Genomic DNA, 72,089 nt, shown 5'->3' with positions numbered 1-72,089 from the left:
CGTGAGAATCCTTAAGGAAACAGATCCTGACGATCTGCCCATCTTTGTTGCGAAGGAGTTGCACCGACTTCCTCCTGTGACATTTGATCACGTCGATGCCACAGCTTTACTAAAGGATCTGTTGATTTTGAAACAAGACGTGAACACTATTAAGACAAACTACGTGACTTCATCTCATTTGGACGAGCTGAAAACCCAATTTCAGTCGAAAAGTCTGAACGAAAACCCGAAATTGAGGGTGGATAGAAAATTATCTGCGCGACCGCAGCCGGTGACTTCGAAACCGGTCGGAGCTGCAACGCCCGTTGCCCCCGCCCCTCCGTCAAACCGCGACGCCGCGCCGCCGCCGTCGCCGTCGCAACATAACACTTTTGAGCCTGCGCGGGCTCGTGAAGGCCGAGTCCGCCAAAACTCCTCATCCACCACCTCCGCTACCCTACACAAGGGAGGTAAACAAAAGGAAAAAAGGCAAGTGACGCTTATTACTAGTAGCCCTAACTCCGAAAGTCTTACGAGCTTTTTTGACCCGGAAGGCGGTTTTGAGACCGTTATTAATAAGAAAAGACGCAGGAAAAATAAACCTAAGAATAAGAAACCTACTCAATCACAGGGATCTATAAAAAGAATTGGGACAGCTGTTTTAGCATCGATAAATATTAAGGTGGCGCCGCGACTGTCATACATCTACGCGTCCAGGTTCGATTCCCAAACCACCGACAGTAATATCACTGATTTCTTACTAGAAAATAACATTGAGCCTGTAAGGGTTGAAAAGTTAATTCAATTCAAAAAGTCTAACTTCTCATCGTTTAAAATCACAGTAAATAAGACGGAAGAAAATACCCTATTGTCAGCCGATCTCTGGCCAGTAGGTATAGAATTCAGGCTATTCTAATTTAGACCTAAACGCTATTACCGCTCGATCGTATTTTCCGCTGATCAGCCCTCTACACTGATAGGCGTCGAGAGTACAGTAGTAAACAAAAATGACTAGTGTAAAAATGATTTCATTTAACTGCCGATCGGTCAAGCGTTCCTGCCAGCATATCCGAGATCTATGTAGTGACTATCAGGTTATCGCGATTCAGGAGCATTGGCTCCTACCTGATGACCTTGACTTCCTGAATACTATCGATGACAACTTTGGAGCCTACGGTGTGTCCGCGGTCGATACGACGAGTGGTGTACTCAAGGGTCGACCCTACGGAGGCGTCGCCATACTATGGAGACAGGATATGTTCCCTACTGTCAACCCTATCGACTGTGGTAACCCACGTGTGGCAGCAGTCCGCCTAGAACTCGCGCGCCGCAGTATCATAGTGGTGTCAGTGTACATGCCCACGGAGGGCGCGGATAACCTACCGATGTTTACCGAATGCTTAGGAGTCATTAGTGCAGTGATCGCGTCACATGATGACGTTGAAAGTGTCATTTGTCTCGGTGATTTTAATGGTGATGTGTCACATAAAAATAGCTTATTTGGTCGTGAATTAGTTGCATATTGCGACGAGGAGGACTGGACTTGTGCGGATGTATGTACGCTGGGCGTTACGTCAGGTACATACACGTACCTTAGCGACGCGCATGGCACGACTAGCTGGATCGACCATGTCGTAGTCACGGGCGCTGCCCTGCGCGCGCTCAGGGGCGTGCGTGTACTCAATAACGTATATTGGTCGGATCACTTTCCTTTAGCTGTTGACTTCGATTTTGACGTAATTGTACCAAAAAGTATTGTAACGAATAAAATACATGTTAATAAAATTCAGTGGGGATATAGAACCTCTGACCAACAGTGTGAATATACCGAATTATGTAGTCAATATCTAGATAACTATAATTATGAAAACTTGCCGTGCTGTGGTACTTCTTGTAACATGCGCGGTCACAACCAGTATATAGATTCATTATATGCCAGCATGATTGAATGTATGTCTAGGGCTGCCACTGACACCTACACAGGAGGAACAAAGACTAGGAAAAAGACAGTGGTGGGCTGGAATCGACATGTGAGGGATTCCCATGCCAGGGCCAGACAGTCATTTCTGATATGGAACTGGCATGGGCGTCCCTCTCATGGAGATATATACGAGGAAATGACTAATTCTAGAAAAACCTTTAAACAAAAATTAAAATGGTGTCAATGTAACCAGGAAAAAATTAAAATGGACATAATCGCAACCTATAGACGAAATAATGACTTTGGAAAATTTTGGAAGGAAACGAATAAATTACAGCCTAAATGCAGTACTCCTGTGTCGGTGGGTGGTTTACACAACCATAAAGATATAGCAAACTTATTTGTAAATAAATTCCGTGTAGACTGCCCGCTAGTCGGCACATGCCCTAGCACTGAGTCAGAGTCACACTCCGGTGGAGGCGCGGGCGCGGGAGACTCGCGCGCGCTGCACGTGTCAGCTGACGAGGTGGCGCGGTGCGTGCGCGACATGCGGCGCGGCAAGTCCCCGGGCCACGACCACCTCAGTGTGGAGCATGTGCTATACGGTGGCCCTAGGCTCTTCGAGATTATGGCTACATTATACAATTCATGTATTGATCATAGCTATCTCCCTGTAGATATGACAAAGACGAATGTTATACCGATCGTTAAAAACAGAGCTGGTGACGTCTCGGACCCTAAAAACTACCGACCTATTTCTCTCGCGACAATATTTTCAAAAATACTTGAGAGATTGTTAATATCTCACCTCAATTGCAATATCGAATTACACTGCGGTCAGTTTGGCTTTCGTAGCGGTTTGTCAACAGATTTGGCTATTTTTGCCTTAAAAAGCACTGTAAACTATTACCTCGCCCGGGAAACATCCGTATATGGATGTTTCCTGGATCTGAGCAAGGCATTTGACACTATTAGTTACAATATTCTATGGACAAAATTACGAGCTACTAAAGTTCCTAGTAGAATAGTGGATTTGCTACAGTTTTGGTATACACATTAAATTAATCAAGTAAAATGGCAAAATGACTTCTCAGATACCTATCGCTTGAATTGCGGCGTTAGGCAGGGTGGTATGACGTCACCAATACTGTTTAACCTCTATGTAAATGAACTGATCGGGGAACTGAGCGGGGCTAGGGTTGGCTGCCAGATTGGAGGCGTTAGCGTCAACAATCTGAGCTACGCCGACGACATGGCCCTGCTCAGTCCCTCGGTCTGCGGCCTGCGTAGCCTTATTGAAATCTGTGAAAAATATGCGGAAAAACATGGTTTATTGTATAATGTTACAAAAACTAAAGTTATGATATTCAAATACAAAAAAGGCCCAGAAAATGTTCTGCCCATAAGACTATGTGGCTCCGAACTGCAATATGTTACTAAATTCAAATATCTAGGACATGTATTAAGCGACACGATGAAAGACAATGAGGACCTAGAGAGACAGAGACGGTCTCTGGCGGCAAAAAGCAACATGCTGGCTAGGCGGTTCACCCGCTGTTCCCGACAAGTAAAGGTCACCCTGTTCAAAGCCTACTGCCAGGCGCTCTACACCTCTCAGCTCTGGTACGACTATACTAAAGCCACTTTTGACGCTCTCAGAGTGCAGTACAACAACGCGTTTCGAGCTCTGCTAGGGCTGCCGTGGAGGTGCAGCGCGTCGGGTATGTTTGCGATGCACAGGGTTGACGACTTTTATGCGGTAATGCGTAGGTCGAGGGCAGGATTCATGTCAAGACTGCATACTACTAATAATCTAATAATAATAGAAATGGTAAATATTGTTTATACATATTGTAATTTTTAAATTTTTATATGGGTCCCCCCAGACCTGAAATAAATTTTTTTTTTTTTTTTTTTTTTTTAATTATTTATTATAGCGGCAATGAAAATAGACATTATGTGAAAATTTCAACTCTTTAAGTATAGTCCGTAAAAAACTACTCCTAGTGCGCCATTTTAACTCTTATGGTTCAACTGTCATTTGTCAAGTTAAAAGTACGGTAATTAGGATTAAAATAATACTTTTGACAAAAAGTTCAAATGGCGCGTGAGGAGTTCAATTTTACGCGTTATACCTATTACGATTCTTACAGGCCACGCCGCTGATAGACAGACGGGTGGACGGACGGACGGACAGCGGAGGCTCCCGTTGGCACCCTTCAGGTACGGAACCCTAAAAACGTAGGATTAGTTATACAACGTTAGTTTTAGTATACGCAAAACCTGAAAGTAGTTTGTTAAGAATCAGTAACAGAATCGATTTCAATCATCGATTCGAAGTAATATATAAGTCAACGATTGCAATCATTTTTAACAGGCATTGACTTATATATTACAGGTTATATTTGACTAAAAGATACTTAAAAATCCTGCATGTTTGAACACCTAGTTGAATGACCTCATGCACTAGCTGATTCGAGCCGCGCGAGCGGGAGCGCGCACGATCGACGCCAGCTGTCTCGTTCACTCACAGCTGCTAGCTTGGGGTGACCATGTTTTGCGAGGACAACGACTCAACACAAGCTTATAAGTTCGTAATTTGTTATTAAATACTTTTGGTTTTGTTTATATTTTTAGGGTTCCGAACCCTTATAGGATCACTTTGTTGTCTGTCTGTCAAGAAACCTACAGGGTACTTTCCGTTGACCTAGAATCTTGAAATTTGGCAGGTAGGTAGATCGTATAGCTGACATTTGGGGAAAAATCTGAAAACCGTGAATTTAGGGTTAGATCACACAAAAAAAAAAATTGTGGTCATGAACTAATAATTAGTATTTTCAACTTTCGAAGTGAGTGACTATATCAAGTGGGGTATCATATGAAAAGTCTTCACCTGTACATTCTAAAACAGATTTTTATATATTTTTATGCATCATAGTTTTTGAATTATCGTGCAAAATGTCGAAAAAATACGACTGTAGTACGGAACCCTCATTGCGCGAGCCTGACTCGCACTTGGCCGGTTTTTTCTTTATGTAAAAATATTCGACACGTGTTTCAGTTTTTGCGTATACTAAAACTAAGGTTATAGAATACAAGAATGTTTATTCGTACAAAAGAAAGTTTTATAAGTCATAATCAATGGCTCACGGACCGTCGCACTTCTAAATGTTACGTTTAACGACTCATCGTGAGAATTTATTTCTTTCCTTAAGATTTTATTTCCCTAAAAGTGTTTTCACATTGATAAAACTGACCGCCGCGTTTTTGTCTTATAAAGCACCTAAGTAAAATGTAGGATTGCATCTAGATATGCCAAAACTTTACGACACCCAACCCATAAAATGTCAAATGTGTAAATTAATTCTCTATTAGTAAATCATAATTTGCGGATTTCCTTTTTGGGAAGGTTCTGCGCCACAGACATGCATTTGGTTTTTAGGTCAGACAGTTATTTTTTAAATTATTTGCAATTCCATGCAATTGAAGCTGAGAGGTTCCCTGTCTTTTTTATACATTTACGTCATATGCTATTGCTGTCTGTAAGTATATTATGCTATCTATTATAGCTACGTAATGGCGATGGGTTTCTCTGTTGAAATTTATGGAAAACCGTATTTTAAGACTAAGACGTATTTGTGATCTTTTTATGTATGTTTCTGTGTTTTGTATTGTGTGTACAAACACACAACTAAACTGCGCTATGGTTACAAATAAAAGAATATTTATTTATTTATTTATTTACAAGCGATACTATAATGGGGTGGAGACCGCGTACCGGTAATCGCAGTGTGGGACGACCTCCAGCCCGGTGGACCGATGACCTGAAGAAGGTGGTGGGAAGCGGATGGATGAAGAAGGCGGAGAATCGTGTTTGGTGGCGTGCTCTTTGAAAGGCCTATGTCCAGCACTGGACGCAAACAGGCCGATGGATTGGATTGCAGTGGATTGACTTACAATACCGCAGCGAATTTTTTAACCAGTGTGTTAAACCCCTTAATGTCGTACCGGCTTATCACCATTTTCTGCTTTGGCTGGCCCGGGATAATTACAGGATTTCATGAATAATTACATCCAGAGATTTGTTCACGCCGAGTTTGCCCGGATAAGCAATTACTAATTTATAAAGAAGAGCTAGCTTACTATACTAATGACTTGATGAGTGTTTCAAAGTATTATTGTGTCTTGTTCACTAGATGATGCTCGCGCGTGACTTTATTCGCGTGGATTTTTTTTTCTAAATTCTTTAGGAACTCTTTGATTTTCCTAAATAAAAGTACCCCATGTATATTTTACAAGCTATTTTTGTACCAAATTTCATCAAAATTCGATTGAACTTATGGTCCGTGACGTGAAAAGGTACCCACCTCATCCATACTAATATTATAAATAGGAGGGTGTATCTGTCTGTCTGTTACCCTCTCAGCAGGGTTAGCATGGGCGGGGATATAATTTTCTCCCCGGGGAAAGGATAAAATCTTTATCCCCTCCGACAGCTTTATCCACTCTCCGAGCATGGGCTCACGGGTGGATATAATTATCCACAGTGAATAAAACGGGGGACTTTTCGGTTTTTGGATCTTTTCCTTTACCTTTATTGGTTTAATGGTAATTGGTATTTGGGACCTATGTTGGGTTTATGTTGGGGTTCCCCACCATATTCCAAACATAACCCAAACACAACCCAAACATAACACAAACACAACCCAAACATAACCCAAACACAACCCAAACATAACACAAACACAACCCAAACATAACCCAAACACAACCCAAACATAACCTAAACCAAACAGGTACCGCGAGACATGTTTTGATTTTTTAAGTTCTATGAGAATAAACTTAAACCCACGTCTAATGTCGAGGATAAAATTGTCCCCGAATTAGGGATAAACTTCTCCTCTCCCCTGTTGCCGTGCTTTGAGAGGTGGACAAGTAAATTTTATCCCTCGTCAGTGGATATAATTGGGGGATAAATTTTTTGTCTCCTGCCCATGCTAGGGGGGCTGGCGTTGAATTTTCAAAATTCCTTTCTTAGCGGATGTCTACGTCATAATAACTATCTGCATGCCAAACAGCCCGACCCGTCCAGTAGTTTGAGCTGTGTGTTGATAGATCAGTCAGTCAGTCAGCTTTTTTTATACATGTAGGTTACATGCACATTGATTTATTACATTAATTTCAGCTCTAAGTAAATACTCCGCCCATTCCTGCTTTCGTTTCAAGACGTTATATTATTTACGTGCATAAAAACGTTGCAAAATCATTTTAAAATTAAGCCGGAAATTACCTACTACGCGTATCACAAAGATTATTATAATTATTTTATTTATGACAAGTCCCCGTAACGAACTCGGAAGGTATAGAAGCGCATAGAGCTCCGGGATTCCGGTTTTTCGGTTTTCCGGAGTTTCGAAAGATGATTCGCTAATTTGTGAAACCGGAGTTGTCGTGAACATAGCCGGAGTTTGGATTTTTATATTTGTAGAAAAAGTCGCGATTTCTTAGTGGTTACATAATAAATTGCACTTAGTCACATTATAGCACATTATATCGTTAGAAAACTTAATGAAAAAATCTAAAACAAAAATCTTACTAATTAATTAATTTTACGAGGTCGTAAAATAAAGAGTATTTTTCATTTTTCTAACTGATTTGTTATATTTCATACTAAACAAACTTGAACATTCATTTAAGTGCAAGAAATGTTCAAACGCATTATTTAATCATCCTTTTTTTAATTTTTTCATGAAAGCTTTGAAACTCCGGAACTCCGGACTCTTAAGACTGAGTATTAAAATCGGATCTCAATGCTCAGCCTTCCAAGTTCGGAGTTCCGGGAGAAAATCAGACAATTTTCAGCTTCGGAGCCCGATTCCGGAGCTGAAAAATAGTCCGATTTTCAAGCCCTAGTAGGTAGTAATAGAAAATTCCTTGTCATATATTTTCTGCTCGCATCGGATTAACGCTGGATTATCTCTTACACTTTCATTAAGGAAGAGAAGCTTTTTTTAATATAATATTAACCAAGTAATTTTCTTTCGCTTTGTTTAGGTTTATTAATTTTAATTATGAGACTTCGTTATAGCGGTGAAAAGGGTTAATCTATACTTTAGAAGCTGCAAAGAGCTATATGCTTGGAGTTTATCTACTTGATCAAATAAAATCAGAAATAAGGAGTTTCGTAGAAGAACCAGAGTAACAGACATAGATCAACGAATTACGAAGCTGAATTGAAAAGAACAAAAAAGAGATAAAGATCGGTACTGCCCATTACAGCTCTTGCTTCACCTCTCGCAGCACTGCAGTCCTGTCGTGACCACGACTCATGCAACTGAGTCGAAATGTCGGCAATTGGGTATTTGACTCCAATTTTTTATTACCTTATTATAAATTATAAACTAGCTTATGCTCGCGACTTCGTCCGCGTGGACTACAAAAATTTCAAACCCCTATTTCACTCCCTTAGGGGTTGAATTTTCAAAAATCCTCAGCGGATGCCTACGTCATAATAGCTATCTGCATGCCAAATTTCAGCCCGATCCATCCAGTAGTTTGAGCTGTGCGTTAATAGATCAGTCAGTCAGTCACCTTTTCCTTTTATATATTAAACTTAGTGTAAATTGCAAAATTTCGCGCTTGTAAGTTCAAAACTGACAGAGTTTCATACAAAATTCAAACCCCTATTTTACCCCTTTAGGGGTTGAATTTTGAAAAATCCTTTCTTAGCGGACGCCTACGTTATAATAGCTATCTGCATGCCGAATTTCAGCGCGATCCGTCCAGTAGTTTGAGCTGTGCGTTGATAGATCAGTCAGTCAGTCAGTCAGTCAGTCACCTTTTCCTTGTATATATCTCGACTCTAGTATCATAAGGTCGGATGTGGATTTTTGCTACTTTTCAGGAGAGCCAAAACAAAAATGCTAGGGAAATCGGGTCATAATTTCTAAACTACTAGAGATACAATTTCAGTTGTTTTTGTAATATTTAACACTTAACTGTACCTATCATTAACCATTACTAGAAATACTTTATCATTAATAAATAAAATATAAACTCACAATTTCTTCAAAATGGACGATATGCGACTTTATGCTGGTAATATTCGTAACTGTGCTAAAAAATTGTGTGCATAAGTTGTAAACCGACTTTATGGCTGCAATTTTTACTATTACAAATTTGAAATAAAAGTCGGATCTATTACTTAATATTTCATAATACGTCTTAACTGATTATACATAAGTAATATTCGGACAAAAGATCACAGTAGCTATCTCACAAAAAACATTTAGGAGTTTTGTGAGATAGCAACAATGTACCTATCTGATTTTTCTGAAACTGATTAGTTAGATCTGAAACATAATAATTGCATTCGCCCGATAGTCTGACCATTGCATCCGTGTAAACCTTGTGTCTTCTGAATGAATGAAAATAACATTTACAAATTCACAAATAAAGCCCATTAATTAAAAACAACGGCCAAAAATTGAAAAAAAATTTACAAAGTAATTAGAAACCTACAGTGGGCCAAACATTTTTTGTGGAATTGCATACATGACGGTTACATCAATATAGAAATCTAAAACATGCCAACATAGCCTGATTTTCCTTATAATGATTAGGTACGTAAAGTAAGAATGGGGGTCAGCTGGTACCTACTGCAAAAGTTGGTTATATTTTACAGTGGATAATGGTTTCTCATTATGTCGTATATTGGGCGAAAGCGGGGAAGAATTTTTAAGTTTATATGTACCTATAACATACTAATGAAATACAAAAAAGTCTTTAAAGTAAGTAGTTTTAATAAAAAATTAACACCCAGCATTATTGCGTTAGTTGTAGCCAGGTAATATATTCCGAAATCTGAAAATCCCCGCCGTTCTTATTTTTTTTTTGATATAACAAATGGTCTATCACCTTTGTAAAGGGATGTGGTCTTTAAAAATATGTTGTAGTGCCAAATCAAACTTATCAAAAAGTTTTGTTTCCTTCGCATGTTCATGTAAACTGTGACCAATCTCTTAGTTTAGTAATCTGCATTGTTTTCAGCTGTTCCCTTTTTTTCTATTTGTGCATGGATTATATCTTACTCCACGTAGGTACATGTTGCATTTTAGCATAAAGCTTGTGATTTATCACTTTTTAGTGTGGCAATCCTTATAATAATCATAAGTAAGCCATAACGATTATCATGCTCCGATAATGACCGACACAATTTTCAGACCACAAAGTCAATTCTTCAACAATTTCGAGAATACTTTGTTTCTTCTCTAGTAGATTAATGAAATAAGACAAGATACTGTTTTATTCCTTCCGCTGCAGCTGATGTTTTCAGACCACATTAAAGTAGCAACACTGCTGGTAGCATCATGAATCGTTTTTAAGGTGCAGAAACTACGCAGGTATAAGGATTTACTGTTAGTCAAATCCGGCATTGCCACTTTTTTAATAAAAAAAATACTTTCTGCTTTCTTGAAAATTCCATTGCTTCTGTTTCGACTGTTCTTTTTAACAGATACTTTTTTAAACTGTTTCTTTCGTGTTTTAGTTAAGTTTTTTTATTTTTTACTTTCACTTTTATTAGTTGTTTAATTAATAAATTAATTTATACTACATTTATATTTAAATTAACATAATCTAAAGCTTCCTATAATTAGGTATGTTTTGTTAGAATCACTATCATCACATATTGTAGGTGACTTATAATTTCTGCTCTCGATTAATATGAAATTCGGTCGATTATAAGACGGGTAAAGAAGAAAAAAATTGATTAGGTACTCTAATTTTTTAAGGCTACCTTAAAAACTAGGGCAATAAATTTTTGAACTGATGATTTGAACTATGATTCATAAAAAACACCATAAATGCACGGTTTTTTGCTTAGTGGGGTATTATTATAATATAGTTTTAGATTTCCATGGTGTGATTTTTGTGGTCCTAAAAGATTTTCTAGTCTACATTTTCATAATGTCTTCAGCTTTATTCGGGCTCCTTACTTTTTTCCCGCAGTTTAGTCCAAAATTTTGGTGAAATAGGATGGATCTCCTACCTATTAATCACATCAACTTTAATGTAGTCACAAACAAAAAGCTTTATTTCAACTTACTTCCATGAATTTTATTGCAAAATTATTTATATTACAAGGCAAAAAGTCTTAAATGATTCACAGTCCAAATATTAATACAAAAATTCGAAGCATAACATCTGTTGTGATTTTACCTAACAAAATTATTACATATTTTAGAAGCAGAAGTGCGTAACTGCAGTACCAGCTAGTATTACAAATAAACTAATTTCGTAGCATAATGGTCGAACTCAAAATACATCTATCATTTTTCTCCATTGCTTTGGTGCATACATACGCAAGTCAAAAAATATAATTATGGTTCTCCAAATTTTTAGAATGTGTTCAGATACGACATTATGCATGTATTTATCTTTGCAACGAAAAGAGATAGAAATACTGGTGTCAGCTTGGCAGAAAGAGCCCGAAATGCTCATTACATTTATGTAAAAAAGTGAGTTTGGTCAGAAGTACACATCCGACCTTATGATACTAGAGTCGAGATATATATATATATATATATATATATATATATATATATATATACAGACTAGGATAAAAATAATGGCGTAAACTGAAAAAACTAATTAAATCGATCAAATAAGAAAAAAGTTATAAGCATTTAAATATTTCTGAATAAACAGAGATAGCGATATAGCATTTTGACGTCACACCTTACTAATGCCATAGTAGCTTCGTGCGGTTTCATACAAATTTTTGTTTTGCGAGAAAGGGATAGAAGACCCTTCCACTCCAAAATTAAAATGCCTGTAACATTGTAAATCTTAGTTTGATTTTAATTTTTTTTTCAGCGTACGTCATTATTGTTATCCTAGTTTATAATAATTAGTACTTAATAATATTTATCAAATTCAAAAGTAGGAAAATACCCAATTAAAATCGCCTGATTTTATTATTAATCGTGGTATGTACCCGTTTTATACAACACACTTCTCTTAATAATCTCTCTTAATAATTGATAGTACTACACTCTCAACTAATCCATTATCACAAAGGGTATGAATGCTAGACAGGTATTAGGTATCGAGAATCGCTAATGTAATTTTAATGATTGCAACTACAAAGCGATCGCTGTACCGCCGTCGCGCCGCAGCAAGTAGACATCAACTACTATTAATCTTCGGACGTATATTAAGCGCTCTGTACGCTTAGTATAAGATTTTACGTCTCTCCAAACGTTGCTAGAATTCGAGAGTCGAAACACAATACCGTCAAAGTAAAATAGACCTAAAGAGCCTTGAAATGAAGTCGAATGTTCAATGCCGCTGATTTTAATTTCCCAACGTTTCCGCTTGGAGCGCTGTCTGTAGATGTGTAGAGAAACTTGAGCTTTAAAACAAGGCAGGCAAGATCCAGTTTACCATAATGTCTAAGTGTTTCGACACTCGAATACTATCAACGTTGGTGAGACATAAAATCTCGTACTAAGCGTACTGAAACTACATTATTTTAATCGATAACTTGATTGATTATATAAAGTTGTTTTAAGTTGTGTACCTATGGAGTAAAGTAAAACTTATGCTCGCGACTTCATTCGCGTGGACTACAAAAATTTCAAATCCCTATTTTACCCCCATATGGATTCAATTTACAAAAATCCTTTCTTAGCGGATGCCTACGTCATAATAGCTATCTGCATGCCAAATTTCAGCCCGATCAGCCCGGTAGTTTGAGCTATGCGTTAATAGATCAGTCAGTCAGTCAGTTCAATACAAAACAAGAAAAAAACTCAAAGAAACTATAATCCAAAATAAATGGACAGGTTGGTACATGAAAGTAATTCGACGTAACTCCAGTCCCAAAACTAAAATATATTTTTGACTTAATAAAAATCTCTAGAAATAAAGTACCTACTGTTTTAGAACAAATTGTCTTGTACTCGAAGTATATGTTAATTAAAATAGACAAAGACTCTTGTCTCATAGTCTGCAGTGTACAATAAAAACTGTCTGCAACAGACGCGCTCTGTATGCAAATCAGAAACTCTAATGTTACTGAGAAAAAGTTGCTTATCGTATATTTGTATGCATCTAATCTCTACATAATATGTACCTAGACAACGTTAGTTTTAATATGTACGCAAAATCTAAAAGTAGTTTGTTCAGAATCAGTAACAGAATCAATTGCAACCATTTTTACTACAGGTTATAACATTTTTACCAAAAAATACTTTAAAATCCTGCAAGTTTGAACACCTAGTTCAAACTTGCAGGAACATCGACGCCAGCCGTCCCGTTCGCTCACAGCCGCTCGCTTGGGGTGACCATGTTTTTGCGGGACAACGACTCAACACAACAAGCTCATAACTTCGTAAGTTTTCATTAAATATTTCTGAAATTTCGTACATTTATTCTTTATCTAAAAATATTCGACACGTATTTCGATTTTTGCGTATACTAAAACTAACTAACTAAGATGCAAGGATTCTAACGATGCACATTACATCCATATTCCATATCTGTTCAGGTATCAGAAGTTATGGTGGAATAAAGAAACTCACTTAACTACATACATATTATATTAACTCTGATAACAAGATTAAATTAGTTTGTGGTTACATCATGAAAAAAATGTAAAATGTGTCAATGAACAAATATTTAATTGTATTTTCAACTTTCAAAGTAAGATAACTATATCAAGTGGTGTATCATATGAAAGGTCTTCACCTGTGCATCCTAAAACAGAATTTTATTTATTTTTATGCATCACAGTTTTTTGAATTATCGTGCAAAATGAGGAAAAAATACGACTGTAGTACGGAACTAGACTCGCACTTGGCCGATTTTTTTATTTTTGCACTATACACAAATTCTACATAATACAAAAAAAACTTTGTTGCATTATTTCACACTCTGCAGCAGAATGATGGTGTAGGTAACTATAACAGAAGCCACTGAGACGAACTAAGGGTAATCCAGGCGGTAGAAGTTCAAAGCTTTGAACTTGACAGGCCTGGTGGTGATGAGGTACTTCAGATCCTTGAGGGAATCACGGTCTTCGTTACCTGAAATTCCAAAAAAGAATTTGAATTTAGTTCTTTTTCATCGTCATCTTCTCTTATATACACCGAAATCTTCAAGATTTCTGAACCGATTTGCGTAATTTATTTTTTGTCTTTGAGACACTGTTTCTACAAAATTTGGATTGCAACTCCTCAATCCTGATGCTGTACGGGACCTGAAAAACTGATGGGATTTAGAAATGTCGGTTATAAATTCATATTGGAGGTATTGGAGGTTTAAAGACTTTATCGTTAAACTCAAGAACCCAGCTCCTCAACCCTGATGCTTAAGGAATTGAATCGTAAATCGTGGTGATACCACGGGATTTTTAAAGAATCATGCATTTAAAAGTTTTTACGACATTTGGTACTGAGATACCTTGCATCCCGAGGACGGGCAACTACAGATAGGCTAATTGTTGTACTAGAAAATATAAAGTTCCCACGGGATTTTCAAAAACCTAAATCCACGCGGGCGAAGTCGCGAGCATCAGCCAGTTTCAAAATACGAAGGGTTTAGGCTATAGCTATGCGTTGATTGTACGCGCCCCCGGTTGCACGGCTCGAATCAGCTGGTGCATGCGGTCATTCAACTACGTATCTAAACTTGCAGGATTTTAAAATATTTTTTGATCAAAATATAACAGCTTGTAAAAATGATTACAATCGATTTTGTTAGTGATTCTGAACAAACAAACTTTCAGGCTTTGGGTATACTAAAACTAACGTTGTATGATTTTTGATGCAATGGCCACATTAGCTACTCGTACATTGCTTTCTTGTCATCTCTTTCTTGGCACACTACAATGGATCTTCTCTCATATTTTATCTTGATTCTGGCCTTTTAAAACAACATTGTAACTTACCAGTTTTCTTATTTATAACCAAATCATCGATTAAACTAATGATTTTCTCAGTCTCTCTATAACATTGTTCGCATTGATTCATTCCACTGAGTAAAATGCATACGTAGTTAATCATTCCCATCAAAGTCGCTACTATTGATATAAACCGGACATCGTGATTTGTCACCTGCATCCAAAAAATCAATTGTTTGACGCACATGAAGGGTTTCGTACCACCATGCAAGATATAACACTTCTATGTGCAGTACTGCAAGTAAATGATGGACAGCGCCATCTAATTGCGATTCAGTAAACTAATTATTTTTTAGTAAATATTTTTTTGTGATGTAACCACAAATATATGGTTTTCGGATTTCTTTTCTTTACTTGTATAGAATGCTATAGAACCTACCTACCTGCCGAATTTCATGATTCTATCTAGTTCAACGAGAAGTACTTCGATTTTGATTACCTTTTCTTGACAGTCATGACAGATAGACAGATAGACAATGAAATGATCGTATAAGGGTTCCTTTTTCCTTTTGAGGTACGGAACCATGAAAACTTTCATCATCATCATCAAGCGATAGACGTCCACTGCTGGACATAGATCTCCAGCGACACCCTGCGACTCGTCTGTGATGTCGTCCGTCCACCTAGTGAGGGGGTCGTCCAACACTGCGTATATATAATATAAAAGAAACTAGAAAAACTTAAATATCAGCATAGAGAAAAATTATATATTGAAAAATAAAATGAAGTTATAAAACCAAATAATTTTGAAAATATTATTTAAGTACTTTTAAGTATAAAATATCAATTTCAAAATCTTACCACAGTTCCCATCATCTGCCTTATCGTTAAATTCATCAGCATCACCATGTCGAATAGAAACATGAAATTGTTTACAAGAATCTGCAGTTACAACACATTTTTTTTATAAATCCATTATTTAAAAAAATAGAACATTAATGTTATACATAATATATCACACACCGGCTTTACTCACGTGTTTGGTCAACGGTAACTCAACTAGTTTAGAACCCTTCCGGGGTCCTTTTTCATAGGGACTCAACGCGTCGCAGTTGAAACTAGTCAGGCTTATGTCGACAAAACATGTGAGTAAAGCCAGTGTGTGATAAATGTATAAAGGAAATCACTCACGATAGTCTAGACGCTAAAATTAAATCAATATAATTATTAAAGTGTTATCGCACTTGTGATTGCCGCCTTTGAAACGGAAGTCACTGATGCGAGAAAGGCCATCTTGAGTCGATTGTATAAATACGGGTGGTTGATGGTTTTGTCTCGTTCCAACTCGAGACTCGACCGACTATTAAATGCTTTTTCTGTTTAGGTCGTTATTTTGATTGAGTGGTTGCAATAGCAATTGTGCCCTAATCAAGTTAATATTGCAGTTAGGTTATTATAATAGGTAAAACTCTCGATAAGCCTATTCGCATCGTGATTAATATTTAACTTCACTTCTGGTATGTTTTTAAAAGATTCAACTGCAGAAAGATATACTCACCCTGTGTCCGTAAGCAGTATTAAGGAAGTCACACTGTTCTAGCAGAAATAAGTAGCATCTCCTGAGCCACAGAATCACATCACCGTGATTATAACAAACAATTTTCAAGCTATCCAAACGATTGATTGTCTTTGCAGCCATCAAGCCACTAAGTTTAAAATCATTGCCATAAAAACCTTTTAAAGAATGACCAATCAATTTTAATCGATGCAAAACTTGAATGCAGTGAGAAATCATATCCAAGGTGCTGATAACTTTAAGGATAACATAGAAGTAATCGACAGAATAGATAATGGACATGATCCAGCCGGCACTCATGACGCAAGCAATGTAATCCACTAATGTATAGAGACTACCGACAAAAATATATAAGGAGCACATTTTGAGAATACTACTTCTGATTTGCGCATAACGCGGCATACCAAGTACCGTGTCAATATATTCATAAATTGAGTAGTACTCCAAATAATCTTTTCTGTGCTTGTAAACGAAATAAACATCGATGATAAATTGGAAATAGTTAACAATTTGGAACATCTGAACGGAGTTATTGAAGTTTAAAACTCCAGGGCTCATGAAACTTTGAATTTTAATATAGACGTTGCAGACGCTGGCAACGAATAATAGGGATAATATGAGAGTGATTTTGCTGTTAGACCAAGAATATTGCATCTTCCCTTTGTCCCGAGTAATAGAAGATAATCCCACATGTTTTAAAACATAGTTCAAAGGTTTTATAGTTGAAAAAACATCGATTATATTATGGTTATTCTTGTCCATGATGAAGCCTTCTTTTCCAATGACCAGTAAAATACTGAAGAGACAAAAATAGTATAACCTTTATACCGATGGCTTTTTCTAATTACTTAACTGCAAACGCAATTTAGTATGACAAAGTTTTTTCGTTTGCTCAGCTATTATAAAGCGTTAATTACAGTTTCTGCTGATGTAATATTTTATGATTTCATCAGAACTAATTTCATCAGAACTAGCATTTTTTATTCAATTTTTTAAATTAATTTTGTGAGAAAATAAATTTTAATTCGCTTTTACCTGTTTAGGGCTCCGTACCTAAATTACGTACGTAAATTCAGCTCCTAATGGGGTAAAATAGGGGTTTGAAATTTGTGTAGTCCACGCGGACGAAGTCGCGGGCATAAGCAAGTTAATGATAATATGAATACCTACCTACGCTTTGACTGAAATAAATAAAATTTCCAATCTGCTACGCCACTAGCAGAGTATGAAACTGGAACCAGAAATATAGTATTATCGATTATTCAAGCAAATTCGTAACCTTAAAGTGACGCAGGACGCTAGACCAAAATTGGCAGCGCACGTGGATAACATGTTTGCTTTTCACTTGACATTGTATAAGAAAGTTGAGAGGCACGATGATTTTCACTGAAATCAAGCGCGCGAAAAGGGTTTAGGAAAAGTATTTTTGAGAAAAAACTTTTGCAAAGTAAAGTTATTTTAACTAATGAATAAATAAACTACGTCTAATGATAAATTGTTTTAGAATTTTCATATCCCTAGTCTTATTTATTTACACCCAAAGTTGTCATTAATTTAGTGTTATCAATTTTTTTCAATGTTTATATATCAATAAACCTAGATAATGACGAGATAAATCGATATAATTCTTAGTTTTGTGCGTACAATATCGAATATTGTTGTAATTTCCCTCCTACGTTTGTATGAAGAAAGGACTGAACTGAGTCCCCTTAAAGAATGATCTTTAAAATAAAGCATTCATTTTTAATTCATTCATTATAATATAGTATAGGTCAGGTCAGTACAGACGGCAGATGTGAGCAGTGTTCGCGACAAGGCACCGCGACAGCTACATTCATCATGCACACAGACCACCACATTCGCCCGACCACGGTTTGCACTTGACAGCTGGATGCTACGTTGAAATAACATATTGTTTATGATTATTTACTAGCACACACCTAGCGTGTGTTACTACGCTAAAAAAATTTGCCTAATGCATTGTTTTAGTGGTATAAAACTATTTTCGCATTATTGCCTTTCTAGTGAAACTGGTTTGGGGCACATCGGTTGGATGGTTTCAAAGTCTATATCGGACATAGTTAGAAATATTTTTTGTTTTATATTTAAACTAGCTTATGCTCGCGTCTTCGTCCGCGTGGACTACACAAATTTGTAACCCCTATTTCACCCCCTTAGGAGTTGAATTTTCAAAAACCCGTTCTTAGCGGATGCTTACGTCATAATAGCTATCTGCATGCCTTTCAGCCCGATCCGTCCAGTAGTTTGAGCTGTGCGTTGATAGATCAGTCAGTCAGTCAGTCAGTCAGTCACCTTTTCCTTTTATATATTTAGATATTAAAGAAGATTCGGAATAAGTTTTGAATAAAAAAAAAAAAAAAATATTGTAGTCAAATTACTATTCAGTTTCCCTTATGGAACTCTAAAACAGAAATCATAACTATAAAAGCGTAATAGGGGATTCTAAAGCGAGGTGTATAGCCTTTTTAAGCGCCTGAGGTGCTTCCAGCCAATTTATTGAATCGCTCAGTGCCCCGTAGCGACTTCTAAAGTTCCAACACAAAGACAAAAAAGAAAACAATAGTTGTACCTAGTTGTACGTAGAAATAACAACAATCGTAGAAATATAAACTGGAGCGAGAGTTTTATAGTTTTATAGGTGGCACGTGAAATATAAAATCTTTGAGTGTAGGAATAAGTGTTTTCTTTTAAGCGCTTAATTTTTGAAAGTATAAGTAAGTATTATGATTAGGATTTTTGATAAACTGGCTTATTTCCGCGACTTTGTCCTTCACCATTTTACCCCCGAACCGCAAGACGTCGGGCAAGTTTCCATCCTTATGTCGTCGACATTGCATCTACACGCACGAAACGTTTTGCGTCATCATTCCTCATACGTATAGCTAAGGTTTAGAATACTCTCCCACGATATGTGTTTCCTACCAATTACAACCCGGGTATCTTTAAAACAAGAGTGAATAGGCATCTTCTAGGTTACCGCGTCCCATCTTAGGCCGCATCATCACTTTCCATCAGGTGTGATTGTGGTCAAGCGTTTGCCTATAAAGAATAAAAAAAAGTACTTCACAAATTTCACACTCCTATTTTACTACCTTGGGGGTTGGTTTTGCAAAAATCCTTTCTTAGCGGACACGGATGTCTACGTTAAAATAGCAATCAGCATGCTTTTCAGTCTGATCCGTCCATGTTGTTTGCACTGTATACTACTGTAGGTGCATACCTACTCAGGCATATAAGTTTACTCACGATGTTTTCTACCGTAAGTGACTTTAAACTACTTAGAACACACATAACTCCAAAGGAGTGCGTGCCCGGGATCGAACTCTGAAACCCCCGAATAGAAAGCCGAAGTATTTGACCATCAGGCTTTCACCGCTTATCCCCGACTTTTAATCTCATTAACATTTAAAAAAATCTTTTGATCTTTTTGATCTTAATAAGATTAAAAAATATTATAACATTTTGTAATTCAAAGTGCCGATCCCTTTTAATAAAAACCAGCCAAGTGCGAATCAGCCTCGCGCACCGAGGGCTCAGTAGATACTATAACAGAAGAAGTACAACGGTAAGAATCACTTATGTTAACGAACCGCAAAACTAACTTTGTTTATGGAGGTTAATTATTAACTAGCGACACACCCTGGCTGCGCACGGGTGGCTTGTTACAATTTTTGTAGGTATCTCTAATTAAAAAAACAATTATATATAGCCCATGTCACTAAAGAATAATGTAGGTTTCTGCTGGTGAAAGCATTTTAAAAATCGGTTCAGTAGTTCCAGAGATTACCCCCAACAAAAAAACCTACAAACTTTACCCCTATAAAATTAGTATAGATGTCAAAAAACTATGATAGTTAGAGCGTTGCGTTGGTTTTATTTTTCCTGTAAAACATTCATAAACTTCTATTCACCATTATTATTTAGATTTTTCAATTGGATATTTTTTCGTTATTTTGCACGATAAATCAAAAACTATTGCACATAAAAATAAATAAAAATCTGTTTAAGAATGTACAGGTTTCTTGTCAGACATTGAAGTGATCCTATAAGGGTACCTACTATTTTCCTTTTGAAGTACGGAACCCTAAAAACATGCTTTACTTTATTTCTTCGGATATTATTGGTCGCAGAGGGGTGCTAGAGTTTTATTGTCTGTTTTCGCGTGGAGTTTTTCTTTTTTTATTATTCCAGCTTTGTACACAGGAGCAAAATCGCAGCCTATTATTATCTCGTGTTGTGAAAAGAGACACTGTTTTGTATCTTTTTAGGTGTTTTCTCAGACGGACGTTTCGAATATCTTTGGCGAATAAATCAGTACCCTTATTGTAAATTCGAAAGTGTGTTTGTTTGTTGCTTTGTCCTTCAATCACGCCGCAACGGAGCAACTAATAGACGTGATTTTTTGCATGGATATACTCAAATACCTGGAGAGTGACATAGGCTGCTTTTTATCCCGGAAAATTAATGAGTTGCCACAGGATTTTAGAAAACCTAAATCCACGCGTACGAAGTCGCGGGCATCAGCTAGTACTTACATAATAGAAAAGATAAGGAATTAAAAATTCACAAGTACTTCCAAAACCACTACAAAGTAAAAAATAACTTTAGTTACTACACGTGTATGTATATAATATGTATGTTGAAGTCGGGCGAGCTTCTCGCTTTGGTTTCTAGTTTCATTTATTATGCTCGCCCGACTTCATAAATTTTTCAAAATCGGTCCAGAAACCTCGAAAAATCAGTGTCCATAGGTACATTTAAAAAAAACCGGCCGAATTGAGAACCACCTCCTTTTTGGAAGTCGGTTAATAAAATTTAGTGGTCAGAACGCAGCGTTCAAACACTCGTTTGCGCTGGTGCCTGTTAGCTGTTTGCAGTACATTTGGGTGCTGTTCCTAAACACGCCTCGATTTTGGGAAATGCCTTTCCCGCTGCTGCATTCCCTATGTTTTGTTGCTAAGTTCAGACGAGTGAACGGAAATAACGAGCGAACGAATTTAAGTCACGTATATTTTAAAACATTTTTTTTTAGTACTAGCTTATGCCTGCGACTTCGTCCGCGTGGACTAAACAAATTTCAAACTCCTATTTTACCTCCTTAGAGGTTGAATTTTTGATGAGAGTTCTCCATAATGTTTCCAAAGGTGTGTGAGGTTTGCCAATTCGCACTTGGCCAGCGTGGTAGACTATGGTCAAGCCCTTCTCACTCTGAGAGGAGACCCGTGCTTTGTAGTGAGCCGGTGATGGGTTAATCATGATAATAATAATAATAAAAGCTTTATTTAGATTCCTTACATTAATTCTTAATTCTATGATACTCTAACAAAATAAATAAATAAAATAAATAAATAAACATTTTGCTTATAATCTAGTTAATTTTCTAATCATATTTCCGTCGTTATAAGTAGTATTTATAATATTTTCCTTATAATAAAATCATAATAAACATGCTTTTTACTTATTTGTGTAGGTATATATTTTATTTATATGTAAGGACCGCCTGTGGCGGTTTAAGCCTCCTCCGTTCCTCCCCATATGCATCTGTCTCTAGCTAGAGTACTCCATGTTGCCAACGATCTAACATTGAAAGTGGCGTTATAGAATTTTTTGTTTGGTGGAGGGTTTTTGTCTACTGCCCCCGCGATGACAAGCCGTTCTGGGGTTAATCATGATGATGATGATAAAATTCGCAAGCATCATATATCATAGTATGTGAGAGAGACGAATTGGGTAAACACACATTCCTAAACTCCGCGCAATACATTCGGGGACCAACTACAAATGTCCGCTATTACCCGCGACCGATATTTAATCGGGTTCGCCCACAAATCTCGTAGGGCGCTTGGATAGAGGAACGTAGAGGTAAGATTGAATTAAATCGAGCTTTTTAAGGATGCGGCATTCCAAAAATACTGACCTACTAAAAATTGTATATTCCGCTGTGTTGTACCGCTAATTGTATGTTCTTCTTTTATATGTTACTTTTTTGTGTCTTTTCTTTTTGGTGTACAATAAAGAATATTAAACTAAACTAAATCTAAAAATACTAATAATAAATACTACGGGTCTGGTCTGGTGGGAGGATTTAGCATTCCGGTGCGATGCCGGGTAAGATACCAAACCTATACCCCATAGATTTAATGAAACTGCCATGTACCCCTTCCAAGTTAGGCCGCTTGCATCTTAGACTGCAATTACACTTACTACCAAGTGAGATTGCAAGTCATGGGCTTATTTGTGATGGGAATAAAATTCAAACTAACTTGTTCATGATCGCGATCCGAGATCATCGTCTCAACTCTACGGAGTACGCTGGCCCACTACTGAGAACGGGTCTCCTCTCAGACTGAGAAGGGTTAACGACATAGTCCACCACGCACACCTTTAAGAAAATGATGGAGAACTTTCAGTCATACAGATATCCTCACGATGTTTTTCTTCACTGTTAAAGCAAGCGATATTGAATTGCTTAAAACGCACATAACTCTGAAAAACTAAAGGTGCGTGTCTGGGATTGAACGTCTTAACCACTAGCCTATCAACTATAAAATAGAATATTATACTATAATATATTATTATATATAGTGTTTAGGCAGTATAATAATAACGCATAGTTTTTGCTACCATTCTGGTTACCTACACCTTGTACACTTCTTTCATGTAATCACACTTTTATTTGCCACCGTTTTATTTGCCAGCTCCTAAATTCTTCTTTACTCCGCGTGGTCGTGCAATCCTCAGACACATTAATCTACAACAATGTTTGCATTGTATATTTTATTATCTATGGCGTCCCAACGACTGAACTACTCTAGTGGATGAAATGTTTATGTTGAACTAGCTTATGCCCGCTACTTCCGTGTGGACTACAATAATTTCAACCCCCTATTTTGCTCTCTTAGAGGGTGAATTTTCAAAAATCCTTTCCTAGCGGATGTCTATTTCGTAATAGCTATCTGCATGCCCAATTTCAGCCCGATCCAATAGTTTGAGCTGTGCGACAGTCAGTCACCTTTTCCTTTTATATATTGAGATTAGCTCATGCCCGCGACTTCGTCCGCGTGGTCTACACAAACAAACCCCTATTTTTCTCCCTTAGGGGTTGAATTTTCAATAATCCTTTTTACCTGGTGTCTACGTCATTACACCTACCTGGATGCCTTTCAGTCCGATCCGTCCAGTAGCTTGAGCTATGCGTTGATAGATCAGTCAATCAGTCACCTTTTCCTTTTATATGTTTAGTTAGATGATTAGACGACTTCGCTCGCGTGGATTTAGTTTTTTTTTAATTTTCCAGGATAAAATGTAACTTTTGTTCGTCCCCGGGTCGCAAGCTATCTCTATACCAAACGTCAAAGTCGATTAAACGGATGGGCCGTTAAAAGTTAGTAGGTAGACAGACAGACATACATATTTCCGCATTTTTGGATAGTGATTATGAAACGGGTCACAAACGGCATGTAATATGTGGCATTGTTTCGTTAGCAACGCAATAGCTCATAGCTGAGCATCACTCGGCCTTTCATTGAGCTCGCTCCGATCTCGCGCGTTCGATGGCCTGAACGCTATGCTCCACTTAGGATTCCAATAGTTTTGCAAACCTGGGTAGCTTGCTAACTACCAGCTACGTAAGTACTACGATTATTGTATGTGTGTTTGTTTGTTGGTTTGTCCTTCAATCACTGCGCAACGGAGCAACGGATTGACGTGATTCGGTGCATGGATATAATTAAAGATCTGGTTAATGACATAGGCTACTTCTTATCCCCGAAACTCAAAGAGTTGTCACGAGATTTATAAAAACTAAATCTACGCGTATAAAGTCGCAGGAATTATTTAGTAATATAATGTTAAATGAAACGGGTCGCAAACAGTATATACTTAATATGCAGTATTGTTTCGTTAGCAATGCAATAGCTCATAGCATAGCATCACTCGGCCTTTCATTGAGTTCACATATATTTGCATTGCATTCGATCGCCTGAACGCCATATTTCACTCTGACTTCGAATAGTTTTGCCAACTTGGGTATCAATAATAAAAAAGATTTCGACGAATTGATAACCTCCTCCTTTTTTTGAATTCGGATAATATCGCTCGCAAATACTACATTTTGTAAATGCGAAAGTGTGTTTGTTTGTTGGTTTTTCCGTTAATCACGCTGCCACAGAGCAACGCATTGACGTGAGTTTTTGCATGGATCTATAGTTAAAAATCTGATGAGTGACATAGGCTACTTTTTATTCCGGTAAATCAAAAGGTTCCCACAATTTTTTTCAAAAAAACAAATCTATGCGGACGAAGTCGCGGGATCAGCTAGTCAGGGCTCAGACTGTTCTAAAGGCTGGTTTATTATGTAGAAAATAAGTTTGTTTCAATAGGACATACCGAATAAAAGTATCTATTCATTGCAGTAGGTTACAATGGCACCAAGTAGAACATAGCACCCATCTCTCGAGAATTACACCAAATGGTGACGTTATGTGCGTTTCATTAGCAAAACATATCACACTAATATTATAAAGGCGAAAGTTTGTATAGGTATGTGAGTGTGTATGTTTGTTACCTACTCGAAACCATCGAAACTTACAACACTGCAAGTTAATAACCAACAGCGCCATCTAGGATGTGATTTGGTATTAATTTTGGTTTGTTATTAGTACAATACTATGTAAACATAATAAATAATTTTTTGTGATGTAACCACAAATTCACGGTTTTGGGACCTGTGCTGTGAAAAATTTACCTGCCAAATTTCATGATTCTAGGTCAAGGGTCATGCGACAGGTCGAGATGGAAATCGGGGTATGAGGCGGGGGGCGCCCTGGACACCCGCACGTCACCCGCGCTATCCCGCACCGGGTTAGCGCGGGAGTTAACCCGGTCCTGTATCTCGACCTGTTGCGTACTATACAGCTACCCTTTGAAGGGTCTTGACAGACACGACTCACACACAGACGACGCGGATTTTATAAAAACACTTCGTTGTCTGATTGTCTGGTTCCTTTTTTCCTTTTGAGGTATGGAACCCTAAAAATTATATTCCGTTTTTAAAAAAATCATCTCAAAATATGACAGTTCTAAGCTGCGCTAAGTTTTAAAAATAAATCTTTTGCAACTCGTCTCGGTCGGGGACCATTTTCATACGGGCCAGTAGTCACACAACTGGTTTTGAAAGCTTTTGTCGCGACCAGAAGGTTCAGTTGCGTAAGCTGAATTGAGTTTTCTTTAGTTTTATTTTCTATCTTTGGATAGGTACTCATTTTACCTAAGTTTTACCTAGGAAGTGCCTATCCAATATGTACACTGAGATCCAGTCCTTTGAAAGTTGTATCATGTGCGCAGTGGTAAGCGCTTTGGTCCCGGATTCGTTTCTCGGTAGGAGGTTGGAACTTTTGGTCTGATCTGGTGAGAGGCTTCGGTCGTGGCTAGTTACAACCCTACCGGCAAAGCCGTGCTGCCAAGCAATTTAGCGTTCTGGATGGCGTGTAGAAACCAAAGGAGCATGGGTTTAATAAAAACTGCCATATTCCTTTCAGGCTAGCCCGCATCCATATTAAATTGCCACCAGGTGAGATTGCAGACAAGGCCTAACTTGTATCTGAATTTAAAAAATCTTGATATCATATAACGCTGGAATCAAAGATGTTACATTACTTAACATTAAGCGATCATAATGCACCTTTAGATTGCTAGCGACTGATAGCACCAAAGATTTCATAATGGTTTTGACAAAAATATTTAAGAAAAGTCGCAAATAAAAGAATCAAATACTATCTCACACGGCTTTACTCACGTGTTTAGTCAACGTTAGCTCGACTAGTTTCGAACCCATCCGGGGTCCTTTTTGAAAGGGAGTGCGGTTAAAGCTGAACTAGTCAGGCTAACGTCGACTAAACACGTGAGTAAAGCCGTGTGAGATATTATAATGGAAATCACTCACGATAGTTTAAACGTTAGAATCAAATACTATCTAAAGATAGATACAAAATTTCTCTCTCGGAACTAAAACCTCTGGTGGCGACAATCAATGCTCTTAGCGCCAATTGTCAGATCAACTGATGGCTGCTGCGAGTGAAAAATGGCTTTCATTTGAGAAGTACGAATGGATTCGCATCGAATCTTTTATGTCCACTTTATCCGGAAATTGAAAACGGCGTTTTTACATCTATCTTTTTGAATCCCTTATTATAAATGCGAAAGTGAGAGAGCAATTCACCAGATTCCTTCTACATCAGTAGAACCATCCACGGAACCATCATTAAAAATTATGGTATTTTTTAAGTTTATTACTTAAGTATATTCAGTGAACAAAGTACCTAGTAAGAATTACTTCATATTTTGGTCCAAAAAACAAGATATGCATGGCATTTTAAAATAATATTCATTTTGTATAACGGATAAAGACTAAGAGGCTTGGAAATTCAAGCCTGAGAATAAAATTCACATTGAGGAAATCCTGTCAACTTTAAGTGTTTATCACGGATACAAAAGTGTGGCCTAAAGTGTAAGAAAAAGCGTTTTGAGGACTAAAAAATACAATATATATTGCTTAAAAACCCCTCTGTCTCATTTACGAAAAATGTTAATGTAAGATTTACTAAAAGGGTAAGTATAGACTAAGGAGAGAATCACATTATATTCTTAATTTTATTATAACGTAATTTTATTGATTTTTCAGTGTACAATGTCAATGGCAGACCAACACACAGCATGACTGTATCTAGCAGAAAATCGAGCTGAGCAACCTCTTTATAATTATGATCAAAATATAAGGATTTTTTTATTATAAACGGGGACAATTATGGGAAAAATAAACAGCAACCGTAAAGTTACTTGCTGGCATACCTCTTTAAAAAGGGCGTTCTGATATAGCACGTAGATTGACTTGATAATTATAAAACACTAAAAGTTTATTTTAGTAAAAAACGTAACTTATCTATTATATTGTACATGCACATGTTTATACCGTAGACGTACTTACTTACTCACACTTTGCACTGTCAAAATGCCTTAAGTACGTAGCATTTCGTACATCGCATCGATCGATCAGTCGCAGTGATGAAAGTAAGGTACATTATCTGTACCTACAGTTTATCCAGCTAAACTGAAGGTGGCGTGATGTCATTATTATAACGACGCGACGTTGAATTTGTGCGGGGCACGCCGCGTTTTCTCGCTTCCACCTCCTCTGCTTCACCCCCTCAAATACCTAAAAAAACGTCTATTCACCGCGCCTTAAGCTCATAAAGTCGCTTAACGCCCATCGCTTGCTTCTGGCACCAATGACATGAAAGTATAAAGGCAGATTCGTCCACACGAGCGCTCTCTCACAATCCATTACACACGGCGGCGGCGGTTCGAACGAGCTGAAACGACCCGATAGAAAAATACGTAAGCGACATTATAAGACTGTTAGATACGTTTGCAATTACCTTGTTTTATATATGTCTGAGGATGAACGAAAATACCCGTCAAATGCAAGTGCTTGACCGGGTTTTTTGTCAGTTTCTACTAGAATGTGCAATGTTGGTTTACTATACACATCTGCATGGCGATTACTTTACTCTTCTTTACCACTTCTATACCTGTACTAATTTCTGTGCGGTATCCTATATGTAGAGCCGTGATAGCCTAGTGGTTAAGACGTTCGCCTCCTATTCAGGAGGTCGGGGGTTCGATCCCAGGTACCAGTAACTTTTCAGAGTTAGGTATGTGCGTTTTAAGTAATTAAATACATAGTCTGCCAATCCGCACTTTTTTTTCCTGTAGGCAAATGCTTGACCATAATCACACCTGATGGAAAGTGATGATCATCTTGGTCGCATTTACCTAGACGATCACTACTTTACTCAGCCAGCGTAGCAGTATGGCTCAAATCCTTCTTATTCTGAGAGGAACAGCGTAGTCATGTATGTCGTCCTTGAACAGGGTCTCAGCAGCGGTTCGCACGCTCGTTTCAAACGCCGCGTGTGTGTTGCTTAGAGACGTCACGTTTGTAGATGCGTTTTGTTGCTATAATCAACTCACATTTATCTCATTTCGTGTGTCTTCCTCCAGCCGCCTGCACGTCGTGTATCAGTCTTCCTGCTGTCGGCGCACCGCGTTGAATAGGCTCTCAGCAGCGGTTCGCACGCTCGTTTCAAACGCCGCGTGTGTGTTGCTTAGAGACGTCACGTTTGTAGATGCGTTTTGTTGCTATAATCAACTCACATTTATCTCATTTCGTATGTCGTCCTCCAGCCGCCTGCACGTCGTGTATCAGTCTTCCTGCTGTCGGCGCACCGCGTTGAATAGGCTCTCAGCAGCGGTTCGCACGCTCGTTTCAAACGCCGCGTGTGTGTTGCTTAGAGACGTCACGTTTGTAGATGCGTTTTGTTGCTATAATCAACTCACATTTATCTCATTTCGTATGTCGTCCTCCAGACGCCTGCACGTCGTGTATATGTCTTCCTGCTGTCGGCGCACCGCGTTGAACAGGCTCTCAGCAGCGGTTCGCACGCTCGTTTCAAACGCCGCGTGTGTGTTGCTTAGAGACGTCACGTTTGTAGATGCGTTTTGTTGCTATAATCAACTCACATTTATCTCATTTCGTATGTCGTCCTCCAGACGCCTGCACGTCGTGTATCTGTCTTCCTGCTGTCGGCGCACCGCGTTGAACAGGCTCTCAGCAGCGGTTCGCACGCTCGTTTCAAACGCCGCGTGTGTGTTGCTTAGAGACGTCACGTTTGTAGATGCGTTTTGTTGCTATAATCAACTCACATCTTGCGTCATTTATGTATGTCGCGACTCGCGTCAGTAGTGGCGTTAGTACTATTATATATTCTGTGGTTGTGGGCGATGGGTTGATCATGATGATGATGATGATATGAAACTATGCACGCTTTGATTATTTACTAAGTAATTATATGCACTAATCTATAGTGCTGAGCTCTTCCAAAGTACCTAATGATAATTCCCCAGGTACGTACGGCTAAGACCAAAGTTGCACATTCCGAAACTTGGCTTGCAGCTCCCACGCCCTAAAGCTTGGCGCAAACACACATATTGAACGGGATTGTTTGACACACAAACATCGGGAAATGGCAATCGATTCGTTCCGTTCTAAAACCTTGAAGGATTTCAGTTTTTAGAGATAGATTTAGTTTGCAATTTTTGGACTTCCGTACCCGTAGCTTCTGCTATCTGTCCATCCGTCAGTCCGTCCGTCTGTCTGTCAGCGGGTTATAACTCGTGATTCGTGAACCATAACAGGTAGGGAGATGAAATTTTACAGTAGCTATGTGTATTTCTATTGGCGCTATAATCAGTAGGTACCCATATTATACATGCGAAAGTGTGTTCGTTCGTTGGTTTGTTGGTTTGTCGTTCAATCACGTCTCAATGGAGCAACGGATTGACATGATTTTTTACATGGATATTGTTAAAGACCTGAGAGTGACATAGGCTATTTTTATCTCGGAAAATCAAAAAGATCACGGGTTTTTTTAAAAAACCTAATTCCTCGCGGGCGAAATCACGGGCATCAGCTATTAACAAATAATAAAAAATTCAAAATGGCCGCCATGAAAATTTGCTCAAAAAGAGATCAAGCCCCCGGGCCCACGGCCCCAAGGTTTTAATTAATTAATACTTTTCATCAAAAATACTTTAAATATTATCTCACAGATAGCTACAAAAGGCTTTCACAATTTACATGAAGTTTTGGCTTAACCCCGCCCGCTTCAAATTAATGATAACTTGTCGGAGTTCCGCTCAGTTCGAGCCAAACTCTCACATACCGAAACTTCCCGACTTTGTAGAGCTCTTTACAGCTCTTATAAGTACAACTGACTGCTTGGCGCAAACAAACTTGTTTGACAAGATTGTGCTTCATTTAGGCAAAATATAGAGAAGAAAATGGCGTTACGCCCCTTTCACACGGAGTCCAGTTTTTTGCAGGATCCCGTTTGATGGCGAATGTGTTTACATGCTAGCGTTCACACGAGCATCCCACATGCGGGATCCTGCAAAAAAAACCGATCCGGTCGAATTGAACCATTCGGTTTTGTCACTACCTGGACCCGTAGTCCAGTAAAATCTATAAAATATATGTGTGATTAAGCGGGATCCCGTTTAATCACACATATATTTCAATAGCAGTCTTCACCCGGCTTCCTGAGTGTGGTTTTGGTTTTTGCGGGATAGTGGAGTGGTGGCAGCCCCCGCCCCGCGCCCGCCACAATGCAACCGTGTTCACACGGCAGTCCAGTTTTGCGGGACCAGCTTTTTACTGGATCCTGCAAAACTGTACTGTCATGTGAACACAGCGTCCAGTTTTGCAGGATACAGTAAAAAGCCGGTCCTGCAAAACTGAACTGCCGTGTGAAAGGAGTGTTAGGTATGTTATGTTTATTACTAACTAGCTGACCCGGCGAACTTCGTACCGCCTAACAGTCGATTCTTTAATTTTTATTCTTTTTAACACTTTTTAATACGTAAGAAGTGAACCATCCACGTACTTCAAGGAATATTATAAAAAAAGAATTAGCGAAATCGGTTCTGCTGTTCTCGAGATTTGCGATCAGCAACACATTTAGCGATTCATTTTTAAGTGCAATTTTTAGGGTTCCGTACTTCAAAATGTAAAAAGAAACCCTTATAGGATCACTTTGTTGACTGTCTGTCCCTAATATCGTAGTTATCAAAAATAATCTAGAAGTATTGAATAATAAAAGCCACGAATCAAAGTCGGAGCATCTTATTTAAATATTGCGTCGAATATGTAGTAATACGTGTAGATTTTGTCTCCAATTGAGCTTAAACTTAAAACTTACCTTATAAATTCTATTATATTTTCAAGTTAACCAGCTAACAGGAGTATTCGTTGTTATTGTAGGTAAATAAGTCTGTTCCGGACGTCCTAAACCAACAACTGCTTGAAAATCGCTGAGAGCGGAGAAATTCACGCCGATGCAAAACTGAGTTTGCTAAGCCGATTTCGTTTTTATCGGCGCTTGAATTCCGGTCAAAACGAATGGAGGAGTAAGTTTTTTTTTAATAAAAAAATTGAATTTTCAAAAATCCTATCTCAGCGGATGTTTACGTCATAATAGCTATTCTGCATGCCGAATTTCAGCCCAATCCCTCCTCAAACTAATGAACTGTACATGCGAGATCAGTCAGTTAGTCACTTTTGCCTTTTATATATTACTAGATGATGCCCGCGACTTCGTCCGCGTGGATTTATGGTTTTTAAAAATCCCGTGGGAACTCTTTGATTTTCCGGGATAAAAAGTAGCCTATGTCACTATCTCTTTATCTATACTCATAAAAATCACGTAAATCCGTTGCATCGTTGCGACGTGATTGAAGGACACACCAACAAACCAACAAACTAACAAACCAACAAACAAACACACTTTCGCATTTATAATAAGGGTAGGTAGTACTGAAAAGGGTACTGAAATAAGGTTACTAACTAGCTGATGCCTGCGCCTTCATACGCCTGGATTTAGGTTTTTAAAAATCCCGTGGTTGATTTTTTGGGAAAAAAGTACCCTATGTCATTCTCCTGGTCTTTAACTATGCAAAAAATCACGTCAAACGGTTGCTCCATTGCGACGTGATTGAAGGACAAACCAACAAACAAACAAACACACTTTCGCATTTATAATAATATGGGTACTGATTTGAGATAGAAAAGGAATAAGGCCTGGTTTTTTTTTAATTCCCACGGGCGCGAAACTTGGGCGGTTGCTAGTTTAAAAATGAATTCAGCTTGCCTTACAATGTACTTTGTTATTAAAGGTAAATAATTCTGAGGCCAAAAGTCCTAAACCAACAATTGCTTGAAGGCGTCAGGTCGAAGAAAATTCACACCATTGTAAGTTTTCTAAGCCGATCAAGGGATTGTATCAGTTGTCGAAATAAGGTCAAAGAGCTTATGTACGAGATTGAATTTTAGATTTGCTAGGTATCATCATCATCATCATCAACCCATAGACGTCCACTGTCGTCCACGGTCTTGCGCCGAAATCCAGCGGCTCCCTGCGACTCGTCTGAAGACCGTGGCGTGTGGAAGTCCCTACAAGAGACCTATGTCCAGTAGTGGACGTCTATTGGTTGATGATGATGATGATGAAGTGGTAAGGAGATCCCTAGAAGCAATTCAAGAAGCTGAAGTGGCAATGAGCCATAGGCGGCTACTAGCTTGAAAACCGATAATTAGAAAGTTAGAGTCTCAAAGTCTCCACAAAGGTGGTCAGACAATATTATAATCGTGGACAGAATAACCTGTATCCACGTATCCAGCGTTCATATCTAAAGACTTATGTCCAGCTGTGGACTTTAGGAGTCAAAATCGGAGATCTACCTACCTACTCAGAATTCTGTTATTTTAATTTATTTTATTTTTAAATCTAGAAACAAAAACGATAATTGGCAATACGATGAAATAATATTCATTTTAATGTACAAGGAGTTACACAGAGAAATGGTATAAAATCTCTCGGCAATAAGTGGCACAATCATCTAAAGGCTTAACAGAACGAACAACGAGACGGGGCGCGGTGTCGAACTTGCCTCCTAGGAGTTATAATTCTTCACTGTACCACTGTAATCAAATACCATAGTCCACGACATTTATGAAACTTGTAAGAAAAATCCACTGGCAAGTGTCAAGAGCCTCGATAGCTCAACCGGTAAAGGAGTGGACTGAAAACCGAAAGGTTGACGGTTCAAACCCCGCCTGTTGCACTATTGTCGTACCTACTCCTAGCACAAGCCTGATGCTTAGTTGGAGAGGAAAGGGGAATATTAGTCATTTGACATGGCTAATATTCTTTTAAATATATATATATATATATAGCGCGTCCTAATCTACGCTTATTATTCCCGATTTCCACTCTAGAACTTGGTGAATCAGCGCGGCCATTGCTCCTATATCTACTATCAGCAAGCATAGCTTACCACTTGCGATTTTGACTTCTAGCTGATTGATTATAATATGCCTAAACTGGCTTATGCTCGCGACTTGTTCCGTGTGGACTACACAAATTTCAATTACCTTTTTCACCCCCTTAGGGGTAGAATTTTCAAAAATCCTTTCTTAGCGAATTTCTACATCACAATAGCTATCTGCTTGCCATATTTCAGCCCGATACGTCCAGTAGTTTAAGCTGTGCGTTGATAGATCAGTCAGTCAGTCAATCCTTTTATATATTTAAAGATACGGCTACACGTCCCTTAAACTTGCGATTATCGACAAACGTTGAAAGAGTGTCAAACTGATTGTACTTGAGCTAGTGGTGTGCGGTTGCCATCGCGCGTCGCTGCAGTCTCGCTTCGTGATTGCCCAAGCCTTATATGGCACAGCCGTCTAAAAGCGTCGCTTCTGAAAATGAAGCGAAGATTGCGGCGGAACTCCCCCGGGAAGAGAAAAGGGGAATTAAATTTAACTCGAATTGATCTTTGGATTTTTCATTTTCTATATTTTTCTGATGCAATTCAAACGTGAGTTAAAAATGTTTTTGCAGAAGCCATTTCAAGTTAGCTATTGTAACTTATGTGAGTCATGATTTGAAGTTTACATACAACTAGCTGATACCCGCGACTTCGTCCGCGTGGAATTAGGTTTCTTAAAAATCCCGTGGGAACTCATTGATTTTCCAGGATAAAAAGTAGCCTATAGTCACTCTCCAGGTCTATAGCACCTTGGGACCATGTTGGAACCCCAACGTCTATCGGTTTTACGAACTATGTGCCCTGCCCACTGCCACTTCAGCTTCGCAACCCGTTGAGCTATGTCGGTTACTCTAGTTCTTCTACGGATCTCCTCATTTCAGCCCCCCAATTGTGTAAGAATAACCATTTCATGGCTATCGCAATCGTCAAGAAATTCTGCCATTTGATTGGTTGATTCGCTGTTTACATTTTTTCACAGCCAATCAAAGGGCAGAATTCTTGACGATTGCGATAGCCATGAAATGGTTATTCTTACACAATTGGGGGGCTGATTTGATCACGTAGAGAAACTACAAGCATAGCTTTCTCCATCGCCCTTCTCTCCATCGTAGAAACTATAGTAAATTATATTCTGGAACCTTAATTAAAAGTTTAACCAAATAGGTATAACAAGCCTTTTGAATATAACATGTATGTATAAGCGACCTACCAAGCTACCATGAATAAATGTAGACTTCAAGCCAAATAATTAAAAGTTATGGGCCTCGTGGAAATGGGTGAAAAATTTTTGTGCTCTTGCGTAATTAAAAATTTTCACAGTTGGACAAACGGAGCTCCAATACAAAAGTCACTTATGCAACACTCTCCCAAATTACTTTATTTGGATGTATGGAGCGATAAATTGTCTTTTTAAGTAAGTATATTATATTTAAAAAAATATAAGTTCTTTTTGAAAAATGCGCATGGACCGCACCGCCGCCTGCCGCGCAAAAGTGCGACTTTGCACTTCTTATAGAGAAAGAACCTGAAAACTTTAAAGTTCAAGGGAGTCTGGCAGGGGGTTTCTACGATACTACAGTTCTTGCAATTCACAAAGGCGAGTGAACTTTAGTTGTGGTTTACATCGTTTACATGGGCATTGCGCTAGTATGCGTGCATGTTGGACCAATCAGTCGCGAGCAAGCGCTCGCAAACGCACACGTTTACTGTACCTTACTCATACCGATACGACTTAAACACAAGCATTAGCCACTCGCCCTCGTGAAATGCAAGAACTATAGGTAAATGTCTGGCAATACATGACATGATTTCTAATACTATTCTGAAGGAAATACTATTTATTTTATTTATTTATTTATTTTATTTTATATCTTATTAGAACGGCAGTGCCACTTACACTAACTAGATAATTAATAATAAATTTAAATACAAATAAAGGTACAAGAAAAAAGTTACCTCGGTCAGCATATTAGTCTGGCCATTCAACGAGGTAACGCTGCCAGCGTTCTGGGCACCCTGCCTCGTTGCGGTGGTTTAGATGATATTTTCGATTTGTAATTTTTATGTTCTAGAATAAGTTTGGTATTTTTGTTTTTTGTATTTTCATTTGTTATAATAATAATTCATATTTTAAGAAAAAAAAAATTATAGAAAAAAGACATAAAACTTAAGACATGACTATACTTTGACGAAAGATTTTATACACCTTTGTTACCTGTAATCTGCCAAAGCCACGATGATCCAAACTTCATAGTAACTGATCGTTCCTCCCTGTGTTGGGGACTTTCAGCTTTTATAAAATAACGAAGGTCTGGCTCTCACGGACTTTTAGTCAATTACGTCTTGTTGTTCTGACAGCCAAGTGAAATTGAATAGTATTTCAATTTTAAAGCTGCTTGTATAAAGGGTATGCTTTTAAGTAAAGACATCAAACCTCGTATACTGTTGGCCTTAGGACAATACTAAGACATCTTATTTTACCGTCCAACATTTCATTTTTATTTCCGAGGCCTTCGGATAGGTTGATGGCGTAAGTTATAAGAATCTTCTGCGCTATTAAACATGACTGATATAATATAATATCTCTAAACAGCTGTACTCACATATCTAGTCGACGTTAGCCCGACTGGTTTCGAACCCGTCCGGGGTCCTTTGTCCTTTATTTCATTTTATTACATTTGATGATCTCAAGCCAGTCGCCTGCGCTGGGAAAATAAGCGGTACAAAGCCGTGTTTTATGAAAATCCTTGGAAAAATCCAGCGGTGGGTGTTTATCGGCTATACCTGCTCGTTATTTTGTGCAAGAGCTAATAGTCTTGCAACCTAGAGAATGGTCCTGATTCTGGGCACACCTAAATTTTAGAGTATTCGCATCCTTTTCTTAATAATGTATTATGAAAAGGACAGATACAGTTTGACAGTTTTAAATTCAATTTAGAGCTGTCATACCTCGTGACTTTAGCTGCCAGTCACGAGCCTATTGTTTAAATTTGTAGCGTGCACTAAAATTTTTATTCCGTCCTTTTTTAGCAATATTAAAAAGAAGAAGATGCAGATACTTTAAATTTAGTTTAGAGAAAGACGAGAGAATCAGCGCCAATGTAAGATTAATATTATGACGATTGTTTATTAGTATAAACCCGCTTGCGCGTATGTCTCGTGCCACGCATCTTTGCCTCGAAGTAATGTGAACCGTTCCTCAAATTGGATTGATGTAATTCCATCCTATATCCTCTTTTGTTGGAACTGCCCTATTGCGTATGATGGATACTTTGTCATCCGCGATAACCTTTGTCTTTCTCTATTGTTTCTAATTGTAATCACCCTTAGACGTTAAATTTCCAAAAATTTAGAGGTGCATGCCCGGGATTAACTCGAACTTAAACAGTACCTAATCCATACTAATATAATGAATGCGAAAGTGTGTCTATCTGTCTGTCTGTCCGTCTGTTTGTCTGTCTGTCTGTCTGCTAGCCTTTCATGGCCCATCCGTTCAACCGATTTTGTAAAAATTTGGTACAGCGATAGCTTGCATCCTTGGGAAGGATATAGGCTACTTTTTATCCCGGAAAATCAAAAAGTTCCCACGAGACTTTTAAAAACCTGAATCCACGCGGACGAAGTCGCGGGAATCATCTATTGTTAAATATACGAGTATGTCCTTTTCAATTCGTTTTGTTATAAGTGAGTTGCTGAAAATCGTCAACGCGCTGTGCCGGTCTTAGAAACTGTAGATAAGTACCATTTCTGTTACTTTACTAAGAATTCTGTGGCGCCAGAGAAATCATCGAATGAAACCTTAAGAGGGCTCAGGACGGAGCTTTCTTCATACAAACGTAGGAGGGTAATTACTACATTATTTGATATTGCACGCTCAAAACTAAGTATTAAGTCGATTTATCTCGTCATTATCTAGGTTTATTGATATATCAAACATTGAAAATAATATTGATTTTAAAGTTACGAGCCTCAAGAGATTCATATTTTAACACTAAATTTATGACAACTTTGGGCGTAAATAAGTAAGATTAGGAGTATGAAAATTCTAAAGAAATTTAACATTAGACATAGTTTATTTATTCATTAGTTGAAATAACTATACTTTGCAAACATAAACTCAGTAGTTTTTTCTCAAAAATACTTTTCCTAAACCCTTGATTTCGCTGAAAATCATCGTGCCTCTCACCTTTCTCATACAATGTCAAGTGAAAAGCAAATAGGTTTGGTCGAGCGTCCTGCGTCACCTTAACAATGCAACACCACTAAATTCATAAATACCGGCCAAGTGCGTGGCGGGCCACGCGCTGTGTAGGGTTCCGTAGTCACAATTGGCCTAGAAAAACAGATATAACTCCTTAACCTATGAAGCCTACTTAGCCATGATAGTTTTTCTTTAAAATTGATTATATATACTACCGCTGTGAATTTTTTCACGTTCCTATATACTTCCATTTGGCTGATAGAGGGGGAGACACTTGACTCTAATAAAAGTTACCAGTTTAAAACATCATATTTTACAAACGGATCTAGAAATCGAGAAATGATGTTCCCACACCCACAGTATTTTAAAAAGACCTATTCAACGATACCCCACACTATGAGGTAGACGAGAAAAAAAATCATCCCCACTTTACATGTAGGGGAGCTACCCTAAAAAAATATATTTGTCACAATTTTATTTCACCACTTTGTCGGCGTGATTAATATTCATACCCATGCCAAATTACAGATTTCTAGCACTAATAGTCTCTGAGATTAACCGAGGATGGACGGACGGACGGACGGACAGACGGATGGACATGGCGAAGGGTTCCTTGTAAGCAAGGAACCCTTATAGTAAACTACGAAACCCTAAAAAAGTGCATTGAAATGAACACGGCAGTGGGAATTTATTCAGCGAAGTAATGTCCGGCGATGTTTTAGCTGCGCGGACAATTGTCCGGACGCGGCCAACCTGACATCTATATACCGTGGCGCTACCGCGCTTCCGGCTTTAGGCTCACCATGGGCTTTATAACATTTAGGACAAATCATCATCTTGACATTTCCCTGGCAAATATCTGCTCAATATTCCATACTTTAGAGTCCATATAGCTGTCCATAGCTGTTCCTTAAATTTGGTCATTGCGGCTCGATGATTCATGGCGGCTCGTTAATTTTGCTTAGCAAACAATTAAAATTCAAGAATCGAAATGACATAGAGAGCCTGTCTGTTGAGCGAACAATAGAACTATCCTCAGTTGAACTTGAGCAATTCATTGTTGTGTCTGTATTGTAACTGTACCACCCTTGTCTAACTTTGATCTTTTTGAAAAGGTAATGGATGAAGTCTTATTCAAAATCTCAAAATCAAATAAAAAGCTGATTGTGTGCGGAGACTTTAATGTAAATATTTTGGAAAGTAGCCCTTTAAATGGCAAATTATTAAATCTTTTCAAATCCTACAACCTATCCAACATGTTTATGGAGCCTACAAGAATAACTGTAACTAGCGCCACATGTATAGACAATATTTTTACAAATATAAATCCAATTACTAAAACCATAATTAGCAAATTGGATTCGGATCATTGTGGACAGTTGATCCAGTTTGAAAATTTGAAGAAAAAAAATTCTAAACGTAGAATAACCTTTGTACCAGTAACGTCTGACCGAATTGAGAATATGAGACTAAGCCTTATAAAACACCTTCCATTTTTGTCAAATGGGTTTAGTCCTGATGAAATGTATAATACATTTTTTAATATATTCAATACTATATTTAACTCAATATTAACCAGTAAATCGGTCTTGACTACTGATGCAAAAGTTTTTAGTGAATGGGCAACAGTAGAACTACATAAAAGTAGACAAAAACTATATGAATTGTATGCGGAGCGACAATATGATACTGGTGACGAATTCAAGCAGTACGTTCAACTGTTTTCCAAAAAGTTTAAGAGAGATTGCATTGCAGCCAAGTCAAAATATATCCAGGCAAAAATTAAAAACAGCTCCAATGTAGTAAAAACTACCTGGAAAATAGTTAACGAAGAAACAGGAAGAGTGACACATAAAACTTGTAATTTTGAACTAAAATATCATGACAAGTTGATTACGTCAGACCCCGAGGTTGCAACCGTTTTCGAGACCTTCTTTACAGATATTCCTGTTTCTACTACAAAATCATTGAACTCTTCAGCAGCCGCCGCTCTCTCACTATTGGAGGATAACGTGCCTGAATGTAATAAAATGTTTGAATTCAGTCACGTTAGTTGCTCTGACGTTATCAAAGCTTTTAAATTAATTAATAATAAGAAAACAAATGATCTGTGGGGCATTTCCGTTAACGTTGTGAAATCATTAATTGATATTGTTGCACCCGAGTTAGCATTAATATTCAATAATTGTGTTGACTGTGGTGAGTTTCCAGACTTAATGAAACATAGTAAAATAATTCCATTATTTAAATCAGGTAGTACTAGTGACCCCACTAACTTCAGACCGATATCTGTACTACCCACTTTTAGTAAAATCTTTGAAAAAATAATTTTAACTCAACTGCTTAATTTTTTCAACATTAATGATTTATTTCACACCAAACAGTTTGGTTTTACACGGGGTCGCTCAACAACCGATGCTGGTGTTGAGTTAATACTAAATATATTTGAAGCCTGGGAGGAATCACGTGATGCGCTTGGCGTTTTATGTGATTTATCCAAGGCTTTCGACTGCGTTGATCATGAAACATTGGTCGCGAAATTGCACCATTATGGAATTAGGGGTGCAGCATTGGAATTGATGAGTTCTTACCTAAATGATAGAATACAAAGGGTAGACGTGAATGGAAAGCGATCTCCCGGATCCGTTGTAAAAATGGGGGTGCCACAAGGTTCCATCTTAGGACCTTTTCTGTTCCTTATTTACATTAATGACCTTCCTTACCTCGCTAAGGACAATTACGGGATAGTCTTGTTTGCTGATGATACATCACTTTTATTTAAAATCAATCGATACTTAACAACTTTTGATGAAGTAAACAATTCTCTCACCAAGTTAGTACAGTGGTTCGAAGCTAATAACCTGCTTCTCAACGGGAAAAAGACAAAGTGTATTAAATTCACTTTACCAAATGTTAAGCAGGTGAAAACCACTGTGCAACTTAATAATGAGGAATTAGATTTAGTGGATACCGCTATTTTTCTTGGAATAACGTTAGATGCAAAACTTCAATGGGGCTCTCATATAAATAACTTATCGAACAGACTTAGTTCTGCCGCATATGCGGTAAAAAAGATTCGCCAGTTGACAGACATAGAAACTGCGAGACTAGTATATTTTAGTTACTTTCACAGCATTATGTCATATGGTATATTATTATGGGGTAATGCTGCTGATATTAATTCTATTTTTGTGCTGCAGAAAAGGGCTGTTCGAGCCATATACAGTATGGGGCCACGAGAGTCGCTGAGAACTAAATTTAGGGAAGTTAAAATTTTGACAGTGCATAATCAATATATTTTTGAAAATTTACTGTACGTACATAAAAACATAAATAAATTTAAAAAAAAAGTGACTGTCATAATATAAATACTAGAAATAAAAATAAACTTGTAATTCCCGCCTCTAGGCTCAGTAAAGTTAGCAATTCATTTGCTCGTAATTCCATACGTTTCTATAATAAGCTTCCAGAAGACATATTGGAGATGTCTCTCAACAAGTTCAAAGTTTTCATAAAACGTAAACTAATTGAAAAATCCTATTACAATGTAAAGGATTATTTAAATGATAAGCAAGCTTGGGAATGAGTTGCTTAACGACTTTGTGATAGTTCTAATAAGTTTCAATAATTTTGTAAAGTGGTGATAATAAAAAGAATACCCGGCTGAGTTTGTTGTGGGCTCTTCTCAGACCTGGGCGCGTTTGGAACCCTCGTAGCTTTAGTTTTAAGTTTGCGTTATAATTATCACCACTATATTATCTTACAAATCTAACACTATACCAGACAATCAATAAGAGTAATTTATTACCTATTTTGAATAAATCATTTGACTTTGACTTTGACATACTTTAGAATTAATAAAATCATAGATGGCGCTGTTCGTTTCTGAATCACGCTTTAAATGATTATGTTAAAGTTTTCATTATACTCTATGATTTTATTAATTCTTAAGTATGGACTCCTTTGATTAATTAATCTCTGTTTAAAAAAAGATAATAAAAGAGTTTTTAATCCAGCTTTTAAGACAGCTACTTTCACCTCTATAAAAGGTGGCGGTCTCAAAACAGCTGTTTTATTTGGGAGCTATTGGACGTTACTTCCGTACGAAAATATCAGATTTACTCTCAAGTCGCGCCACTCAAAATCCAAAAAAAACCACTGTTATTTCATAGTTTTAAGTTTTCACTTCCTGTCAGCAGTCCCCCCACTGACATTTTTTTTTCAATATGGTTACCCTAAATAACAAAAAAAAAACCTGTGCGGTAGAGTAAATATTTTACGCGTGTAAATTTTCAGCTGAAATCGCTACGTTCACGTCGCGTCGCTCCGTGCCGTGTATTCAAATTTTACGGTAAATTACGTTTCATAAAATTTGATTGAGTGATTGTAATTTAGGACCCACTTATTATTTTGGGAGCTCGCTTTTTTAGGGTTCCGTACCTCAAAAGGAAAAACGGAACCCTTATAGGATCACTTTGGTCTGCCTTTCTGTCTGTCGCGGTCGGTCTGTCAAGGGTGAGCCTACAGGGTACTTCCCGTTGACTTAGAATCATGAAATTTGGCAGATAGGTAGTTCTTATAGCAGACATTTGGGGAAAAATCTGAGAACCGTGAATTTAGGGTTACATCACACAAAAAAAAATGGTCATGAACTAATAATTAGTATTTTCAATTTTCGAAGTAAGATAACTATATCAAGTGGGGTATCATATGAAAGGGCTTTACCTGTGCATTCTAAAACAGATTTTTAGAAAAAATACGACTGTAGTACGGAACCCTCGGTGCGCGAGCCAGACTCGCACTTGGTCGGTTTTTTTAGGGTTCTTCCCACACCCGCACTACCGCAGGAACCCACTCAGTAATAGCTTACTAAATTACATATTATATATATTTAAAAAAACTACTGTTTATGAAACAACACACATATTTTAACCCGTTTTTTAAGATTTAGAGATTGCGACTTTCTTTTATAGGTATCATTTAGAATATATTATTTCATTATTTATACTGACATGGTATAATTATTTTATTCTTAAATGCTCAAAGATTTGATGATGACGATGATGATGAATCTTTTATTAGGTGTAGGTACTTCAGAATATTTTACATTTACAATAAATTTTATCGAAGTTATAATTTACCTCCTCAGGTCTAGAAAATTCAATAGGTATCCACAACAATAAAATCCTTTTACATTAATATGAAAAAAATATTCTCAATAGAAACTCCCTACCGTGAACATTGTATTGAACAGTATTGTATAGAAATCCGATAAAAATTCCACTATTTACGCCTGGTGGGTTTTTATAGATTTTCAGGGGACCGTAGTAAAACAAGAAACCCCTAAGTTTCGTCTGTGTGTCACAGATTCTTATAAATAAACAGCTATAAAAGCTATAATATTAAGAGTATTATTAGTATTAGTAAATATTTATCGAATAATTATAATGTACACAATAATACCTATGATATGATACCTATATCTTGCTATTTCCTTCCAGGGTCTCACATGTAGCTCATGTTATTATTATAAGTGGATGCATGTGAAACGCAAAAACAAAGAATAAAGAATAAAGTAGAAACTATTTACTGTTACATAGAGGCATCAGTACCTACCCTTATTATAAATGCGAAAGTGTGTTTGTTTGTTGGTTTGTCCTTCAATCACGTCGCAAAGGTGCAACGGATTGACATAATAACAGAACTACAAAATATCACGAGCTAAAATTTTAGGGAATTGATCATAAAAAATGCGTACAAAAAATGCCTCTGACCACAACGGCTGAAACAGTAAAACAAAGCATGCACGAGGGCACAGCGTTTGAAACTTATGTTTGCGAACAAACAGAAAATTCGTTTCGGAAAGAGCGCACCTACATTGAACGTACCGAATACGAAGTTTCGTGAATATTTAAAGAAAAACATCAACAAATTTTCTGCTAAAAATATAGCTAACGCTAGAAAACTTATTGGTGACGAAGCTAACAATTCTAACCTCCAAAGTTTGTAACATCAACGCAAAGTTTCTGTCTCTCGGTATTCCAAAGCATAGTTTTTTGGAGAGTGTGTCTAAGAACTTTTTGACCTGATTCCTCCTTTACCTTTCTGCTATCGTACCTACCTCAAGGGCTTATCTTGTACAGTTCTTTCAATTCACGTAGGCGCGTGAATTACTCGTGGTTACGTCGTATACAGGGATATTGCGTAAGTGTGCGTGCATGTCGGACCAATCAGTCGCGAGCAAGCGCTCGCAAACGCACACATTTACTATACCTTACTTATACCGATACGACTTAAACACAAGCATGAGCCGCTTGTCCTCGAACGCTGAACTGTAATGAGTTACAGTACGCGGTCGAAAGTGATGATCATCGGCCTTAAGAATGACATTTTAGCTTTGTAGAGCGTTGTCTCTGTCACTCATACCCATATGACTTTTGTCGGTCTCAACGACCGAGACAGTGCTCTATAAATCCGCTATCTCCTTCTAAATATCGATGTTCATCACTAATTATACCCCGTGTAGTCGTGTACTGTACGTGGCTTTTAAACACACGAGTAGATATAATAGACCAGAGGGGAAGCTTCACACTAGCTCACGCACACCACGACGACGTGTCACGGACGCTCCGTTTGCGCCGTTCGTGGTGTGCGTGAGCTGCGCTTGAGTGAGTGAACCTACAGCTGCTAGTATGAAGCTTCCCCTCTGGTCTATATATCTACTCGTGTGTTTTAGATATGTTACTAAAGATAATGCAAATCAAGTTGTTGGTAAAGCCTGGTTATTGCATATTCTGCAGCAGTATGATGGTGTACGTGACAACAGCGGAGGCCATGGACAGCATAGTGGGGTAGTCCAAGGTGTAGAAATTCACCGCATTGAAGCTGACCGGTCGTGTGATGACGAGTTCGCGCAGCTCATTCAAGGCTTGGAAGACCTCCAATGCTGGCAAAAAAAAAAGATAATACCTATTAACTAGGTACTATAGCTACAGGCCGAGAAAGCAATCGGGGTATGAAAAGGGGGAACTCCTCGCACACCCACATGTCACACGCGCTATCCCGCACCGGGTTAGCAAACAAACTGTGCTTAAAAAACGCAAAAAAATATTTAAAAAATCCTATAATTTTGTAAAAGTTTACGATAATATGTTGCAAATAAAACATCTGTCTGACGCCAGAGGTCAACGAATGTTACGGAAGTAGGTCACTCGGAGTCAATACCGCGTCGTAGGTGGGGTATTGACCCGAATTATGTACGCTATACATTGCGGGTTTGAAAAATACCAAATCACTAAAACTACAAAATGAGACTAATGGTTATTGGTATTGGACTGTGTGTAGGTAGTATGACAATAACGCTAAGTTTTTGCTAGCGTTCTGGTTACACCCTGTATACTAAACGGATAGGTGATGGAAAAAAATTGTCTTACTGACATAATAGTCATACTTACGTATTTTCTTGTTCGTCAACAAATGATCAATACATCGTATAATCCGATCAATTTGTGTATAGTTCTGCTCACAAGAACTTATCCCACACAGAAGTATTGAGGAATAGTTCACAATTTTCATAGCTGTCGAAATTAATGGAAACCATGTTGCTTCGTAGTAGGGGATCTACAACGGAAATATTAAATCAACTGTAATTAATTTAACAGTGGTTCACTTACACAAGACCGTGGAATGTATTGTAGAAATATTTTATAATTTTAATAGTGTTTTACCGACACTTCAAGAAAATTCCTAAATAATTTTAAATAGGTAGGTATACATATAAAAAATTGCGGACCGGCAGGAATCGGAGGTATAAAAAACAGTCGCTTCAGTACTGAGTGAACATACATATCACAAGTTCGTCACAGGCAGCAAGCGAGCTGTAGCTTAGTGGTCAGAGCGTCGGGTGCGATCCCAGGAGATGCGGGTTCGATTCCTGCCGGTCCGCAATTTTTGGTATATGTACTTATTTAAAATTATTTAGATTGTGGATAAATCCTTACAAAAATCATTATCGTCATCATCTCAATCCATCGCTGGGTCCTCTACCGAGCACGGATCTCCCCTCAGAATAAGAAGGGATTAGATCATCATCACATCCACCACGCTGGTTAAGTGAGGATTGGTCGACTTCACACACCTTTATGGAGAACTCTCAGACACGCAAATGTCCTCTCGATTTTCCTTCACCGTTAAAGCAAGTGATACCTATTTTAATTGTTTAAGATGCACATTGCACATCGCTTAAAAAACTAGAGGTGCGTTTCAACGGGATTGAACGCCGAATACCTAGGTACGAAAAGGCTATAGGTATTGCTTTTCTTCTGTGCTTTTTTTATTCAATAGTTGAGCTCTATCAGTCGTGACAAGGATGGATACGATGAAAAAGCAAAAAAAAAACTAAGGCAAAGAGAAAGACACTGTCGCGTGGCAGACACTCCAGTACCAGTTCGTGGGATGCATTGGCGGAAAATCAATCACAATTAAAAACAATTTATAGACAAAAAAAAAAGATTTGAGGAACTATCGTGCCAAGCATAAATACTTTGCAAAAAAGAAACCATGAGACATTAAAGGCACAAAATTACATCTGTTGTTGAAGCGATCTGTTGAGAAAGGGGAATAGTAATCTTACCATTGTTCCAATTATTAGCCTTATGATCAAATTAATCAGCATCACCATTTCTAAAAGACCAACCAAACCACCAAGAAGAATCTAAAACAAACAATGAAAATAAATAATCGTGTCGTGAAAAAATTTAATTGACTATTGCACCCATTTGTTGACTGAAGATGACCATTAGGTAATAAAAACACTAGATGAAGCCGTCTTAAACTACAGACTATTAGGATTATATTGAAAATCAAGTATTTTTCGACAAATACTCGAACTTTTTTAGAATTCAGAAAACGAATTCCATCTGAAAGTAATAACAGAGTGCACTATATGAGGCAACTCTCGATTTGATCCTGAATCGACGATGTCAAAATATTTTAGGCTATGGTGGCGTGAAATCATAGATAAAGAGGGCTACCTTAGAGCTACCTGCGTCAAATGACGCCTGCCAGTGACGTCAAAGCTTCGACGTTTTGTTAGAAGTTCCCTAACTGCCGTGAACTGTGCATAATAATAAGTAAATATAAAGGCATTAAGTATGGTAAGCAAATTCGAAAAAAAATGCTTTAGATGCTTACCCTGAATCCGAACAAAGCGTTTACATAGTCACATTGCTCAAGCAAAAGCAAATAGCATTTGCTGAGATTTAAAATGACATTGGATCGATTATTTTTATTGCCAATAGTGCTCAATAAATTCAAACGGCTATTATACCTAGTTTCGGTCAAATCTTTTCTGCAAATCACATCTTTGGTGACACCAGGCAACGTTTCAACGATGGAATAGTAATCCTTAAGAATATCTTTCATCCTTTTTAAACGATATCTAATGCGGGTGAAATGTGAGATAGCATCCAGAGCTGACAGCATTTTAATGACTGTATATATATAGTCGATGCTATGAATAGTGCTTATGAACCATCCATACGACATAAATAAGGCGGCATAGTCACTGACTAGATATAAAGAGCCTGTGAGAATATAGAAGATACATATTTTATTGATGCTCTTCTTGATATCGTTGTAGTAAGACATACCAATAACACTATCAATGTTATCGTAAACGCTGTAATAGCTTAAGCATCGTTGCCTCCCGTATTTATAAACGAATGTAAGATCCACAATATATTGAATATATCCTAGCAAATAAATTATTGGAATGTAATCCTGAAATTTAGCATTCGATTTTTTTGCAGTAGTTTTGAGACAGAAATAAATCTCGACTCTAGTATCATAAGGTCGGATGTGTACTTCCGACCAAACTCACTTTTTTACATAAAGGTAATGAGCATTTCGGGCTCTTTCTGCCAAGCTGACACCAGTATTTCTATCTCTTTTCGTTGCAAAGATAAATACATGCATAATGTCGTATCTGAACACATTCTAAAAATTTGGAGAACCATAATTATATTTTTTGACTTGCGTATGTATGCACCAAAGCAATGGAGAAAAATTATAGGTGTATTTTGAGTTCAACCATTATGCTACGAAATAAGTTTATTTGTCATACTAGCTGGTACTGCAGTTACGCACTTCTGCTTCTAAAATATGTAATAATTTTGTTAGGTAAAATCACAACAGATGTTATGCTTCGAATTTTTTGTATTAATATTTGGACTGTGAATCATTTAAGACTTTTTGCCTTGTAATATAAATAATTTTGCAATAAAATTCATGGAAGTAAGTTGAAATAAAGCTTTTTGTTTGTGACTACATTAAAGTTGATGTGATTAATAGGTAAGAGATCCATCCTATTTCACCAAAATTTTGGACTAAACTGCGGGAAAAAAGTAAAGAGCCAGAATAAAGCTGAAGACATTTTGAAAATGTAGACTAGAAAATCTTTTAGGACCACGAAAATTACACCATGGAAATCTAAACATATATTATAATAATACCCCACTAAGCAAAAACCGTGCATTTATGGTGTTTTTTATGAATCATAGTTCAAATCATCAGTTCAAAAATTTATTGCACTAGTTTTTAAGGTAGCCTTAAAAAATGAGAGTACCTAATCAATTTTTTTCTTCTTTGCCCGTCTTATAATCGACCGAATTTGATATCAATCGAGAGCAGAAATTATAAGGCACCTACAATATGTGATGATAGTGATTCTAACGAAACATTCCTAACTATAGGAAGCTTTAGATTATGTTAATTTAAATATATATGTAGTATAAATTAATTTATTAATTAAACAACTAATAAAAGTGAAAGTAAAAAAATAAAAAAACTTAACTAAAACACGAAAGAAACAGTTTAAAAAAGTATCTGTTAAAAAAACAGTCGAAACAGAAGCAATGGAATTTTCAAAAAAGCAGAAAGTATTTTTTTTATTACAAAAGTGGCAATGCCAGATTTGACTAACAGTAAATCCTTATACCTGCGTAGTTTCTGCACCTTAAAAACGATTCATGATGCTACCAGCAGTGTTGCTACTTTAATGTAGTCTGAAAACATCAGCTGCAGCGGAAGGAATAAAACAGTATCTTGTCTTATTTCATTAATCTACTAGAGAAGAAACAAAGTATTCTCGAAATTGTTAAAGAATTGACTTTGTGGTCTGATATTTGTGTCGGTCATAATTGGAGCATGATAATCGTTATGGCTTACTTATGATTATTATAAGGATTACCACACTAAAAGGTAATAAATCACAAGCTTTATGCTAAAATGCAACATGTACCCACGTGGAGTAAGATGTAATCCATGCACAAATAGAAAAAAAGGGAACAGCTGAAAACAATGCAGATTACTAAACTAAGAGATTGGTCACAGACCACAGTTTACAAGAACATGCGAAGGAAACAAAACTTTTGATAAGTTTGATTTGGCACTACAACATATTTTTAAAGACCACATCCCTTCACAAAGGTGATATCAGGACCGTTTGTTATATCAAAAAAAAAAATAAGAACGGCGGGGATTTTCAGATTTCGGAATATATTACCTGGCTACAACTAACGCAATAATGCTGGGTGTTATTATTTTATATAAACTACTTTAAAGAAGACTTTTTTGTATTTCATTAGTAAGTTATAGGTACATATAAACTTAAAATTCTTCCCCGCTTTCGCCCAATATACGACATAATGAGAAACCATTATCCACTATAAAATATAACCAATTTTTGCAGTAGGTACCTGCTGACCTCCATTCTTACTTTACGTACCTAATCATTATAAGGAAAATCAGGCTATGTTGGCATGTTTTAGATTTCTATATTGATGTAACCGCAATGTATGCAATTCCACAAAAAATTTTTGGCCCACTGTAGGTTTCTAATTACTTTGTATTTTTTTTTTCCAATTTTTGGCCGTTGTTTTTAATTAATGGGCTTTATTTGTGAATTTGTAAATGTTATTTTCATTCATTCAGAAGTCACAAGGTTTACACGGATGCAATGGTCAGACTATCGGGCGAATGCAATTATTATGTTTCAGAGCTAACTAATCAGTTTCAGAAAAATCAGATAGGTACATTATTGCTATCTCACAAAACTCCTAAATGATTTTTGTGAGATAACTACTGTGATCTTTTGTCCGAATATTACTTATGTATAATCAGTTAAGACGTATTATGAAATATTAAGTAATAGATCCGACTTTTATTTCAAATTTGTAATAGTAAAAATTGCAGCCATAAAGTCGGTTTACAACTTATGCACACAATTTTTTAGCACAGTTACGAATATTACCAGCATAAAGTCGCATATCGTCCATTTTGAAGAAATTGTGAGTTTATATTTTATTTATTAATGATAAAGTATTTCTAGTAATGGTTAATGATAGATACAGTTAAGTGTTAAATATTACAAAAACAACTGAAATTGTATCTCTAGTAGTTTAGAAATTATGACCCGATTTCCCTAGCATTTTTGTTTTGGCTCTCCTGAAAAGTAGCAAAAATCCACATCCGACCTTATGATACTAGAGTCGAGAAATGCTTATGCAGTTGAAAGTAAGGAAAACTGTGGTTGTAAAAGCAATTTTGCGAATTGGCCAAGAGTATTTTAATTTATTCCCGTCAATTGAGATACAGTACAATCCAAATATTTTCAAAACGTAATTAAGGGGTGTCAAAGTTGAATAGGCATTGTTTGAGGGTTTTTTATGTTTATTCTTATTTATGTCCTGAACGAACATGTTTTTGATTAAGACTGAAGCGTAGTAGCATGTAGATTAAATTGGTATTTCGCTTATCTGCGCTGCATCTTTAATTATGTTGATGGCGCATTTTTACGGTAAAATTGTGTATTACGAGAAGGTACTTGCTTTTATACGGGGTGTTTGTGTTTGGTTATTTTGTATTCTATATTTTGTAATTTCGTTGGAAATACACAGGTTAAAATTTTACTTTATCAACCCAGCGTCAACCAACTACTGAGTATGGATCTCCTCTCAGAATTACTAGGATTTAGGCCATAGTCAGCCACGCTGGCCAAGTGCGGATTGGCAGATTAGACGCTTGGAGCATTAATTTAACTAAACTAATAATCTTGGACTGTGGAAATAAAATGATGTAATTTTTGTATAACTAACGGTAGTTTATGGGGCTAGAATTCATTATTGAAGAGAATAAAATTTAAAAACGGCTTTTATCACGTTCGTCCACGTTAGTCGATTAGTTTCGAACCCATCCGGGGTCCCTTTTCACGGGCACTCAGTTCACTCGTGGTTGAGACTGCGTGCAGCGCGCGCCGCGGCCCGTACAGCCCGCTGTGAGGGTGGCTGAGGTGGGTAGCGCCGTTTTGTCATAGGTACCTACATGTAAAATCTTTAAATCATCCTATAGCTGAACCAAATATGGTTTTTATTAAGTTATTATTACTTCCAGGGTAGGTAATCAATGGTATCTTTATGAATTATTCATTTATTGTAAATTACCTAAGTACCTACCCACACATAGTAAGTACCTCACGTCACGTAAGAATTACGTCCTTTTGATTCCTGTTGAATATCCAAATGTGGATACTGACGAGTTGGCCTCGTCCACAAACTAAAAGTCACTCAGCGCGCTATATGGAGCGAGCTATGTTGGGTATCACTTTCAGGGATAAAATCCGGAACGAGGAAATTCGCAGAAGAACAAAAGTGACCGACATAGCTCAAAGGATTAGCAAGCTGAAGTGGCAATGGGCAGGTCATGTCTGTCGCAGAACCGACGGCAGCTGGGGCAGACGTGTTCTGGAGTGGAGACCGCGTACTGGTAAGCGCAGTGTGGGACGACCTCCAACCCGCTGGACCGATGACTTGAAGAAGGTGGTGGGGAGCGGATGGATGAGGAAGGCTGAGGACCGTGTTTAGTGGCGCGCTCTAGGAAAGGCCTATGTCCAGCAATGGACGCAAACAGGCTGATGGGTTGGATTGGATTGGATTGGAATATCCAAGACGTGACACATCTTTGAAAATAATGTATTGTGGAGAACTCTCAGGCATGCAGGTTTTCTTACGATGTTTTACTTCACCGTTAAAGCATATTATAACGCAAATCCGCGCCTAACTCCAAAAAGTTAAAAGTGTCTAGTTAGAGGTTAGAGGTTAGCCCGGGATCGAACCCCCGACCTCTCGATGAGGAAGTCAGCCTAGTGGCTTTCACCGCACTCTATCATCCAATTATAAATTGCTAGTTAAATTTTAGAGTACCTACCTAGCAGTGGCGTGCACAGTGTTTGAAGCCAGGGTAAGCATTAGTTAGGTAGGAACCTATTTACTAATGAAAAATATGCATTGAGCCATTACAACTGGGGTAAGCAGTGCATTTATGCCTCTATGACCTGCACGCCACTGCTACCTAGGCAAGTATAGGATACGGATAGAGAAAATTTTGAAAATATTGTTTTAGAAAAAACAAACAATTCGCTTTCCTTGTCTATGGAACTAAAAATATTCTCTTCTCTCTTTGTCTCGCCCTAAAAGCTTTTAAAAAGACATGATGATAGAGTAGACTGGAGTGTCCGGTCGTTTGGGATTAGTTTCCGGTTGAAAAGAACTCATTTGGGGCAATTAACTGCGCAAACATGGGGTCAGGGAAACTTGTGTTTACTCCGCGATAGCTTTGTTTAGGGTTTCGGCTTTTTGTAAGCATTAGTGGTATAAAATTGGCTATGCTTTTGCCTGATCAACTTTTTAGGGTGCCGTACCTCAAAAGGAAAAAAGGAACCTTCCTTTTTTCCGTCACATAGGTATGAGTGACAGGGACAACGCTTTACAAAGCCGAATTGTCATTCTAAAGGCCGATGTACATTATTTTCTGTTTTAGGTACCTTATAGGTTTCGATTCCCCCAAATTGTCAGGTCCGACAGAAAGACAACAAAGTGATCCTATAAGGGTGCCCTAAAAAATATTAAGCTTTTTCATTTATCAAACCCATATTTTAGGAAACAGTAGGTAGAGGGTGTTGAATAAGCTACATGGCGGAAAAACTGTAGCCAAAAACTGTTGAACGACCGAATATTTCAATACCTAGCACGAAAATTGAAAAAAACCTCGCTTTTGCTTTGAATTAAAACAGTAGGTGGCTGATGCGCAACAAACTTTTTCAAATTATTCACTTTACTATTGTAAAAAACCGGCCAAGTGCGAGTCAGGCTCGCGCAACTAGGGTTCCGTACTACAGTCGTATTTTTTCGTCATTTTGCACGATAATTCAAAAACTATAATGCATAAAAATAAATAAAAATCTGTTTTAGAATGCACAGATAAAGCCCTTTCATATGGTACCCCACTTGATATAGTTATGTTACATCAAATATTGAAAATACTAATTTTTAGTTCATGACCACAATTTCATTTTTTTCCACAAATTCACGGTTTTCTGATTTTCCCCCTAATGTCTGCTATAAGACCTACCTACCTACCAAATTTCATAATTCTAGGTCAACGGGAAGTACCCTGTAGGTTTCTTGACAGACCGACAGACAGACAGACAGACAACAAAGTGATCCTATAAGGTTTCCGTTTCTCCTTTTGAGGTACGGAACCCTAAAAACGTATTCTATTTTTATTGTCCGTCCCTGGGATGTAAGCTATCTCTGTACCAAATATTAAAACTTACTCACAACCTTGAATGGGTAGCTGGAAGAAATCTCTGTTTAGAGATAAGCATTTCCAATGTAACTTAATTTATTATTACTTTGTAACTACAATTTTTGGTACATGAATAATAAAAATAAATAAATAAATAAAATCGGTTAAACTATTGGGCCGTGTAAAGCTAGCATTTATAATATTAGTATGGATATAAAACCCTTCTATATATTGCCAAATCAATGTAGTCCGTACAAAATGACTCCTCACGCGCCATTTTAACTCATGGGTCATCTGTCATGTCAAAAGTACGGTTCGGTTCACCTTTAAAATAACGACTAAAATCATACTTTTGACAAAATTAGACACAAAAAGTTAAAATGGCGCTTGAGGAGTTAAATTTTACGCGCCATACTATCTAATATTATGAATGTGAAAGTGTGTCTGTCTGTCACTTTCTTAGCTGCCTAGTACTTAAGTCTGCTAAGCTTAACAATCAAAAGTCCATCAAGTTATTCGGAGTTTTGACGGGTACAGCTGTCAGATATAGCTCGCATCCCGGCTTGTCTCGGAAAGCTAGTTCCCATGGGATCTTTGGCCCACTACTGATGGTATATAGGTACTTTGGTGGAAGGCTTCGGCTGTGGCTAGCTATCTACCACCCTACTTAGAAAGCGTGCCGTCAAGCGATTATTCGCTCTGGTAGGATTCCGTGTAGAAACCGATCAGGGGTAGGTTTGGGTTTAATCTAACTGCCATATCCTTTCCAAGTTAGCCCGCTTCCATCTTAGACTGCACCATCACTTACCATGAGGTGAGATCGCAGTATAGGTTTACTTTTAACATAATAAAAAAACCGGCCAAGTGCGAGTCAGGCTCGCGCGTCGAGGGTTCCGTAATACAGTCGTATTTTTTCGTCATTTTGCACGATTAATCAAAAACTATTATGTATAAAAATAAATAAAAATCTTTTTTAGAATGTACAGGAAGACCTTTCATATGATACCCCACTTGATATAGGTAGTTATCTTACATCGAAAATTGAAAATACTAATTTTTAGTTCATGACCACAATTTAATTTTTTTTGTGTGGTGTCACCACAAATTCACGGTTTTCAGATTTTTCCCCAAATGTCAGCTATAAGATGTACCTACCTGCCAAATTTCATGATTCTAGGTCAACGGGAAGTACCCTGTAGGTTTCTTGACAGACAGACAGACAACAAAGTGATCCTATAAGGGTTCCGTTTTTCCTTTTGAGGTACGGAACCCTAAAAATACCCATAGTACGCGAGAGGTCGAGATAGCAATCGGGGTATGAGGCAGGGGGACGCCCCGCACACCCGCACGCCACCCGCACCAGATTAGGGCGGCGGGGCTGTGGAGGTGTGCGGGACGTCGATTGCCATCTCGACCTGTCGCATACTATACAAGGTTTTCTTTGAATCATTGAATAGATGGTATAAAACTAATAAAAAACATTCACATACATAAATTATACTTTATTTTATTCTATCTATATTACCGTAGACTAAAAGTAAAGTACCTTTAATATAATTTGTATAAGTCCCGCAAATTGCTAATGCGCATGGCCGCCATTTTAGTGACGTCAGCACTAGACTGAAGTTTCGAGCTGATGGTATATTTTTATTTCGGCTGACGTCAAAATGACGTCATTTCGATGTTAATGAGACATGGTTCCAGCGCAATAACAATTTGCGGGACTTATATCTAAGTATATTTTTTTCTTTTTGAAGGGATTTTTGATACAATTATTTCCTTTATGCGGTATTTTCATATTATTCTGTATGCTAAAAGTGCATTTTGACTAAGAAGACTTCAAGAAACACTTGTACCATCAACAACTAAAATTCCCGATAAATTGTAATGTTAGGTACTATTTTATTTATTTTTTAAGAAAACAAACAAAATTACACGAATTATGGAAAAAATAAGCAGAATATTTGAGGATAAGTACAAGTTTCAAATATACAAATAATATGGTCTTCTCAGTTAAGACGCATAGTACTTAGTATAAAATACCACACAGTAAAAATGTGAGTACAAAAAATGACTCCTCACGCGCCATTTTATGTGTCAATTGTCATGTCAAAAGTACGATTTTAAGTTTTATTTTAAAAGGTAAATCGTACTTTTGACATGAAAGTTGACCAATAGAGTTAAAATGTCGCGTGAGAAATCATTTTGAACGGACTATATATTTGCATTTTTGAGAAATGACTCGCCATAGCTCTCGTGTCAACAAGTCAAAAGAACTATTAATACGGCCAAAAACTTTTAAATAATTAGTTGCTACATTAATGGGTAAAACCACAGATATACCAGATATGCAACTAGCGTGGCCCCCTCAGTCCCTCTCGCTCAAGCAGAGGTACTTACTTGTGAAATGTTATTCCGTCTATTTTACATTCGCTTCGGCTATTGTAGCCTAGTATCACAGTTTATCGAAATACTACCAGTTGTTCGACGCCTTTGAAGTCGAGCAATGCCGCCGCTCGTGTAGGTATATACGTGTTCCTACGCAAATATGCAAGGGTTGTCACAAAATTGGGATTAAAATCGCGGGGAAATAGGTGAAACTATAGACCCTTGTTATGTTTAGAATTCGTATAGCATCCGTAGACAGAACAGCACCATTTTATGATAGAACTTACTAAACGACACTTAAAATATTTAAAACCACGCTTACGTAAATCCTCGTCCATCAATCACACAGACTACGCGAATCTGCGTGCAGCGGGCCGCGCCACCGTTGCTCTGTACAAGTACATTCGTAATTGGACTGTATATTTCAAGGCTGTGCTAGTATACTGCAACCCACCATTGCACAATAACTTCAAAAACAACAAAACGAATCAATTATTTCTTTAAAATACTTGAGTCAACATAACCTTTGTTTGTCAAGATCTCAGTTACAAAATACATCTTGACGAATAAATAAAAAAGTGGCCACGGTGATAAGAATAAAAAATTACCATTCATCACGTTCTAATGCCAGCTTAAATGCATTAAGCTATCTCGCTCTAACGTTAAGAGTCACAACAGGGCTACTTCTACATGTATTTGTTCTGAGATAAAACACATTCTTGACATGACAATAAATTGACACATACCTAGAACAAATATGGCGAGTCCTTTCTTAAAATGTACGCACTGTACAGTAGGTACTCCTTAACACCAAAATAACACCTATTTGTAAATATTTTGGAAAACTGACAAAGTATAGAACAAAAATAATCTTTATAAAAATAAAAGGAAAAGGTGACTGACTGACTGATCTATCAACGCACAGCTCAAACTACTGGACGGATCGGGCTGAAATTTGGCATGCAAATAGCTATTATGACGGAGGCATCCGCTAAGAAAACATTTTTGAAAATTCAACCCCTAAGGAGGTGAAATAGGGGTTTGAAGTTTATGTAGTCCACGCGGACGAAGTCGTGAGCATAAGCTAGTCTTTATAAAAACTATTACCTACTAACACAAATGGAGATTTCTACTAACAATTTTTGGCGAAAATAAGTAGCAATTTATTCGCTAAAACATATTATTAATAATATGAAGAATTTACCTACTTATGTTCCCACACAGAAGTTACTTCATACTTGAACGTATTACAGTACCCGGCAGGAAATATTGTACATTGACCTTTAGAAAGAGATAGCGGTTTCGTAGAGCGTTGTCTCTGTTGTTGAAACTAACAAAACGTCACATAAGTATGAGTGACAGAGACAACGCTCTATGAAGCCGAAATCTCTATACGGCGAATATTCTATTATCCATACTAATATTATAAATGCGAAATTGTGTCGGTCTGTTTGTCTGCTAGCCTTTCACGGCCCACCCATTCTACCGATTTTGACGAAATTTGGTACAGATATAGCATCTCGGGGAAGAAAGAACATAGGTTACTTTTTATCCCGGAAAATCAACGAGTTCCCACGGGATTTTTAAAAACTTAAATCCACGCGGACAAAGTCGCGGGCATAATCTAGTATTAAATATATAAAAGGAAATGCTGACTGACTGACTGACTGATCTATATCAACGCACAGCGCAAACTACTGGATGGATCGGGCTGAATCAAATACCGGCTCAAAAAAAATATCGGGTGTTGTCAAATACCGTATTGTTTACCATGAGCCTAAAACTTCTGTGTCAGAACACTTTAAAAAAACTTTAAATTAAAGATTTCAATAAAAAAAATCCTTGTCGTAATGACGAAACGAAAAATAAAATAACATATTGAAGATATTAACTTTAATAACAATTTAGAGTTCATATTTGTTCTTCAATTCCATTAAGTCACTGTCGCTGATATGTTCTACTTCCTTGCAATGGGACAGCATGCTGTTTAGTACTGAAAACAAAGAAAAATACATTCTATAGTCTGATTTTTAATTCCGTGGAATTCTGACGTATCTTAATGTTACCAGGGATAAAACAGTTCGCACAAATGAGGGTAAAAAATTCAAATAAAATAGGCTATGGATTCTAAAGAATTACGGGAAATTTATATTAAACTATTGATTAATACAACCATATTTCAATTTCAAGTGGCACGTAAATATCAATGTCGAAATAGTTAATTTGGGAGAAAATAAAAAAGCCAGACCAAGGTAGGATGCTTATAACAACGGATTTTCGCTTAAGTATTAAAAAATTCCTAAATTATTAGGTACGACTTTTGGTAAAACCGGTGGTAACCCTGTTTTTCATACAAATCACCCACCCAATGTCTCAAATGATATATTATATCAGAATTCCACCGAATTAAAAATAAGAATTTGGGGTAAAATCGAAATTCACTGGTGGTCACCCTGTTTCCCATACAAATAACTACCCTGATGTATAAATATGACAACGTCGGAATTCCACAGAATTAAAAATCAGAGTATAGGTAATTAGGTATAGCAAATAACCAGAGTGAGGGAATTCTCAGTTTGATCCTGAATCAACGATATTATGTTAAACTAGCTGCCCCGTCGAACTTCGTACCGCCTAACAGTCGATTCTTTTCAGGCAATTTTTTAAATTTTTCTCTCCGTAAGAACCATCCTCGTACTTCAAGGAATATTATAAAAGAAGAATTAGCCAAATCGGTTCAGCTGTTCTTGAGATTTGCGATCAGCAACACATTCAGCGATTCAATTTTATATATAGAGAAGAGATATGTTATGCTATAATATGCTATGGTGCGTAAAATCAAAGAAGAACCGGTCAAGTGCGAGTCGGCCTCGCACACTAAGGGTTCCATACCATTGTACAAGATACATCTAACACTTTTAATGCAAGTTAAGGACGGACTGGGCCTGTGACATGTGACATTTTTTTCTTTATTTGTGATATAAAGGTGAACGGAAGGTACCCTATAGGTTTTCTTGACAGACACGACAGAGAGACAGACAGACAGATAGACAGATAAGAAAGTGATCCTATAAGGGTTCCTTTTTCTTTTTGAGGTACGGAACCCTAAAGAAGGAACCTTTCTAGCAACACTTTGTCGTCTGTCTATCTGTCTGTCTCTCTGTCAGTATTCTATCTATTTAGTACTGATAACAAATGATAATGTAATGTACGACATAGCTAAAGATTTTTTCACTTTACAGCGATACTTCATAATTATATTCTCTGTTGGTTATTTTCCATGAATTTGTCTTAATATTAATTTAAGAATAAATACTTACATTCCTTATCATTACTAGAGAGGAACATAACTAATGCAGAGAATCTCTTCACTCTGCATAGATTCTTCAGATATTCTCCAATAGTTTTGTCCTTGAATTTCTCCCTATTATTGTGTAATGTTTGGAGTACTTCCGAGAGCACGTCGCTTTCAAGTGCGTTTTCGAAAATTGACGGTAATTTGGATGGTTCTATTATCTGAAAAATAATTATTTTTTGGTTTAATATTAATCTAAAATTTGATGTTTTGACAAATTTTGCATACTATCACTTTTTGATCCATGTTTCCTCAATTTTTGAACAGTCTAATACACAAGCAATCAGTACCCATATTATAAATGTGAAACTGTGTTGGTTTGTCCTTCAATCACGTCGCAACATAGCAACGGATCAGCGTGATTTTTGCATGGGTATAGTTACAAACCTGGAGAGTGATATAGGATACTTTTTATCACGGGAAATGAAAGAGCTCCCATGGGATTTTCAAAAATCTAAATCCACGCGTACGAAGTCGCGGGCATCAGCTAGTATGGTTATAACTAGCGAATACCCAGCATGTGTTGCAATGCGACTCACGCGCCAATAGCTAATGGTTCTATATCAGAAACTATCACGCAAATGCCGGCAACTATACAAAGTTTCAACTCAATCGAGTGAATAATACATAGGTGATGAACGAATTGATTACCATCATCATCATCAGCCCATCGCCAGCCCACTATTGAGCACGGTACTTGACTCAGATTGAAATGGCAGACTTCACACACCATTGAGAACATTATGGAGAGCCCTTAGGCATGCAGATTTTCTCACTATATATATTTTTTAATTTATTGTCGTCCATCGTTAAAGCAAATGATGTTTAATTATTGCTTAAACTTCGTAAAGTTAGAGGTGCATGCTCAGAATCTGGACCCGCCAAATATTATGAGGCCAACGTCTTAACCACTATCACTGTTTAGAAAAATACTGATTATATAGATACAGAACAGCAAAATAGTACATTAGAGAAACTTACACTTAAATAATCACTCCTAGCTGCATCATTTCCTCTCAAAGCCTTCCACTCCAATATAAATTGAACACTATTCACTGGTGGTACCATATTAGCTACAACTTTTTCACTGAGATCACTAACTTTAACAAATTCATTGTTGACTTCGCTTTTGTCACTCTGACCAACACTTTCATCACCGTGACCGATATCATGACCAACACTTTGGTCACCGTGACCGATATCATGATCATAGTGAATGTCACTTTTTTGGCTTATTTTGTTTGAGTCGTTGTTATTGGAGTCACCATGAGCTTGGTCGTCTTCAATCTCAATGATTTTGAGATGAGTAGCTGGTTTCTCTACTATAGTTCTGCCTAATAGGATTTCTTGGATCGGTACGTGTTTCAGGGCTCTCTGAAATAAAAAGAAATGCATATTCTTTACTTACCTGCGACTTTGGTTAAAGTTTTTTTATTATATTTTATATTTTTGGTTCTGTAGTAAAATAAAGAATCCATTCTAATATTATAAATGCGAAAGTGTTTGTCTGTCTGCTAGCTTTTCACGGCCCAACAGTTGAATCGATTTTGATGAAATTTGGTACAGAGTTTGCTTACATCTCGGGTATGAACATAGGCAACTTTTGTCCTGGAAATCAAAGATTCTCACAGGATTTTTAAGAATCTAAATCTACGCAGACAAAGTTGCGGGCATCATCTAGTATAATATAATTTCATCCAGTCCACCTGGCTGTAAAGTCGAAATTAAGCACAATAATACTTTGTAATCCTTATACCGATAGTTGCATATTGAATTAAGAACTGCCTCCTTATTTTGAAAATGGTTAAAAAGTTTCGCTCAAACTGACCTTAGATCTCAAGTGCGGCGGTTTCTTGACTGGTTTAATCACTGTCACATCTTCACCAATCCCATCCCTCCACTTCTCTAATGGCGATAACTCTTTTACTAACTTTACTGAACTGTCTTGTATCTCTATGATCTTAGGATGACCTTTGGTTTTTGATATCAGATTGGATTCCGACGTAGGTGTTGATGTTGGTGATGATTTAGATTTAGTCTGGAAAAGTCAACACCAAAATCTTATGATATTTCACATTGGTAGTAACTATTATCTACTTCAGTCGCTTGTGAAAATATATTTGTCAGCTTGTCTGCAGTTACTTTACCACTGGTTCATACTAAGAAAGCATTCTGCAATTAAAGTACATCAGTCACTTGGACTCCTAACTAACAATTTTGAGCTAAGAAATCATTTTTGTGTCATATGATCAACATGCAGTTACAGCCAAATCAATATTATAGAGGACTTTGTTAAAGTTGTACACACACAAACGGTGAGATCTATAGAGTGCGCTATGACTTAGCTTAGACTTAAGACAGAGTCAAAACAAGACATCTCTCACATAAATGTTTTGTGTTAACTCAATTTTAAGACTCTTAAGATAATCTCAATCTTAAGAGTCAAAGTGCGCTCTATAGATCTCAGCCAAAGATTTCACCTAGATAAAATCTGGATGAAACTCTTTGTGTCTTCCATATATATAAATTTTTTTGGCATTTGTCTTTATTGGCATTTTACTATCGGTCTCTCACACAAATACAGATGATAAAGAGGGTCCAACTGTTTTAGAAACCATTTGAATTTTGATGGGATTCACCTGTCACCTGGCTGCTGCATTGTGACTTTCTTTCACAATGGTTTCATTGAAGTCGTGTGAGGCAGCGTGTAAAGAGCATAGTTTCTGGCCAATTTGATATCTCTCTATCCATTTTTGATATACATTGATATAAAAAGAGACTTACTCCTTTAGTCCCCATCCGAGCTTTGATGGCATTCAGTTGTCGCCTGGCTGCAGCATTGTGGGGCTCTAACTTGATGACTTCGTTAAGGTCGTGTGAAGCAGCACGCAAAGAGCCTAGCTTCTCTCTGGCTGTGGCTCGACGTTGGAGCGCCTTTACGTATGTAGGATCTAAGCGGAGTGCCTCTGTACAATCTGTCTCGGCTTGGTGGAGACTGGAATGTTATAAATTTGTTTTGTTTTTAGCCCACAAACTAGTCGTTTTGTTTTGGACAAAACGTGTTTAGGAAGTTAAAAAATTATGAAACTATCATCTCTCTAAATATAAATATCTATGAAGAATTTTATACTTTATCACAAATTTTTACTTTGATGCATAAAACATCCTTTGTCTAACTAATGATGAACAACAAATGAAGAATACAAAAAACACTTACCTCTCTTTCTTAAGGTGGCAGAGACCTCTATTAGCGTAGTAAATAGCATCATCCTTCACGAGCTCTATAGCACGGTTGTAGCACGCTATGGCATCATCCCACTTTTCCTGCTTCACAAAGTTGTTTCCCTGCAAATCATATGCATAAACATTTTAAGTTGAGTTACTACTTGTTTTAAATTTGAAGCAAAATATTCACGAGCAATAAAACTTGCAGAAATCAGCCCTGGCAAGTCTTGCACTGTGCAAACACTTATGTAAGTCAATTACTACTGGCATACTAAAACTTACGTATAAAAAATTCTTATGTAACTGGATAACTGAATTATGGTTTTCTAAATGAAAAAAAAAATATATTTTGCTACATGAAAACCCTTGACTGACATGGTAGTAAGTAACGAATGATGATGCAGTCTAAGATGGAAGCGGGCTAACTTGAATACCCATTGAAGTATGGCAGTTTTTATTCCATTATTGATAATCTACTGCATCCCACAAAATTCTTATATTTTAAATATAGAAAGAATCTGGCTTTACTCACGGCTATTTAGTCGACGTAAGTACGTAGTATTATTATATATTCTGAGACGTAAGTCTAACTAGTTTAGTTAGTTACAGTTAAGCTGGATTCTTCTAATTTAAAATGGAAATCACTCCAGATAGCTTAGACATAAAAATTTACATATTCTCCAAGATAAAGCAACTTGGAGAATATGTGAATTTTTCATTGTTAGAGATGTTATTAATAAAATATTATTGTAAAAGTGATATTTATAAGTGTGTAGTGATAAAGTTAACTCTTACCCTCTCTTTCTCATATTGTGCTTCTTCCCTCAACTTTTCCATCTTGACTGATTGACTCTTCTTGCTGTCCAAGGACACCGGTCCCACTTCTGCCATGTCTACTTCTTCACATGCTTTGTCCTGTTATTTAATAATGAAAAAAGGTATTAAATGGTTTTAATATATTAATCTAATGTCCTAATTTAATATCCGCTCAGTCCAATACGAAGCGAGCTGCATTGGCTATGCTCTCAGGGATTAAATCCAGAACGAAATTTGCAGAAGTACAAAAGTAAACAACATAGTTTATAAGTAAGCTGAAATGGTGATGGTGGCTGAGTAATAAATAGCGAGATTTTAATTTTTTAATTTTAATTCAGATACAAGTAAGCCCTTGACTGCAGTCTCACCTGGTGGTAAGTGATAATGCAGTCTAACATGGAAGCGGGCTAACCTGGAAGGAACCTAAATCACTTGGCGGCATGGATTTGCCGGTAGGGTCGTAACTAGATGGTACAGTAGGTGTGAAAATCACATATGTATAACCCGTACAGCATAACTGGGCACCCCAATGAAATGTGTTTCTCCACTCTCTCACTAAATCTCTCTTATCCATCTCTTGCTCCCTCACATTGTAATGTCATCCACTCTGGGTGTACAGTTAAGTTTTATAATATGTGTCAATACATTGTAACTTATTAGGTAAGTATATAAACAAATTGTTAATCATGATTGTTTTGTGTATTGTGTACTTTTGGAGTAAAAAGGGCCTGAGTACACAAGTTTAAGGAAACACACAGATTAGTGGACACAGATACTCATTATGGAATGAATTATTGAAATATATAACAGTACAATACATACAACATCAAACTTTTCCCACGCGCCGTAGTCTGACGCCTGGATGCGTTTGCCGGCCTCCTTTTTCACTTGCACGGGTTTTTCCTTTCGCACCTTGCTCCTCACTGGTGGTAGATCCTATCCCCAAAAGGCTCAGAGTTAGTTATATGACGTTTCAAGGTCTCAATCAACGCCGTGACGAAGTACAAAATCAAAATAAAAAACCCTAGACCGCCATGGAAGAGCATACGCGAAATCGAAATTGTTAGATACATACTCGATACTTTCGGGGCACTAGAGATAAAAACACAACACTAAACAACACTACACCTAATATTTTACGTGTTTAGTAGCTTTCAACACTAATCGTTTAGAATTATTTAGTTTTTAAACCTGTTCTAATTCACCGTTTAGCGCGGCCTCTTTGCGTTTCATTTCAACTTCCCAGTTTTGTAAATCGGTTAAATAAGTTTGCAATGTCTTCACATTATCCCGAGCTTGCATTTGTATTTCGAATGCTTTGTCCATTTTTGTTCGGCATGCAAAAAGATAATTTTTTACCTGCAAAATCGATACAGCGGTTGTCAACCTCAAAACAAATTATGTTGTCATGGCGCCGTTTCGTATCGTTCGGAAATTGTTTGGAAACAAGTTGAAATCACAGTTTTAAAATTGATATATACAAACAAAATAATCTTGACTCTTGACACTGTGAAATACAATAAATATCACAATAATTATTATGAAAGTAACACAACGTGTAGTATGAAAGTAACATAAGCAAAATAATAATATTATCCACTATCATAAAAATAAGGAACTTTTTTGCCCTCGCGTTGAAAGTTAGTTTCCTGATATGACAATAGATGGCGTATTTGTTTAGCCCAAAGACGCCGAAAAGAGTGGCGGGTATTTCGAGTTTTTTCTAGTATTTTTCCTACTTCAAATAAAATTACGATAAAAGTTCGCAACAAAGTAAATTCATTATGTAGTCTATATTATAATATGATGAGTGCTGAGAAAGGGGCAGCTGGTACGCGGCAGAAAAAAATTTAGGTACCTACATCGTGCTTTAGAAAGAGATAACGGTTTTGGTGGGTTTTGCAGAGCATTGTCTATGTCGTTGAGACCGACAAAACGTCATACAGATATGGGTGACAGAAACAACGCTCTACAAAGCCGAAAACTCATTCTAAAGGCCGATGAACATTGTTTTCTGCCGCGTACTATACCTACTTACTACATGGCCTATACGTCATACTAGGGCAGCCTAATCAACCGCGATACAGCCAGCGACGTCCGCCGAGGCGGACCCTGGTAGGTACCTCCACCACACTTTCGAGGCGCACCAACGAAGTTCACCCCCCCGAACCAGCTGGACCCAACGTGCGATTTGCACCTCCCTGGCGGAATGATAAGCTATGAAGCGGAAAGATTATGAAATTGTATCCTAAAGCATGAAACAATCATTATTTAACTATTTTTACCCATATTTAGGTAGGTTTGCAAGTGATATTTAATTAATTAAAACGCACCTAACTCCGAAAAGTAAGAGGTGCGTGCCCTGGATCGAACCTCCGATTAGAAGGCGGACGTCCTAACCACTAGGCTATAGCAGCTGTGGTCAATATTTACAAATGGTTTTCTTCAAGCACAAGAGAACCTTATTCAATATCCGTATGTTACCTTACAATGAATGACCACTTAATCATTTTAAACATGAATGAATCCTTTAGACTTTGATTGTTTAAGATAAAAAAATATAAATTATGAAATCATTAATTTTATTATGTACCTACTTATATTAGACGTATACCTAGGTACACCGTTTATAACCGGACCTTTCTTTTTATAACTTATATTTTAATAATATTTTATTGTGGATATCGGTAACACGAATAATTTGATGTTTTTATTCGTCGATATATTTTCAACCCAATCGCACAAGTCGTGCTGTTTATACACTGTAGTCTGTGGTGGTCACGACGGGACTGCGGTGCTGCGAGAGATGAAATTCGAGCTGTCGGTCGTGGGCAGTAGCGAACTACCCTCTTGGGCAGTAGCGAACTACCCTCTTTCTTATTTTTTCGCTGGAACTTCACGAGCTGTCCGGTAAAACACACTATTGACTTTCGATGTCTTGGTTTGCATAATTCTACCACTGAAATATCGGCAGATAAAAACGTCAAATTAATCATGGTATGTACCCGTTATCTACATTAAACCACGAAATATTAAGCTTAAAATCATTTTAATAATGTTTAGAAAAACACAAAAATATGACTTAATATTTTATTTAGTGAAGACTTAATATTAAACGGTATTTAAGATGAAATAGAACCTTATCACAATCAGCAATCAAGGTCTCACGGTGGCAGATGATAATCGAATCCTGATCGATCACGAACACGAACATCGCCATCCACCTACCTACCTACCCGATTTGAGGTACCCTAGTTAGGTCCAGATTTTGCACCGATTTCGATTTCGAAAAATTTTAATCGGGAGTTATACCTACTTATATATAAATAAATTAAGAAATTGGTTAATTAGTAAGGCCTTTTATAATATTAATGAGTATTTTTATGATGTAAGTATAGTATGTAAGTACCTAGGTAGTGTTTTTTAGTTTAGTAAACAAAATAGTTAAAAATTGTAATATTTAAAAAATATTGTATGTAACCAGTATTGCACGCCACAAAGTGGCAAACTGTTAGAACTTTATAACAAGTATAACACCTAATGTACCTACACAGTTAATGCAATAAAATTTATTCTATTCTATTCTATTCTATTTTATTCTATTCTATTCTATCGAAGGTCGAATATGCTGATGCTGTTTAAGATTTTCAACACCCAGGTATACAACTACCTGTATTATTTTTGAACTGATAATTAAGTAAGAAAGACTGATGAATAAAGTGTAATTTTATTTTCTTAGACGTGCCGTCTCCGCCGCCGATTCCGGTTTCGGTGCTGATATAACCAAATTAAAAACTCCGGTACCAATTTCGGTTCCGATAAAATTAATAACTACTTCCGTAATCCCTGGTCCATCCCATAGAGGTATAGTGATACTCATTACATACATTATAACAAATAGTTTTGTATTAACAAAATAACGATTATAAAATAGTTTGTAAACTGTGAACATTGGGTTTATCTTTCACGGTTTGTTGCCAAGTTCACCCCCAAAATATGATGATCATAATTTTGTACGGAACCCTAAGAGGCGTGATTCGCACCTGACCAGTTTTTTAATAATTTAAGTAGGTAACTACCAAAATATTGTCAATTTTTTTTAAGTGTACCTGCCTACCTACTGGATTTTCATTTCAATTCAAAAGATAATAATATTTTGTCAGCATACTTAATTAATATCGCTGATAACAATCGGGATGCCTTGCTTGTAATGTAATCGTGTGACAGCGCCGTTTTAACGGTCTATGCACTATGATAATCCAACAAGAAATAGATAAAGGTCACTGACCGCTATTGTTTTAATTCCTTCGGGTATTAACAGCCATACTCAGAGACGCTTAATCGTTACTAAAGTTTAGTTAAAACGAGACAGAGCTATATCTCTCACATAAATCCGTCACGTTTTAACTCAATTTTTAAAGCGCACTCAGACTTTCCTTAGACTTGACAGAGTTAAAACGAGACAGAGGTATATCTCTCACATAAATCTGTCTCGTTTTAACTTAATCTTAATTCGGAGCAAAGTCAAAGTGCGCTCTATTAGATCTCAGCCTTTGTGTCGGAGCAACCCCCAGCCTTAAACTTTTTTACACATCAAGCTTTTATAAAATAACGATGGTCTGGCACGCGCTGGCTCTTAGTCCACACGTGTTTAAGATTTTGTAGTAGGTGTGACTATAGGCTTGTATCATAACTCATCATAATATTATAATACATAGGTACTTGACCAATGACCTCAAAATAATTAAAATTACCAACACGCTTTTAACGCATTAATCCGGATTGACAGGCTCAATGGATCTCTGCATCGCGCTATCAAAATATTTTACTGTCTTTACTTAGGTAAGCATTATAAGTACCAAGTAGCGTGCACAGGGTTTAATCCTCGGGTAAACATTAGGGCCGGCTTCCACCTAAGCGGACTGAAAGATTTTCAAAAGATATTTTTAGTTTGCAAAAACAGTTTTGTGAAACACTAAAATTAAGGGTGAAACAAACTATGGGACGCGTCCGTAAGAGCGTTTACGCACTGCATCCAAATGCGTGAAAATACAGTCCGACGTAGTCATAGAACTATTTCTATGGTAGTTTACGCACTAGTTCAAAGTCGCTCAGCGGGCTATGGAGCGGGCTATGTTGGGTATCTCTCTGAACGACAAAATCCGTAACGAGGAAATCCGTAGGACCTAGAATAATAAATACTATAGAACGCTGATGAAGTTACTTTTGTATGAAAACCGCGCGAGCCACCTCGCACACTATCTTAAAGAATAGCGTATTCAGCAACACAGCTATCGCGACTCTACTATTGGTCAAAAAATTACAAGCAAAAATCGTCTGTATCTTCTTAACGGTAGGGTTGATTTTGAAGTACCATTCAAGTATTGTATTGCCAGCTATGATAAAAATTTGCACAATAAATATTTTCAGTTCTTAATATCATGTTCCAAGCGTTGATAATTATTGTGCTTATTGTGCAAACATCTGAAAAACATGTTTCACTATATAAAGTACATGTCGCTCGAAGTAATCACTTTAAAAATAATTAATTAAATTATTGTGAAAATTTTTGTACGTCACTGGCAATACACAAGCCACTGACAAATAGTGATGTGTAACAATTGGAAGTCGATATCGATAATAATTATCAATACGTCATAATTATTGGCTATCTTAAAAAATTATTTACATACATGACGATTTCTAACAGACTTTCGAAAAAAAGGTTCTCAACTCGACTTATATGTATGTTAAATATCAGTATGTACCTACCTAAGTTACCAATCTTCTCACTTCAGCCGAGATCCTGTTCTTACGATTTCAAAATCAATAATGGTACCGGAAATGTCTATAATTCAGTCATTCTGTAGAATACCTAGTCAATCCATGATATACCTGTCTTGTTTTGGCAAAGTATAAAATATGCAATCTATTGTTGTCCATCATCATCATGATCAATCCATCGCCGGCTCACTGCAGAGCACGGGTCTCTTCTCAGAGTGAGAAGGGTTTGGTCGTAGTCTACCACGCTGGCCATGTGCGGATTGATAGAATTTATATAAGTATATTGATAGACTAGATAGTAAATAGATCAGTCTGTCAGTCAGGCCGGAGGAAGTCTTATTATATAAATAGATCTACTATTGTTGTATTACTACCTACTATAAATTATGCTATAGTACTTAAACTTTTTTATAACAATAGGTACCACAAGATGTTTAGCCTTTATTAACAAAAATACACTATCGATAAAATTATCGACACACGCAAGCCCAAAATTAAGAGCGTTGACGCGTGGGACCACTTCGCAAGTTCTTTGTTTGTTTGAAAATGAAGGAAATTTTTGTATGAATTTGTTTTGTTTGCTGGCCATCTTTTTTCCCCGACCGCAGCGATAATCCTTGAAGATACTTAGTGTATATCCCCTTATAGCAATAGCTTCTAATCTGCCTACAAGAATAGGAACAGAGACGGTATTAAAAGCCTTGGTGAGATCAATAATCACGCCTACTACTTTGTTCTTAGCTTCTATACGATTAACAATTTGATCAGTCAGAAGGTTGATGGCAACTGATTCTCAGATAATAATATGTTATGTCTATTCAAGAAGCTGGCTGGCTGGTTGTTCAGAATTTTCTAGATGACATTTGAAAGCATTGTTAGCACTGAGATAGGTCTATAATTTGTAATTAAGGTACTCCAATAAATTTTGTACAATTGTGACTTTAAGGATTTTTTTTCTGAAAGAAAACCTTCAAGCTCTGTGCACATGCCAAGTGTCAAAAAAGAGTTCCATACAAAAATGTTCTAGGGAGCCTTATGAAAATTAAAAATAAATTTTGTATGGATGTGAAGTTTTTTTTCACTGGTTCACAAATCACCAGTGACCCAAGTTGTCGAACATTTTTTGTTTCGTAACCGTCTGTCTGATAGTTTTCAAGAGCCTTAAGGGTATCCTAGTCAGTTTTTCACGTCTGGCTATCTTTATAATCTTGTTGCCCTAGAGTTTTCACTTTTACGCACACGGAAAGTTTGCTCTGCTTGACCACGATACGTGATCATCATTAGCTATGATTGGAAGACTTGAAATTGGCACAATACAATTTCGTAGCTGGGCCAATTTCAAAAGTAGCCTGTCATTTAGTAGGATTTACTAAAAGACCATGCATAACAGTTATTTTTTGTTTTGATATTTCTAGGTCATCTGTAATCAGTCATTGGTATTTTTATGAGTGTGTCAAGAGTTGGGAGAAGGTTATTCCATCGAAAAACTCTTCTCATAAGGCTATCGGTGGCTTTAGTGCCCACAAGACAGTTCTTATATTCTTCTAAGTGACACTGTAAGACTATTCGTATGGACGTATTCGTATGGATAGTTTGGCCTTATGTTTCTTAGCATTGCTATGTCTATCTTCTCTTATTGTAGGCATTACGAGATACTCGTGTGTTTCCGATGTTTTAGTAAACCACTAAAACAAACGGGGCTTTGAGTATTTACCGTGTGAAAGACTGAGTTTTGATATCACTGTAGTTTTTGTATGTTAGAAATAAATGTCTTTGTTAGAAATAACCAGTGAATGTGTTTATTATATGTGTTTTTCGTGGTTATATGTTAACTAAAGACGCACTCAAAATCGTATAATTTAGTAAACGTCTTCCGCAAGAATAAGGATTTGATACGATTATTATTTTTCAATAAAATTAATAATTCATTAGCAATAGATCTTTAAAAAAGGCTTGTTCTTAAATATTTCAACCTTTTTATTCGTTATTACTCCTAATATCTGTAGCACTTCGCACATGAATAATTCCTAAAAAATCGGTAATTGTGTTGAACGCTCTTAACATTGACAACCGATATAATTTTTCGAGATTATGCCTCGATCTACAAATATTTTAGTAGATTTTTATCTTATGGACGAAAGAAATTCCTTTATTTACCCGGACTCACATTTTTATTTCGCATACGACTTATAATTACAGTAAAACTCGGCATCTTTTCGAGTTTTGTACGGCAGCTCTAATCACGGTGACAATTGGGCAAAAATGGCCCATAGTAATATGCTCAAAAGACTTTGATATGAGCGTTTGCTCATATCCGCGGCTCGCCTGCTCCGCCCACATGCTTCATCAAGTAGAGGGGGATTCCAACATCAATGCCGTAGGAGAACCAGAGTGACCAACATAGCCCAACGAATTAGCCTGCTGAAGTGGCAGTGGGCAGGCCACGTCTGCCGCAGAACCGATGGCCGATGGGGCAGACGTGTTCTGGGGTGGAGACCGCGTATCAGCAAGCGCAGTGTGGGACGACCTCCAACCCGCTGGACAGACGACCTTAAGAAGATAGCGGGAAGTGGGTGGATGAGGAAGGCGGAGGATCGTGTGTGGTGGCGTGCTCTTGGAAAGGCCTATGTCCAGCTAAGGTTGCCAGGTCGCCAAACCTAATAGCCGGACAGACCAGCCAGTTTACATTGCATTACAGTTTACATTACACAGCCACCCTACATTGTTGAGGATTTTGTGTCTTAGTATTAATAGGTACGACAAAAAAATTGTACGTAAAATCAAGCTTTTTTTATTATTGTCATAAATCTTGTTGTCAGGCGGCATTGCCGCCTGCGGGAGCGACCGACAGTCGACTCGCCTGCGCTCGGCCATGCTCGTTTGTGAAATGTAAAAAGCCTAACAATAGCCGGACAAGTCGGACACTGTTTATTTTGGCCGGACACGCAATCAAAAAGCCTACCTATGTCCGGTTTTATCCGGACGCCTGGCAACCCTATGTCCAGCAGTGGACGCAAACAGGCTGATTGATTGATTGATTACGCACTAGATCCGTCATCTGATTTCTCTTCGTCATCCGTGAAGAAATATATAGACCGAAGTAGTCGTTTGTAAGTAGGTACGTTTTCGCATTGCCTCGGATTTTGGAGCTTGGATTTGGATCAGAGATCGGATTAGTGCGTGAGCCAAATCCGACTTTGGTCCGAGTTTTTTTGTATCCGTATTAATTAAGGACGCGTCCGTCAGCCGCGTCTTATAATTTGACACTTGCGTGTAAAATCAGTTAAATCGGATAAATAATGATGATGATGTTTGATATTATGATAATAGAGT

General features: G+C 37.3%; 3 protein-coding genes across 5 annotated transcripts; all 3 read right to left on the bottom strand.

Moving 5' to 3' along the window:
- Nucleotides 1-13,789: 13,789 nt before the first annotated feature.
- On the bottom strand, nucleotides 13,790-16,136 carry LOC138403746 (uncharacterized). The gene is made up of 4 exons (XM_069505499.1): nucleotides 15,996-16,136; nucleotides 15,666-15,746; nucleotides 14,853-15,018; nucleotides 13,790-13,989 (listed from the first exon to the last, which is right to left on the bottom strand). The coding sequence occupies exons 2-4, from the start codon at nucleotides 15,726-15,728 to the stop codon at nucleotides 13,889-13,891; spliced, it is 330 nt and encodes a 109-aa protein (XP_069361600.1). The 5' UTR covers nucleotides 15,729-15,746; nucleotides 15,996-16,136; the 3' UTR covers nucleotides 13,790-13,888.
- A 28,192-nt stretch (nucleotides 16,137-44,328) lies between these two features.
- Nucleotides 44,329-47,092, bottom strand: LOC117992025 (uncharacterized). Its single transcript, XM_034979675.2, has 4 exons — nucleotides 46,739-47,092; nucleotides 46,179-46,259; nucleotides 45,001-45,166; nucleotides 44,329-44,492 (listed from the first exon to the last, which is right to left on the bottom strand). The coding sequence occupies exons 1-4, from the start codon at nucleotides 47,090-47,092 to the stop codon at nucleotides 44,329-44,331; spliced, it is 765 nt and encodes a 254-aa protein (XP_034835566.2).
- A 10,177-nt stretch (nucleotides 47,093-57,269) lies between these two features.
- On the bottom strand, nucleotides 57,270-64,423 carry LOC117991657 (RNA polymerase II-associated protein 3-like). Of its 3 annotated transcripts, none has more exons than XM_069505445.1 (9): nucleotides 64,332-64,423; nucleotides 63,795-63,908; nucleotides 62,952-63,071; nucleotides 62,149-62,276; nucleotides 61,716-61,926; nucleotides 60,760-60,969; nucleotides 59,913-60,305; nucleotides 58,897-59,092; nucleotides 57,270-57,569 (listed from the first exon to the last, which is right to left on the bottom strand). In XM_069505445.1, the coding sequence occupies exons 3-9, from the start codon at nucleotides 63,045-63,047 to the stop codon at nucleotides 57,481-57,483; spliced, it is 1,323 nt and encodes a 440-aa protein (XP_069361546.1). In that variant the 5' UTR covers nucleotides 63,048-63,071; nucleotides 63,795-63,908; nucleotides 64,332-64,423; the 3' UTR covers nucleotides 57,270-57,480. The 3 variants fall into 3 exon arrangements, with proteins under 3 accessions (XP_069361546.1, XP_034835140.1, XP_069361547.1); XM_034979249.2 differs by lacking the exon at nucleotides 64,332-64,423 and adding an exon at nucleotides 64,164-64,324; XM_069505446.1 differs by lacking the exon at nucleotides 64,332-64,423 and adding an exon at nucleotides 64,178-64,291.
- Nucleotides 64,424-72,089: the final 7,666 nt, after the last annotated feature.

This window comes from Maniola hyperantus, chromosome 20, assembly GCF_902806685.2.
Source record: "Maniola hyperantus chromosome 20, iAphHyp1.2, whole genome shotgun sequence".
Lineage (NCBI taxonomy): Eukaryota > Metazoa > Arthropoda > Insecta > Lepidoptera > Nymphalidae > Maniola > Maniola hyperantus.
Note: the sequence above shows the minus strand (reverse complement) of the source record. Positions and strands in the feature narration are given on the sequence as shown.

Excerpts from the sequence above, each read along its gene's own strand:
- LOC138403746 (XM_069505499.1), bottom strand. The coding sequence starts at position 15,728 with ATGTTTCTATTCGACATGGTGATGCTGATGAATTTAACGATAAGGCAG. Across the intron at positions 15,019-15,665 it reads GGCAGATGATGGGAACTGTG|GTGACAAATCACGATGTCCG; the intron begins GTAAGATTTTGA and ends TTTTGGATGCAG. Across the intron at positions 13,990-14,852 it reads GGTTATAAATAAGAAAACTG|GTAACGAAGACCGTGATTCC; the intron begins GTAAGTTACAAT and ends TTGGAATTTCAG.
- LOC117992025 (XM_034979675.2), bottom strand. The coding sequence starts at position 47,092 with ATGTCGTATGGATGGTTCATAAGCACTATTCATAGCATCGACTATATA. Across the intron at positions 45,167-46,178 it reads GGCTAATAATTGGAACAATG|ATCCCCTACTACGAAGCAAC; the intron begins GTAAGATTACTA and ends TTTCCGTTGTAG. Across the intron at positions 44,493-45,000 it reads GTTGACGAACAAGAAAATAC|CATTGGAGGTCTTCCAAGCC; the intron begins GTAAGTATGACT and ends TTTTTTTGCCAG.
- LOC117991657 (XM_034979249.2), bottom strand. The coding sequence starts at position 64,298 with ATGGACAAAGCATTCGAAATACAAATGCAAGCTCGGGATAATGTGAAG. Across the intron at positions 60,970-61,715 it reads CTCGGATGGGGACTAAAGGA|ACTAAATCTAAATCATCACC; the intron begins GTAAGTCTCTTT and ends TGACTTTTCCAG. Across the intron at positions 59,093-59,912 it reads CTAGGAGTGATTATTTAAGT|ATAATAGAACCATCCAAATT; the intron begins GTAAGTTTCTCT and ends ATTATTTTTCAG.